Raw genomic sequence first — 71918 nt, 5'->3', positions numbered from 1 at the left:
TCTATGTGTATGTGTATGTGCATGTGTGTATATGTGTCTGTGTGTGTCTGTGTGTGTCTATGTGTGTATGTGCATGTGTTCATGTGCATGTGTGTATGTATGTCTGTGTGTGTCTCTGTGTCTATGTGTGTGTGTGTGTACGTGTGTCTGTGTGTCCGTATGTGTATGTGCATGTGCATGTGTATTTGCGCGTGTGTCTATGTGTGTGTCTCTGTGTGTGTCTGTGTGTGCGCACCCATTCTGTATTTGTTTTGCCTTGAAAAGGTTGGAATATCTGCATTGAATGGATCATTCAGAAACAAAGAAATTTCCAGAACCTCCTCAATCATCTGCCCAAGTCAGAGTCTGAAGAGGCTCAGGAAAACGTGCCCATGGATAAAAAAGCCATCACCAGCAACACCAGACCACCATGGCCGCTCTGGCACCGTCCCACATGGCCTGACGTGACCTTCTCGGCGGCGTTAATGGGTGTGGAGGAAGGAGACGGCTGTCAGGCAGCAGGGCGCCCTGTGACCGCCACGGCTGTGCAGAACAGCACGGTGACCCCAGGTCAGGAGGGAGGTGGGCACCTGATGCTGGAGGAGAAGCACTCACCATGGGGCAGGGAGAAGGCCAGGCAGGGGAACAGGCCTGGGGAAGAGAGCCCTCTTGCCTTCGACGAATGGCTCTTTATTGATTATAAGTGAAACAGCTGCTTTACCCGCACTGCCCGGGTCAGGCACGCCAGCCCTCAGCCCTTCCATCTGCGCGCTTCCAGAGCATCACGTCTGGTGCCGACTCTGTCTCTGTACCCGCGTCAGCAGCTGGTTCCCACGCATGGTGCCTGCATTTGTTGGTGCAGATCTCTCCTGTCTCTGAAGCTCTGTCTACTCCCCGTGCCCAGGTTCCTCCCCCTCCAGGTCCTTCTCCACCCGCCATGCTGGGTCCTCATGTGAGTGGCCTCAAAGGAGGGAGGTTCCCCACTCCTTCGGAGACTACGTGTCACTTCTCACGTCCAGTCCTGCGGCCCTAAGAAATGTATAAAAGATGGAGATGAGAAATAGGCTCCTCTGCTGGGCACGGTGGCACACGCCTGTCATCCCAACAGCTCAGGAGGCTGAGGCAGGAGGATCGAGAGTTCAAAGCCAGCCTCAGCAACAGCAAGGTGCTAAGCAACTCAGTGAGACCCTGTCTCTAAACAAAATACAAAATAGGGCGGGGGGTGTGACTCGGAGGTTGTCCCTGAGTTCAATCCCAGGTACCCGCCCCCGCCCAAAAAAAAAGGAAAGTTGGAGCCACCCACCTGACACCCAGCCTGGACCTAAGGGGCCATGCAGACGGTCCAGAGGAGGGCCCTTGACTTCGTCCCTGCCAAACCCGCTGCTGCTGAGGAGTCTCTGCCTCAGCTGAGGCTCCCTCACTTACTAGCCAGACACGGGGAGTCCACTCTGCTCTCTGGCTTTTCTCTCCACAACTCCTGGGGCTCTACCCGGTGCACCCAGCGTGTGGCAGCTCCCGAGTACCCTAGCCTCCCAGGGCGGTTCAAACCACGGCTCCCCACGCCTGGACTATTGCCATGGCCTACTAAGATGCTCTGCCTCCTTCAAACCACCCCCAGACGCAACTCTTCCCAGAGTAAACAGACGGAGCTTTTGAAAGCTACAAACATCACATCATGCCCCTGCTCAAAACCCTCCAGAGCGCCCTCTCTTCCTCAGAACAAAACCCAGGGTCTCTGAGCGTCCACCCACCCTAACTCTTGGCCCCGTTCCCCACGGGGGCCCTGGAAGAGCCGACTCCGGGGCAGGGCTGCTGTTTTGTTCTTTGCCGTCTCTCAGAGCCTCAGAGCATAGCACACGCGTTTTCTCTCTCTGTCTTTGTCCCTGTTCCTGATGAGTTCCTTTGTCCTTGCTTACAACACAATGCCGCAGACTGGGTAAGTTGCAAATAGAAGAGGCTTGTTTGGCTCACAAGACGGGACTAAGGGCAAGAAGCAGTATCTGGTGATGGCTTCTGGCTGGGAGAGTTCCAAGGGGGTGCAAAGGATCACAGAGCCAGAAACCGGGACGTGTGTGTGTGCATGCGTGTGTGTGTGGGTGTGTGTGTGTGTTTTCCCTCTTTTTTTTTTTTTTTCCGATTTGGAATGGGGTCTGCTCTGTTGCCCAGGCTGGAACTCACTGTGCATCCATCTCAAGTCCCTGGAGTACCTGGGATGACAGGCATGTGCCACCACGCTTGGATCTCCCGGGGGCTCCACCCTGATGACCTTATCTAACCCTGGTCACCTCCCAGAGGCACCAACTCAACACCCCACAGTCGGGTTAAGCTTCGACCTTCTTGATACGTCACAATGGAGATCAAACTCCAACATGAGTTTTAGAGGAAGTGAGCCATATTCAACTACAGTGTGTGCATGCGCACACACACACACACACACACACACACACACTCACATGCATACACACACACACAAACACAACACACACTGGTGCACACATACACACACTCACATGCATACATACACATACAAACACAACACACACTGGTGCGCACACACATACACACTCACATGCATACATACACACACAAACACAACACACACTGGTGCACACACACACACACTCACATGCATACATACACATACAAACACAACACACACTGGTGCGCGCACACACACACACATGCATACACACACACACAAACACAACACACACTGGTGCACACACACACACACTCACATGCATACATACACATACAAACACAACACACACTGGTGCGCGCACACACACACACATGCATACACACACACACACAAACACAACACACACTGGTGCACACACACACGCTCACATGCATACATACACATACAAACACAACACACACTGGTGCGCGCACACATACACACTCACATGCATACATACACACACAAACACAACACACACTGGTGCACACACTCACATGCATACATGCACACACAAACACAACACACACTGGTGTGCACACACACACACACACACACACAACATCCATTCCTTTTTTATCATCGTCACATAATAGTCCATGGCATGGATCTGCCATGATCTGTTTAACTACTCTTTTACTGATAAGAAATCTTTCAGCGGTGTGATTAACAAATGCAATGGAGAAATGGAAGAATTCTAGCCCTTGCCTGGGAAGCGGTGGAAGGGTCTCGGGGTAGCCAGAACCCTCTAAAGTGTGAGAGCGCCTACGTACGTGCTTGGTTCTAGGGAATACTGGTTTCTCCCTTCTTAACAGTTATAAATCGCTGGATCAGTGCCTTTGCTTACCCTACCCAGGCCATCCTCTGTGCTAGTCCTGCCGACCCCCAGCAGAACTCCGAGAAAAGGAATTCATTTACAAGACAGTCGTTGTCCATCCACAGGTTTTGAAGCAGCATGTTCTGGTGAAGGCGCCAAAGTCGCAATGAGGGGGTCAACACTACTTCCCGCTGACCGCTGGCAGCCTCCAAACCTCCACTGGCCTCTCAGCCTCCTGACGGTGGGCGGAAGGAGATCTGGCCACCTCCATGGAGGACAAGGAAATGTCCTTCTAGCTGCAGATCTCCATAAAACGACACTCACTGTTCCATTTTGCCTTGATTTCCCAATCCCCCTGTCTCCTAATCCCACCCTAATGACAGGGAAAGGAAAAAACAAATACGAAATGAGACAGGACGAGACGAGGTCAATGAAAGCAGCGCCGAGTCTTAAGACGCAAAAGGCTCGAAAGTCCTGCTGAGAGAGCGACGCCCCCAGGCCCTGGCCATCGCAGAAGGGAGGGCCAGCCGCGTGGCCTTGGGCTGCTCTCCAGCTCTTCCGCATGCACCGCGGCCTCTGCTGCAGCCAGAAGGACAGCCGCTGCTCAGGGGGAACAGGTGATGTTCCCCACGGCCCCCAGGAGCAGGCCACGCCCGCTGGTCAGGCTAGTGGGAGGCCCAGCCCAACCATGTCCTCCAGCTTCAGGGCCCTGGCCCTAGCTGAGACCTGGACTCAGAGAATAGGGGTGACATCCAGTTCTCCAGCCCAAAGTCAAGTGTCTCATGGTACTTTCTTGACAAAGGAGTGGCTTTGATGCTTTGGGGTAGAAAGATAGTCAAATTTCAAAAATCTGTATTATCTGGTAAAGTTAATGTTATATTTTACTTTTGGTGGGGGGGGGGGGGTACCAGGGATTAAACCCAGGGCTCTTAACCACTGAGCCACATCCCCAGCCCTTTATTATATTCTATTTGGAGACAGGGACTTGCTGAGTTGCTTAGGGCCTCACTAAGTTGCTGAGGCCAGCTTTGAACTCACAATCCTCCTGCCTCAGCCTCCCGAGCCACTGGGATTACAGGTGTGCACCACCGCTCCTGGCCAATGTTATATCTTAAATCCAACACGGCAGCATAATGGTCGAAGACACAGACTCCGAGACAGACATCCTGAGTGAGGATCCTAGTTCCCCTCTGGTTACTGTGCTCTTGAGAGAGTTTGTTCATTTTTCTGAGCCTCAGTTGTCTCACAGGTAAAATGTCAATAAGATTGTGCTATGTTGAAATGTTTGTGTTCCTCTCAAATCTGTACATTGAAACTTAGTCCCCAGGGTGATGGCACTAGGAAGTGATTAGGTCATGAGGACAGACTTCTTATGAACGGTACTGGTGGCCTTATTAAAATGACCCCAGAGAGACGCTTGACCCTTCCACCTTGTGAGCTTACCACTGGGAGGTGGCCATCTATGAATCAGGAGAGAGCCCTCCCCAGACACTGAATCTGCTGACTCCTTGATTTTGGACTTCCAGCCTCCAGAACCATCTCGTTGTTTCTAAGCCATTCGCCTGTGGCATTTTGTTGTAGCAGCCCAAGCTGAGCTAGGACAGAAAGCAGATCTGTGGAGGACGTCACCGGCTGTCCTCTCTTCTCCATAAGAGTGGAACCGTGGCCCTTGCTGTTCCCAGGCTGGCCTCTCACCGCCCCCACACTCAAGCGCTCCGCTTCTGATGGCCTGTGCTGCAGTGAATGGAGGCACTTGGGAGGCCACCAGCTTGACGCTGCTGCAGTCCAGCTTGGAACTCAGAGAGTCACTTGAGAAAAGCAGCACTTGGTTGAAGCCACCATATTTTTAGCTACTTAAAGCAGCTCTTATGGTTTGGATGTGAGGCCCCCACCCTGAAGCTCCTGTATGGGGGCAGTAATCTTCAGAGATGGTCAGATTGCAAGTGCTGTGACCTCATCAGCCCATCCTGGTCTGAAAGGACTAACTGGGTGGTAACTGTGGGCAGGTGGGGCGTGGCTGGAGGAGGTGGGTCACTAGGAGGCTGCCCTAGAGCCCCCTACCCTCTGGTTCTCCGCTTCCTGGCCACCATGAGAAGAGACGGCTCCTCCACCACACCGGTCCATCCACCATGAAGTTCTGCCTTATTCTCAGCCCAGAGTAATGGAGTTGGCCGACCATGGTCTGAACCTCTGAAACCGTGAGCCAAAATAAACGTTTCCTCCTCTAAGCTGTTCTTGTCGGGTATTTTGGTTACAGCTATGAAAACCTAAGTAGCATAGCAGCTATTGTTATCCTTACAGAAATCCATGGGGTATATGTCAAAACTATGCATCAATGGGGATTGCATGCTGTGGAGCTTTCTAATATCCAGTCCACAGGTCAGGGTTAGTGTCCAGGTAACCTGGAATTGACCAGCAATACAAGATACAAAAGCACATATTTTGGATTATATCTTTGGTTATGGAAGTTTTTTACAATGACTAAAATAATGTACCCCGCTCAGAAAGTTCCCAAGTCGAGTAATTAGCATCTTGTGCCAAGAAGACAGGAATGGAATGATAATTACCAGGATGGATGACTTTTCCATTACCTAGAAATATAAATGTGAAGAAGACAGATGCTCCAGCCCTGTCTTAAATTTGATTGCGGAATCTCTTTGTGTCTACTTTTCTGTTTTTCCACCATGGTGTTGACAATTTAAGTGTGCTTCCAGAAAGTCCTGGGCATCCGTGATCACTGTAGAGCACAGGAGCCTGTACAGATGTCACTCGGAGATGCATGTGCTTCCCCGGTTGCCTGGTGACAGGAGCAGAGGAGGAGAGCGACAAGTGGAAGGGAGCTGCAAGGAGGCAGTGCCAGACTTCCAGCAGGTGGACCACAGAACCGCGCCTGGCAGGAGCCTTTTGTTTGGATGAGGACACAGTTCCTGGAGCTTTGCTGCCCGTCGGCCTTTGCAGAGATGGTTGCCTCTGCTGTCAGGCAACCTTGACAGACATGCGGACCCCACGGAGGACCACTGTGGTCATCTGCACTCATCCCTGCTTTGGCCCAAAACAATAAATAACTGAACTGTTTCCAGCTCCCCTGGCTGGGAACAGGGACAAGGACCTCCTACTCCCCAGCCGAGCAACGCAGCAAGCCAGGCAGCTCTGGCCCTGACCCAAGGGGAAAGGTCACCTGCAACAGCTCGACCAGAGTGCTCCTCACAGCACACCAGCATTTGTGCATCAGCTCCGAATGCTCATGAAAGCCAGATAAGCACAGGTCGCGGAGAGCAGCCTGGCTTCCAGGCTGGCGAGGTATCCCAGAATCCCACACGCCCTCGTAGCTGCCATTCCGCATCAAGTGCCAGCCACAGCATTGATGCCACACAGGTGTCAGCAGCTGCCTTCGTAAGGACTAAGTGAGCAGGAAGCAGAGGAGCAGAGGGGCGTCGGCCCAGGCCCTGGAAAGACAGCCTGCTTCTGCCACGTATGGGCAATATGGCCTTGGCTTCGATTCCTTCTTATCTCTGGCCTCAGTTTTCTGATCTACACAATAAGGACATGTAGACTAGCTTAGCAGAGCGTTCGATTAATACAGATAAGGCAGGCCAAATGCTTAGCCTGGAGTCCTCATACGGCGCGTGTTCAACAGGTACGGTGGCAGTCCCAGGGGACCATCTCTGGCAGTAGAGTGATTATTAACGCCCCTCACCTTCACATTCAAAAGTGTCCTGGTCTGAGTGACAAAGAATATGGTCACCCTACGAGCAGTCGATGATGATGGTGATGATGACGACTTGCTGGGGACCTGCAGGGGTCCCCAATCACCAGGCTGAGCTCCGTAGCTCTGAACCCATGTCGAAGGCCTCATCCGCTCCTCTGTGCACAGCGGAACGCGGAGTGGATTGCCACACAGGGGCAGGTCAAAGAGGTGGAGACCACACGCGGAATGTTTTTCTGTTTTTTGGAAAGGGATTCTGTCCTGAAGGAGCCTCTGGTCCTACTGGACACATGATTTACAAAAGGAGGCAGCCAACAGCAGGTCCGAGCTGTGTCCCGCCTGCTCCTTCATAACAAACAGAAGGCAGAGCTGGGCTATTGGGACACCTGAGGACAGTCCCACATACTTGTTTCCCTTGAAGAATTCCTTTCGCTTTCCCTTCAGCAAGGAGCTCTCTGGTGACACCATAGATGACAACTGTGATAGCCACGCGTAAGGTGAAGTCACTTTATAACCCAGATGAAGCCATCATGGGTTGGCTGTACATATTGTTGGCCCTTTCTCCACCCCAGCAAGAAGGAGAAATTAGAACTTGGAAGGATGAAGCCTTTGCCACAGAATAAGCCAGAGCCAGATAAGTAAAGACCAAAGTCAGGTATGCCCCACCAAGGAAAGGCATGCCTTCAAAATACAGTGTACAGGTATAGTAGCCAGCTTTCCATTACTATAACAAATGCCTGAAATAATCAACTTATGAATAGAAAAGGTTTGTTTGGGTTCACAATTGTGGAGGTTTAGGTTCATGATTGATTGACCCCATTTCTCTTGGGCCTGTTGTAAGGCAGCACATCATGGCAGGAGCACATGCCAGAGCAAAACTGCTACCTTCATGTCAGGGAAGAGAAAGAGAAGAGTCCTAGATCACCCTCAAAGGCATGCCCCCAGTGACCTGAGAATCTCCCACTGGGCTCCATCTCCTAAAGTTTCCACTACCTCCCAAGAGTACCAAGCCAGGAACCAAGCCTTGAGTGGACACTCTAAATCCCAACTGTAGCACAGGGAGACACAGGACACACAGGGTCAGTGGTGTGGTGAGCCAATCCAGGACCCCCAAGTCATTCTCATCTTCATTCCCACAGTCCCCGTTTGGGGCCAGCCCCATAGTAGTACTCAGCATCACTGGAGAGCACCTACTACGTGCCAAGCTCTGGATTTGGTGCCTCATTTGAGCTATTTCTTTTCAGCCTCACAGGAAATCCAGAACGAAGGTATATCTGAAAGCACATACCATCATTCTGGCTGGCTCCATCCCATACACAGGATGCAGTGCTTAGAAGTTTCTGGAAGGCATTAATTCAGAAGGTGCATTAATTGAGAGTGGCAATTTAACCTCCTCTGAGCAGGAAGTGGGGCAAATACCTCATTGGGTTGTTGGCCTGGGGGTGGTGGCATTGAGAGAGGTGTGAGTCCTGAGTAGGTCCTGGGCCCCATCTCTAATTGTGTGTGTGTGGGTGGGTGGGTGTGTGTGTATGTGTGTGTGTGTGATGTGAACTCGTGATCTTGTCAAAAGAAATTACACAATGTGGAAATTAATTTTTCTCTGCAGGAAAAGAGCACGGGGGTTTACAAAGTATATGAATGGCTTAGCACCTCCTTAGGAAGGAGGGCAATGTTGGCTCCAGCCTTGGAACATAGGAGAATAAAGATGTGCTGAGAGCAGGCAGGGGGCAGGGGTCAGCGTGTCAGTGGAATGAAGGTCAAAGTCCCAGGTGAGAGGTGCAGGAGTTCGTACCTGGAATGGTTAATCCGAATGGTCAACTTTATTGGATTAAGAGATGCTGAGGATTAAGAGCCTTCGGGGTGTGTCAAAGAGATGGAAGAAAAGTCGGAAGAACAAGGAAGCAGCAGCAGATGCAAGCTTGATTTTTCATGAGCGGATTCTTGATCGCTGATTCGATCGCCTGAGGACATCAGACTCTCGCTTCTTCACTCTTCCAAAGGGGACTCCTAGTGATTCTCCAGAGAGTTTCCAGAAGCCTTCTCTCTCAGACTCGGGTAGCTCCGTCGATCCCTCTTGTTCTGAGGATCCAGCCTCTCGGACTGTGCAGCTACTGGTTCCTCCCGCTCTCCAGCCTGCAGATGGCCACTGTGGACTATCCAGCTTCTGGTGGTGTAAGCCAATCTAATAAATCATAGTTCCTGTTGACTCTGTTCCTCTAGAGAACCCTGACTAATACGGTACCATCTCAGTGTGCTTTCTGTTGCTATCACAAAGTATCTGAGACCAGGTAATTATAAGGAAAAGATCACCTATTATGTGCCGTGGTTTGTGTTCCGGAGGCCGGGGAGTCTGAGGGCATGGCACCCGCATATCTGCTTGGCACTGCTGAGGACCTTCTTGCCACATCAGAACATGGCAGAGGGCATCCTGTATGAGACAGAGCAAGTCACTAATGCCACCAGGGAGGCCCACCCTCATGCCCTCACCTAAAGGCCTTTCCTAAAGGCTCCAACTTCAAATACCCACCAACTTGTGAATGGGGGGGTTTAGTTTCCAACGCATGAACTTTTGGGGGATCTACTTCTGGGTCTTCAGTTCCTGTGTCCTGGGGCATGAGGCCCAGGTGGTGGGACAGGAGAATCTGAGGGAACAGATGGTCCAGGCAGGGGTTAGAGCACAAGAACCCACTTTTGCACTTGGCTCAAGTGGGAGCTTGGTGCAGGAAAGGCGGGAGCCCAGTTGCCGGGACTGAGGTAATGGACTGAGTGAGAAGAGTGGAGCACAGAGCCCCCGTCTCCAACAGAAGCCCCTCTGCATTGGAGGTACAGGCCCAGAGGGGCCAGGGCTGCCGGGGAGTCGCTGGCAGACCCCTTTTTGAAAACCTAGTGTCAGTCCAGATGCGAAGCCTTGGGTCAGACATCATTGCTCACATGTGGGTTTTCAGAGGGGACCCCAGGGCACCCAGCTTCCCAGGAGCTCTGACGGCACACCCCAGGAAACCCGCGGAAGCAGCACCCACTTGTAATTTCAACAAGAACTGGTTTTCCCAAAAGTAGGTCAGACGCTCCAGAGAAACTTACGGATTCTGACTTTGCTTTTTCCATCTTGAAGTTCAAAGAGCATGAATAAGTTCACTGGAAGAAAAAAAATTGCTTGTTTTTTTTTTTTTTTTTTTTTTTAAGTCTGAAATATGCTTGGCATGAAGGGAACTGGAAAAGGACAGTGTCAGGGAAAACCTCAGTGGTGACCCAGCAAATGCTTACCCATGGTTCCCCAGCCAGGACAGGGCAGGGGCAGCCCAAGTGCAGAGACCATGGGAGCGGATGAGGCGCTTGGGGCTGCTACCTTGTCCCCAGTCTTACTCAAGATTAACTCTGTCATTGAACCTGCCTTTCCATGTGAGTCACAAGGACAATTTATCGTCTCAGTACATCTCCTATGCTTCCTACGTTTTGCACAGGTCTCTTTAGCCCTCTTTGCTGGAAGGAGGGAATGAGGGATTCCAGCGTGACAGAAGGCGGCGTGTCTCCAGCATGATGTGTGCGTGAGTCACGCAAAGGCCTGGATCAGATCTTCAAGACCAGTCAGTGTCCTAATTTGCATCCTCAGTAGTATTTTTTCAAGGACCTTGTCCAGAGTCACCCGCCACAAACGGCCGCTGAACAAACGAGTGTGAACAAAGCTTGTGTCTTCAGATTTGACAAAGCAGCGCACACCAGGGAAGGGCCTGGAGGACGAGGCCAGGGCCAGTTCCTCTGTCTCTTGCCAGCTCCAGGGGCTTCCGCATCTTCTGAGCAGCGGCCCGTCTGCTTTCTTTAGGCAGCAGTACCGGGATTTTCCACTGATATACCACCATTTTTCCATTCTTAATTCTTCAGATTTGGGTGGAACCGAGTTCCCTGGGTTCCAGTGCGCATGTGGCCAAACCTGGAAAATTACAGACTCAAGTGAATGACTTATCATGTTTTGGATTCTGAAGGCTAAGGACTCCTACGATAGAAAATGATTTTGTCCAAATAAGCCCAGATGGCAGTATGCATAATAAACTGCCTTCAGTAGCCCTGGTCTCTCCTTGGAAATGTTGGCAGATGACTACAGCACAGGTTATCTTGTTCCTGGACACTGGAGAGCATTGATACAGATGACTAATTGGGAACAAATTAGATTCCATCTTATGTTGATAGAACTTCCACAGGAACAAGCGCCCTTTTGATCTGACAGCTGGTCCTCGCTCCCGCTACAGCAAGACAGGTTTCAAGTTTGCAAAGAAACTATAGTGCATCTTGTGATCTTGTCCTTCACACACTTACAGTAATGCAAACCAAAAAAGAAGACACATATTCTCAGCTTGGTCTCTATGCTGACTTTGAAATGAGATGGATGGAAAATCTTCGACTTCTTTACCCAAGAATATTTTCATGTATGGCCAGGTCCCCAGCTTTTGGTTGAGTATCAATAGCTAAGTTGAATTCCCTCCCAACTGAACATGGGCTCCATGGTCTGGAAGACCCTGAGAAATGACCATGAGGGGGTATTGTCACCTGCACTTGCCTATAAAGACTTGTCATGATCAATATCCTAAAACCAAGCACCAAGCCAGGCAGCATCAGATTCTCAGACCCATTTCTGAGTAGCTTCTTCATTAGGCAGAGAGAAGGGGCAAAGGGCCTTCTTCTGAAACAACCCCTAGTGTCCACCTGGTGTGATTCATTAGACCCACCTAAGGATTGCATAGGCTTTTCGAGTGACGATGACAGAAGGATCGCTGACTTGGGGCTGGGATGTTCTATCCCTCTGGGCTGGGCAGTGCTGGGCTCCAGGCACAGTGGAGGACTGGGTGCCCAGTAAGTCTGTCTCACAGAAGCCACCTCTGTGTGGAGTCTCCGTGGGGAGGCTTCCGTGCTAAGGACCTTCAGCTAGCAGAAGACCTAGAAATCCTTCTCATTCCTTAGAGATGTTTTATAAATGAACATGGAAGCAGATGGGCTCCATCCTTCTTGGTGGAGAGACAATCCTTTGGATTTGCCAAACTCACAGGTGACAAGCTTGTCAAACAGTTTGGGACTAGATATTCATTGAAATCAGAGACGGTGCAGCTGGGGATTTGCCCCCAGAAAATTCTGTTTTCTTCTCCTTCTCCTTCCCCTCCTCCTCCTTTTTGTTCTTTTTCCATTGCTCCGGAAGTCTTTTTATAATGTTAGTCACATTTGAAATGGAGCATAAGGGTGCCAGCATCTCAGCTTCGTTTTTGAGACAGCAAGGAACTCACCTGGCTTCTGACCTCCAGGCCCTCAGCTCCAACAGAACACGGCCCCGGGTCCGTCACGAACAGGTTGTGCTCAACAGAGATTTGAATGGATGGACGATGACAGGCCCTCCCTCCCCAGGGAGAAAAGTGGTAGCATTGCATGATTATGGCTATAACTCCAGGGCACCCCAAGTTCCCTCCTCTCTGTTTCCATCAAAAATGTCCCTTCCAGAAAGAAATTCCTTCCCTAGGAAGCCTTTTCAACTGAGTCAAGAGAATTCGAGGAGCACATCGTCTCCTGGATCATTACTGTGCTGCCTCTCCACCCCTCACCTCTCACTGGCAGCTTTCCCAGTGGCTCCCTTCCATAGTGTGCTCACATCTACCCAGTCTGGCCTATCTGTGAGTCATGGCCTGTCACAAGCTGCTCCAGGGATCCTAGGCACAGAGTTTTCCACTTGGGCATGGGTGACAATCTGCAGGATAGAGAGAGAGGCCTGGGTGATTGTCGTCCCAACAGAGGACAGGAGCAGGGAGGTATGGACAAGCTTCCGGAGGGTCTCGGGGTGCCACTTGTTCCCAGGCCTCTGGATGCCACCCCTCAATCCCTCCCACACCATGCAACCTGCCTATGCTGTAGGAATGGTGTGCAGAGCTCAGTGGGGCCCCTGCCCTGTCTGTCCCCGTTCAGGGACTGTCCCCTGGATGGGTGGAGAGGTGCTGCTCAGAGCTATCACTGGACAAGACGGAGGGTGGCCACATTTTCACTTAATTCATTCAAAGCTCAGACAAAAAGAGGCCTAACAATAATGACCACGACGTTATGAACCCAGCCTGGAGCACATGCATCCGTGCCCAACACAGTCACAGAGGAGAACTTTTAACAGTTTTATGGAGAAGGGGGTCACAGAAGCAAAAGTACCCAGGTTCGTTAAAGCCACCTGAGGCTCTAAAGACCTAGAATCTTCTGATGACAGAAAAACTGTTAGAGGTGGAAATTCAGAGCATGGAAATGCCGATTTCCTCTCTTCCTTCCTCCCACCTCCCTAAGTGCCCCAGAACAAAACCTGTGCTTCACACGGTGGCGGGACAGTCTGCTCCACTGTGGGACCTTGGGGAGGGAGAAGCACTGACCCATGTCAAGTGAACAGAGAAGCCTGTGGGACACCAGAGCAGACCCCCGGCCGCAGTGCCCAGGACCAGGCTGGGAGTGGCAGGTGGGCTGGCCCCCCGTGTTCCTGTCCTCCGCTGAGCACCTGCTCTCTGCTAGGTTCAAAGACCTTCCAGGCTCTCCCTGTGCTGGGGGATGACGATCCGCAGGGTGACGTGCAAGCACTCGAGGCCAGGGGAGCCGGCGCACAGCAGGAACGCTCTGGATTAGAGTCCCTGGAGCCGCGCCTTAGAAGGCAAGCGAGGTAACTGGGTTTGTGGCCTGTGGAGACCTGACCACTGGCGAGACAAAACTGGAAGCAGGAAGGCAATCAGGGACATGACCGCCAACCAGGGGAACGCGAGGCTGAGCGGGTCCAGAGGTTAGAGGCGCCCAGTACGTCGAGCAGGCTGGAGGGGGATCTCTGGGCCTGGACCAGAGGCCTGGACTCTGGGTCACAGGGAGCTGGTGTCCCTCCTGGGTAGGCCCAGAGACGGCAGGGCAGGGTGGAGCGGATTGTGCAGATTCGGGAAGACTCCTGGATGGGCATCAGCGGGCAGCTGGGAGTGAGAGCCAGTCGGACACGGGGGAGTCTCCTCACAGCGAAGGCTCTGGGCAGGATGCACTTACCTGTCCCCTGGGGCGGAAGGCTGCCAGAACGACCACCCTGGGCCCTAGTCACTTGTGGCTTCCTATCAAGTGTTGAGAGGAAATTGGCTCAAAATGGGCTCCCAGGCCCTCAGCGGAGGAGCTGTTGTGAGGACCAGGAGGAGACGGCAGCAGCCACTGGGCACGGGCAGGCCCACCCAGCGGCTGCCTTGCCCCTCACCGCAGACCTCGCCCCTCCATGCCCGTTCTGCACTCATTCCTCTGTCCCCAGGCGGTGAAGTCTGAGCTCCCAGCCGGACTGTGCCAAGGGCTGTGAAGGGGCCAGGTGGGCCAGGTGGACATCGAGCTGTGCCAGAAGCCAGGACACATGGGGTCCAGGAGCCTGGATCCCTAACCCTTGCCAAACCCGCCTTCCTGAGCCTCTGTTCTCAACTGCGAGGCAGGAAGACCCTCCGAAGCCCCCAGGCCCCTGTCGCGTTGGCACGGGAATCGCGCAGGGCAGCTGAACCTGTGCCTCCCACGTGCCTGGGCCCGCATCGTGCCCCGCATCGTGCCTGTGGCCTCCTGCACACGGCTTCCTGGAGAGGGGTGAGGGTCTCCCCTCAACGCCCCTCACCTCTCGCAGCCATCGGGCCCCCAGGAGAAGCAGTGGTGCCCGGTCTTCACTTCAGCCAGGCCCTCCCTTTTCTGGATGGGCCAGCGCTGCCTCCCGCACCACTGCACGGGGCCCAGGGTCGAGCTGCAGGCGGGGGCAGCCCGGTGCCTAGAGTGACACCTCCCCACACGCCAGGCGTTCTCCTCTCCCAGAGGCTGCTGTGGGCCGGAGGCAAGCAGCCTCTGGCCCTCGGGCCCCTATGCACAGGCATGAGTTGCTTTTTAGACGACACCCTAAGTTTTGGCAGTGCGCGCCCAGAGCCCCGTCCACCGGGCTGGGGTGAGGGGTGCAGGAACAGAGGTGAGCAGCTCGGCCATGGCTGCCCTCAGTGGCCCCACCTGCCTTCCGTGACACCAGGGAGCAGGAGCCTCAGAATCGACCTTGGCCTTCAAGGAAAACAAAGGCCTCCCACCCGGCATCACGCAGAGATGTTGCCATGGTGAAATGGACATGGGGGGGGGAGGGGGCAGCGTGCAAAGAGTCACCAGCATTAGACACTCGCTGTCACTACTGCTGGCCAGGTACACACGACAGGCCCGGCTTCCTTCTGCACCAGCAGCCTGAGGCAGCAAAGGACTGCGGCACTCCCGAATGTATATATTTATCTTTACATTTTATTTAAAATTTTTTGAGGTGCTGGGGTTCAAACCTAGGGCCTTTCATGCTAAGAGTATGCTCTTCCATGGAGCTATACACCAATCTGCTGGAGATACTTTATGGCCAAGGTTTCAAGTTCAAGCAGAAGGATTTCGAGGATTGTTGCTTACTGGTGAACATAAAAGATGGGAGAAAACAACAACCACAAAGAACACCTGGTGCTGGACAACCTGCACCAACACCTAAGATCATCCTAGCCGCGAGCAGAGGCGCATGCCTGTAACCCCAGCGGCTCGGGAGGCTGAGGCAGGAGGATCGCGAGTTCAAAGCCAGCCTCGCAAAAAGCAAGGCTCTGAGCAACTCAGGGAGACCCTGTGTACAAAATAGGGCTGGGGATGTGGCTCCGTGGCCGAGTGCCCCTGAGTTCAATTCCCGGTAACGACTCCCAATCTCCAAAAACATCATCCTTACCTTACCAAACTGCAAAAGAACAGAGGTGCACATCAGCAGCTCCCGTACTTAGGAATTTATTATCTGGTGGAGACACTAATAAAGCACATTCAAGGCCAAGAACAGGAGACAAGCAGTGCAGTCCTGGACTCCCGGAGTCAACACAGCAAGAGGTCATTCCTTCCACCCGTTCCTACTAGAGCGAGCTCCTTGGGGCATCCGCCACCCCCAGGTTCTGATTGGTGGGTGGCTGGATAGGGTAGGAGGCGATTGGTGGGTCCCTGCATAGGGCAAGTTGTGATTGGTGGATGACGGTGCAGCCCAGGTTCTGATTGGTGGAAGTTGGTACTGCGGCCAGCAGTTAGCTTCCCTTGGGCACCTTGAGACCTAGGTGGGCAGACTGCTCCCAATTCCACTAGGGCGACCGAAGGTCAGAGACTAGCAACACACACGTCCCAGGGCAGAACCAGGTTCACAGACGCGCCCACCAGACCCCTAAACCCCGGAGGCCCGGGGGACAAGACAGGCATAAGCAGGTGCTCTCAGCCGAGGCCGAAGCTAGGGGACAATAGGAGGAGCACGTTGCCCGCGGGAGGAACCGCGCAAAAGAGAGTGGCAAGAATTAAACTGGACAGAAGGAACGTTCTGCCATTTGTTTAAGTCGAGACAGGTAATTATCCTCTAGACTTCCAAAATGGCACGAGGGCTTCCCTGAAGGTCAGTTTCCGTCAGTGCACGGTGGGCACGATCAAAACAGCCAGGAAGGCAGTGCCAAGGGCTAGGGCGCCATTGTTCAGTGGATCAGGCTCTGTGACTAAGGTGCTGTGAGCAACTCGTGTGGGAGACGGCCGCACGTCTCCAGAGCTGCCGAGAAAGAGGACGCAAGAAAAAGCCTCGCGCGATGCTGCCCACCCCCGGTTTGCTGCGAGCTCGCCGCCTCTTGAAAGGAGTTCTCGGGGGCAGGGACAGCGCGCTCACAGGCGCGGCGCCCTGGCGGATGGCGCCCTCGCGCGGCGGCGCCGGGTGTGGCAGCTCGGCCCGCAGGTGCGCGGAGTCGGTAGAGGACCAGGCTCCAGGGTTGGAGGGGAACACGTGGTGGGTGATGCCAAGGTGCCAGGGACCCCCCGCCTGCAGTCACTGCTCCCTGAGAGCGTGTGGATCCCAGCGCAGGCCCGGAGGCTCCCTGTCCCCCGCCTCCGCCCACCCAAACTCTCTCCCGCATCCTGCGGAATTACACTGTAGAGGTGACTTTACCAAAGTGGCTTTCCTCATTTCTTTCTCTTCTGTGTTCAGAGAATATGACTTTGTTCCTGTGAAACGCATTAAATGATGCAAAAAAGCCAAAATATTACAAAAGTAATTACCAGTCGGCTATCACAGATAAATAACAAAAAAAATTAATAATGTTTGTGAATGTCCTTCCAGAAACTCCCCAAATATAGGCAGGACAGATCTGGGGAAAATAATTACATAAAAGAGCACTTTTAGTAAAACAGCTTTTTAAAAAGCAAAAACATTCAATTCGGTTTTCATTGAACTTAGTTTTTTTTTAATTTCTCCTTTCAATTTTTAAATTTGTTGTGATTAGTTATACCTGACAGCAGAATGCATTTTGACATGATACACAAACGGAATACAACTTCTCTTTCCTCTGGCTGTACCTGGTGCTGAGTTCCACCGATAGTGAAGCCACACCAGTATGAAATTAATATTTTTAAATGCTGGCAATCCCATCCAGGAGGATGGCCAGTTCAAAGCTACCCTCAGCAGTAGCGAGGCGCTAAGCAGCTCAGTGAGACCGTGTCTCTAAATAAAATACAAAATAGGGCTGGGGATGTGGCTCAGTGGTCGAGTGCCCCTGGGTTCAATCTCTGGTACCAAAAACAAACAAATAAATAAAGTAGGGTGAATAATAAAATGACCTTAGATCTATCTGTCTTCTGCTTTCAACAAATCTGAACGTGTCTGATGTGGCCTTGGCTGACAAGCTTTTCTCTGTGTAAGGAAACTGCTCATGTTAACAGCATTATTAATGGAGGCGGCTTGCAGGCAGAATCTCCCCACTGGCTCTATTCTGTCCCTGAAGCTACATGGGGAACTCGACACCCACCCCCAGAGTCCCACCAGGGCAGCACTACTCGGCACTGCCCCAAGCAGTTGACAATCACTCTCACATACTGCTGGTTACCTAGAAGGTACATCTTCTTGTTCCTGCCACTAAGGGGAAACGGGCTCAGCGACTGAAAGCGACTTGTTCAGGATTCCGGGGGGAGTTGGATGCAAATTCAGGTGCAGATTCATACCATCAGAGCTTGGGCACTGAAGGTCATTTCTTTTTTTTTTTTTTTTTTTTTTGTACTGGAGTTCGAACGCCGGGGTGCTTAACCACTGAGCCACATCCCCCGCCTTTTTTATATTTTGTTTAAAGACAGGTTTCACTGAGTTGCTTAGGGCCTTGCTAAGTTGCTGAGGCTGACTTTGAACTCGTGATCCCCCTGCCTCCGCCTCCCCAGCCGCTGGGATGACAGGCGTCGGCCCAGCCAAATGAGAGTGTTTTAAAACACTGAAAACTCAAACCTGGGTAGAGGATAGGAATAGTTGGTTTTGTGTGTTTTGTTTTGTTTTGTTTTGTGCAGTACCTACTGAGGTGGAGGCGATGGTAAATGTGTGTCTCTTGAGAGCTTGGAGCTCAAAGCCAGGTGGCAGGAGCTACCGGCCATCCTGAGGTGGTTCCTTGGATCACTCCAATGGCACAAAGGCAATGTGATGAGCCACTTTGACACCATGCACCCAGGGCCACCTCACCTGCTGCCCCCAGCCTCAGCCCCCTCCCCGGGTCTGCCCGATCCACTGGGTACCAAAGGACCGCAGCAGGAATTGTGTCCTCGTGCAGACAGGAGAGAGCGGCTAGGCCTGGGCGCACGTGAACAGGGAGCATGCGCGTAAAGAGGGGTTGGCTCTTTCCGACAGCGGCTGCTGGCAGGAAAAAGAGGACTGGAAAGAACAGCCCAGAGCTAAGGGAGAGCACACCCGAAGGAACAAACACGACTGCAAGTCAGCCTCGCTGGACAGCGTGGGCCTTGGAGGGGGTGACCCTGCTCCACAGCCGGGCCCGCTGGCAAGCAGCTGTCAGCTGGAGGCTGAGCCGCCAGGGCACATGATCCTTCTAGTGACAAATCTGACAAAAGAATTGTACAGGGTCCAGTACAGGACTGGAGCAAAGCAAGGAGAGACGCCCGGGCGTGGACTTGAGAGGCCAGCGATGGCTCCTACTGCAGCCTTGCTCGCTAGAGTCTCAAACGGGAAGTGACCCAAATGTCCATCAAAAAAATATGATCAAATAAACAGCGATAGATATATTCAGAGATGCGCGGTGCCATGTTGCACGCCTGTGCTCTTGGCAGCTCGGAACCCAAGGCTGGAGGATCACAAGTTCAAAGCCAGCCTCAGCCACTTCACCAGGCTCCAGGCAACTCCGTGAGACCCTGTCTCTCAATAAAATACAAAAAAGCGTTGGGGATGGGGCTCAGAGCTAAAATGCCTCTGGGTTCAATCCCCAGCACCACCTCCCCAAAAAAGTTTTAAAAAATATTCAAAGTTTCAGTGAAAAATGAGTGAATTCCAGTCACACACAAACACAAGAAGCAAAATTCAAGGAGAAAAAGTTGCAGAAGAGAAATACAATTCCGCATTTAGAGAGCTCAAAACAAAGTGGACATATTATTTATACACACATATGTACACATATAGTATTTTTTAAATGAGTAAATTTTTATGAGCTATTTTTAAATGATTAAAGTAATAAAATCCAATATTTAGGAGAACGGTTACTTCTGGGGTAGGGGCTCAGGTTGGAGAGGAGCTCATGGGGGGCTCCAAATATATTGATCATGTTCAAGTTCCAAAAAACATATGGATTAGAACTTGTCATTCAGTGGTAGAGAACTTGTCTAACATGCATAAGGCCCTGCACTCAATCAAAAAAAAAAAAAAAAAAAAAAAAAACCACAAAGACATAAAAATTAGCAATCGTATGAAAATTAAGAGAAAATTGTTTACTGGATTGAAAAGAAATTAAAGATTTATGATACTTAACACTGACAAAGGAGTCTTTTAGTGTTAAAGTGACACATTTCCAGAGGAAGATGTGGTAATAGATATAAAAGTAGTAAATGAATTTATCTTTATCTACCAACCCCACTTCCAGGTCTATATTCTAAGAAAACAATTCACCAAGAACATAAAGAAGCAACAAGTTCATCAAAGCATAATGTGTGTGTTTGCAGAGTATACGCATATATGTATATCTGGAATAATTTCCTTTCCATAGAGTAAAAACATAATTTTTGAAAAATTATTAGTTATAAATCAAAATTTTACTTGATTCAAATAATGATATACTGAACTTATCCTATCTTAGGCATGAGACAGTTTAATGTAATTCAAGTTTATTTTCAGCTTTAATAACAACAGGAAATTCACAATTGTCTATCCACATTCTGGTTGTGGTTGGAAAAGATTCTCACCAACATGGCAGCAGCGCTTTATCTGTGGGTGGGTTTAGTTGGACCTTTACTTTATACATATTTTTTAAAAATAATTTTTTTTTTAATTTTTGGGGGGGTACTGGGGTTTGAACTCAGGGGCACTTAGCCACTGAACCACATCCCCAGCCCTATTCTGTATTTTATTTAGAGACAGGGTCTCACTGAGCTGCTTAGCACCGTGCTTTTGCTGAGGCTGGCTTTGAACTCAAGATCCTCCTGCCTCAGCCTCCTCAGCCACTGGGATGACAGGCGTGCGCCAACATGTCCGGCTAAAATTTTTGAGTGCAAGCTGTTTCCATTTAATATTAGCCTGCCTCTCAAACATGCCCAATCCCCATCCAGACACTGCTCTCGAGCTTTGAGGTGACACACACGTGGGACGATGTGACCTTGCCTCATGAAAACCGCACAAGAGCTACGTTCTGAGACCCAGGGTGAACGACCTGGTCCTTCTTTCCTTGGGAGCAACAGTTTTGCCAAATACCCCTGATAAGCCCTTCGACACCTGGAAGGATCCGGAACACCGAGCGCAGGGTGAGCTGTCCTGACTCACTGCCGAAGAGGCACGGGGCTGAGGCTGTGGTCTGGGTGAGGCCGGGAGCAGCCTCCCAGGCTCCGTTCCAGACGCGTAATTGCTCTTCGATGGCCTTCGCCTCACTGCGTCCCATTGGCCATTACTCCTATTTTTAACCAGCACAACGGGAACGTCTGTCCCCTGATTCACTGATGAGATTTTGGGCCAGGAGTTTGGCTTTTAAATCGACAGTCCCCTGGATCCTCACGCTGCCTTTCAGATGAAGGAACAGCCTGTAATTAAAGCCACGAGCTGCAGCCACTGCAGCCACTGCAGCCACCGTGGGATACCAGCAGCGAGGGCGCTGAGCTCACCTAAGGGGACCCAGGAGTGGCTGCGCAGACGGGGACCAGGATGGGCCCTGGCCTGGGGGCCTGGGTCGCCCCTTCCAAGGACTGCACTGCAGGCGTGGACAGCTAGTCCCTTCCCCAGGCCCACTAGGGCGGGCAGAAGTCACCTGGTCCTCTGAAGGTGAAAGAATGGACATTTTTTTAAGCTGTCTGTTTTATCTCAACTCCCTAAGGTTTCCCTCCCAGTGATGGGAACAAAGCCCTTAAAGCTGTTCCAGGAAACAGCCCCAAACAGAGAGTAAAAGGGTAAATTGAGCAAGACAGTGCTCAGACAGTTAAGATATATAGGATATAAGATTACCAGAAACTGTTGACCAGAATCCACGCCCTGTTGTAAAACATTGTGAAACACGTTGTATGTTATCAGCAAACCCAGACCCCCTTTGGAATTTCCTGGCGGCTTTGTTCCCCTTTTCCCTTCCGTGTACGACCCCTCCCAATGTGTGGTTTCTGCCTTTATAAACTTGTAAGATTTTCTGCTAGGGACTCGACTCCTCGACGCCTGCGAGAGTCACGAGTTGGGTCCCAGCGCGCTGGAATAAAAGCCTCTTGCAGTTTGCATCAAGTGACACCTCCTGCGGTTGATTGGGGTGGCCATCGATCCGTGGGACAGAGTTAGGGTCTCCTTTTTGGGGGCCTTACAAAGGAGCCCCAGGGAAGCAGCAGTGTCCAGGCAGACAATGGCATCTGACATTCAAAGCCAAGGGGGCCCTTGAGGTCATTCCTCTCCTAGCAAATGCCACCGAGAGGTGAGGTCTGCGTCCCCACCCTTGCATCTTAGCCAGCTCTCAAAAGCTTCGTCCCCAGACGAGGGGACATGGGAGTGACACGGAGTCGGCTGCGGCAGGCCAGAGGACTTCCTCCTGGCTCTCCTGCTTGCTGCTGGGACACTCCCTCTGGGAACCGGATGCCATGCTCTGATTGACAGTTCCCACTGCCCTAGCCAGGCCGCCTGGCCCCAGGCACGTGGGGGAGGACACAGCCCCAGCCTTGCAGGTCCCTGCCAGTCTTGCGGGTCTTCCTCACGGAAGTGGACACAGTGCCAACACAGGCAAGCCATGCTTATTGGGTCTTGATCCGTGGAACTGGTCAGCGTGAGGGAAGGGTGTCTTGGTTTACTAACTGCGACTCCAGGTCTGGCCGATGAATTTACTAGTGCTTGCTGCGCACAAAGCCCTATTCTAAGTGAGACACGAATATTAATTTATACTGAAGCATCCATTTTATAACAACCCTGTGAAATCCACACTAGTGTTGTCTAGATCATACGTTGAGGAAACTGGAGCTCAGATAGGTTGTCACTTGCCCAAGGTCACGCAGCTACCAAGCAGCAAACAGCATTCGAATTGAGTACCTGCTCTCAGTCTTTCTTGGCCTAAACTTCATACACCAACTCCCTCTCCAGACTCCAGTGTCCACGCAGCATCCTGTTCGTGTTTGCCCTGCCTTGCTGGGGGTGATCTGGGGCTCTAGGGACAACTGCCCATTTTGCCCACCTTGAGGAAAACGGAATAAAAATGCGCCATTTCTCTAGGAAAGGGCAGGTTCACGAAGCATCTTTCAGAGCTGCCTCTTGACCCGATTTCTCGCAGGCCCCAGGCAGGGGTTAATTTACATCTCTGCAAAAGGCAGGCAGCCCGAGATTGCTTCTTCAGCCGCCGGCCCCCCCCCTCCGCACTGATTTTATTTGGGTACACACTGAGTCCTTGTGTGCTTGCTCAGCAGGCCTGCTGTCTCCAAAAGAGGACACCGCGGGACAGTGGCCTGCAGGAGCTCAGAGGGGCTGGACCTCTTGCTTCCTTAAACTCATCCCGATCAATAAAGGAAAATGCCGCAGAGCCTTCTACATTTGCTTCTGCCATTTCAAAGGCTTTCCTGGAGTCACGGGTCAATCCTGATTGGGTGCCATTCGATGGTGCAAAGTCTCCCCACTCCAGGTGTCCATCCAGAATTAAGGAAAGCTTCTCTTTGATCCTTTCAAACAAAAGTCTGAGTGACACAGCCAGCCCCTCACTCACCCTCCGCTCTATTGGCTGAGGAGATAAATTCATTAGCCTTAAAATAATTGCCAGAACAAGACCTGCAGACAGCACTGATTCTTTCCTCCCTTCCTCTGCTCCTTCTTTGTCTTTGATCCTTTATCTCTTATTTGTGTGTGTTTGTTGGGTTTAGGATAAGAACTCTGGAAGGTCACAAAAGCAAGAGGACACTGGGAGAGTCCCGGGGTGGGGGGAAATGCCATTTATTATTTATACATTTTGTTTGTTGGTTGGTTTTTTGGTACCAAGGATTGACCTAGGGGCGCTTAACCACGAAGCCACCTCCCCAGCCCTTTTTATGTTTCATCCTGAGACAGGGTCTTGCTAAGTTGCTTAGGGCCTTGCTAAGTTGCTGAGGCCGGCCTTGAACTAGCAATCCTCCTGCCTCAGCCTCCCGAGCTGCTGGGGTCACAGGCATGCACCCTGCCCAGGCAGGACCGCCTGTGTTTGACAGAAGGTTCGCCCTTGCAGAATCCTTGGACGGCTCTCCTCTATGGTTTAGAATTCATTTCCAGGAGAGTCCCTCCCTGTCCACTGTTCGTTGATGGGAGCGCAGACAGGTATCCAGGGACACAGAGACTCCCCACTGTCCAGATGTTAGAATATGAGCAGCAGGACCTGCCGGGGCCAGGGAGGGAAGATGGTGCAGACTGGGAGGGTCCCCGAGTCCAGGGACCCTTCCCTCTGCTCCCTGCCTGGCCCATCAGGCCCCACCCTGGCTCACATTCCCTCTAACAGGATGAAAAGGCGAAAATGCGCCTTGAACCCCAGCGACCCCCTCCTGCTCTCTGGACGAGGCCATATGCCAACAGGGTCCTAAAAGGAGTCCCAACTTAAAAGGAGGACCGTCTTTGGATCCCTGAAGACTGAAGTGTGACCCCCACGGTGGCCTGATACTGCTCCGACCCCCTCTCTCCTTTCAGGTCAGCGTCCTGTCTGTCAGTTAGCGGGCGGGTCTGTCCACACTGATGAACAGTGAGGGGGACCCGGGAAGCCATGGTGCAGTCATGGCTTTGGACAAAGAGAAGCCAGTGCAAAAGGAAAAAAGCAGCATTTAATCCACGTGGAACCTGGAAGCCAGCAAGCTCGAAAAGTGGAAAGTGTCCACGAGACGTGAGGACTTAAAGGCCTCCGTGCTTTGTACTGAAAGACAGCTCCCAATAGGACACCAGGAGCAAAAGATGAGCCGGAGAGAGAGAGAAGGGCATTTCCTTACACCCTAAGAAAACATGGGAAAATACAGGAAAAATAGATTAGACCATTTGTAATAGATTATATCAAGTAATGGTAGAGATGCAAAAGGGAAGAAAACTACACGCAGTTCCCCAGATGAGAATGTTGAAAGATGTATTTTAAGATTCTCCCCCAATCTGTACTGAAAAACTGGAAGTTTCTGGATTGTGCAAGGCACAGTTGAAAAATCACAAGTGCTAGACCAAGCAATTAATCTCAAGTTGCAAATGATTACTATTGTTACAACAGCCAAGCAAAAAAATAAAAAAAGACTTCTTAGTAATTTGTAAGTCTTAGTTTATTTGATCCTCACAACACAACAATCACATGGAATGAATTCCTTTTACAAAGGAGAAAACTGAGGCTCAGGAGAGTGAGACTCGCTCTTTTTTTGGTGGGGGGTGGTTACTGAGGACTGAACTCAGGGGCACTCAACCACTGAGCCCCAGCCCCAGCCCTATTTTGGTTTTTATTTTGAGACAGGGTTTCAGTGAGTTGCTTAGGGCCTCACTAAGTTGCTCAGGCTGGATTTGAACTTGTGATCCTCCTGCCTCAGCCTCCCAAACAGCTGGGATTACAGGCGTGCCCCACCACACTGGCGAGTGAGACTCACTTTAAGGGCATCGTGAGTCTCCCAAGCTCTGCTGCACGTGACGATAGTGTTATGGGGCGCAACTTAAGAACAGACTGATCACTACTGAGAAGTCCAAACTTGAGAGTCTTTATTAAGCTGGCCGACTGACTGTCTCACACAATGCCCCAAAAAATGGCTATTGGGAGAACAGCCCCGACCACAGGGTTGTAGGGGTTCTTATACCAAAAATCCCATCAATCATAAGTGTCTGTTGCTATGATTTGGAAATTACAAACTAACATCATGAGATCATCGACAGAGGGGGACGTGGGTCAAAATGACCCTTACCTAGGTACAAACTAAAGAATGGTTGCTAACATCCACACAATCACTGTTCACATGGTACATTGTTTAGGAGCAATAGGGATCAAGAGAGCAATTTTTTACTACATAGGAGTTGCCATTGTATATTATTAAACATGTCACACCAAGTGACTGATGATGGGCACAGAGGTGGGGTGTTCCCATGGGAGAAGCTTATTTCCTACATAACATGGAGTCTCAGAGCAAAATGGAGCCTGTTTAGTCATTTCCCTTAGAGTCTGGCCGATAACGTTCTCATGGAGTCAGATCTGTCAGACCATCACAGATAGACGGAGTTGAAGCCATTGGTTTAAGAAGGTCAGTTCTTTTGAGGTAATTTGGGGTCACCCTGGGTCTCAGGGTCTAGTTCTCAGCCTGACATTTTCAACAATATCCTTGATTAACAAGAGGTGATCAAGTCTCAGAGATGGATTTGTGAAGATCAATGCAGCTTCAGATTCAATTATAAACCAATATATGCTTCGAAGTTCTTAACTCCGAAGTTGTAAAGGTTTCATGCTTTTCTATTACACTTTGAGGCAAAAAGATCAGTTTGTTAATTATTCAGCTTTTTACTAAGTACAACTTATGATGAACATAAATGTTTAATTTTTCTGAATCATATCAGAGAAAGTGACATACCCAAAGGAAGCACGGATGTTTATTTTTCTTTAAAAACTGTGTTCACTTTAACATGTATTTAAGGACTAGTGATAGCATTTTTCTTATTAGCCTCAGCGATTTATCAAGGTCTTAAGAAACTTACTGAGACCCTGTCTCAAAATAAAAGGGGCTGGGATGTGGCTCAATGGTTAAACACCCCTGGGTTCAATCCCTGGAAGGAAGGAAGGAAGGAAGGAAGGAAGGAAGGAAGGAAGGAAGGAAGGAAGGAAGGAAGGAAGGAAGGGAGGGAGGGAGGGAGGGAGGGAGGGAGGGAGGGAAAACTGCTATCAAGAAATGTAAGTGCCAACAAGAAATAAAAGCAAAAATCAATAACTGGGATAGATTCAAACTAAAAAGCTTTCTCTCAGCAAAGGAAACTATCAGTAATGTGAAGAGAGAGCCTACAGAGGGGGAGAATATCTTTGCCACTCATACTTCAGATAGGGCACTAATTTCCAGAATATATAAAAGAACTCAAAAAACTCTACACCAAGAATGCAAATAACCCAATCAACAAATGGGCTAAGGAAATGAACAAACACTTCACAGAAGATGTACAAGCAATCAACAGATATATGAAAAAATGTTCACCATCTTTAGTAATAAGAGAAATGCAAATTAAAACTACCTAAGATTCCGTCTCACCCCAATTAGAATGGCGATTATTAAGAACACAAGCAACAACAGGTGTTGGCGAGGATGTGGGGAAAAGGTACGCTCATACATTGCTGGTGGGGCTGCAAATTAGTGCAGCCACTCTGGAAAGCAGTGTGGAGATTCTTCAGAAAACTTGGAATGGAACCACCATTTGACCCAGCTATCCTATTCCTTGGCCTATACCCAAAGGACTTAAAATCAGCATACTACAGAGATACAGCCACATCAATGTTCATTGCTGCTCAATTCACAATAGCCAGAGTGTGGAACCAACCTAGATGCCCTTCAATTGATGAATGGATAAAGAAACTGTGGTATATATACACAATGGAATATTACTCCACCATAAAGAATGATAAAATTATGGCATTTGCAGGCAAATGGATGAAATTGGAGAATATCGTGCTAAGTGAGATAAGTCAATCTCAAAAAACCTAATGATCTCGCTGATAAGCGGATGATGACACATAATGGGGGTGGAAGGGGGGCAAGAATGGAGGAAGGAGGGACTGTATAGAGGGAAAAGAGGGGTGGGAGGGATGGGGAGGAAGGAAAAAATAACAGAATGACTCAAACACCATTACCCTAGGTAAATGTATGATTACACAAATGGTACGCCTTTACTTCATGTACAAACAGAAACATGTATCCCATTTGTTTACAATAAAAATAAATTTAAAAAAAAAAAGATATATAAGGGCCAAGTGTGCTGGATTTCCCATTCTGTGTTCCCAGTAGGGTTAGTAAACAAATCAGAATCAGTATGAGAGATGACCGGGAGGTGACGGATCTACCTTGACTTGAACTAGTTAACTGCAAATAGTGTGTATGTGTGTGTGTGTGTGCACGTTAGAGAGTTTCATCTTAGTGTCTCAAATCCCAGAAAGGGAAGCAGTTGTAAAGGTTTCATGCTTTTCTATAATACTGTAAGACAAAAAGATTCGTTTGTTAATTATTCAGCTTTTTACTAAGTACAACTTACGATAAACATAAATGTTTAATTTTTCTGAATCATCTCAGAGAAAGTGACATACCCAAAGGAAGCACGGATGTTTATTTTTCTTTAAAAACTGTGTTCACTTTAACATGTATTTAAGGACTAGTGATAGCATTTTTCTTACTAGGAAGTTGGTATGTTCAGCATCCTAAATATTTAACAGTAAGCATTCTGAGAGTTCATGATCTGCTTCCAAAATTAAAAGTGGCTAGAGTGGTCACGTGGAAAGACCCTGACACACCTCACCCGCTGTGAGAGAACCACCTTGCATCGTGTCCTCAACTCTAAACACACTCACTCCCCGCTCACTTTTGGGGTCTCTGAGGTCAGGGAGTACCTGAAGGTTGTCATTGCCATTGAGTTGTCTTTGTGCGCCACCTTCTGGTAGGATCAAGCGTTAAAACTAGCAGGAAAGGCATCAGAGCTGGACCCAGAGGACACTGATCCATTACCCAGTTTATTTTATTTCACTTCCCTTGTCACGTACGCATGAAGGGGATGGATGACAAAAATCCACGCCTGAACATGTCTGAGAAAGTTCTGCTGCCTGATCATCACATGAGCTGCTTCCCTCTGCCACACTCTTCCACCATGACGTCCAGCCTTACTTTGAGCCCCGAGGAAAGGAGCCAGCCTCTTATGAACTGAGACCTCTAGAACTGAGCCCCTAAATAAGACCTCCCTCCTCTACAGTTGTTCTGGTCAGCTCTTTCACTCACAACAGCAAAGCTCCCAGCTCCTGAGCACAGCTCACAGGTATTCTGGAGTTTCTTTGGTCACAATGTTTGGCCTTTGGACTTAATCAACCAACAGATGATTAAGGCCGTCACCTGTGACATCTCTAATGCACCGAAGGAAACAGAAGGAAGACCTTACATGGTCAGACACGGCCAAGATTTCACTAACCTGCAGGTACTGGCAGGTGAGATTCAAAATCATAGTCCCAATTTTAGGATAAAGATACTGTTCTTCATCTAAACAAAGTTCGGCCACATGACTGACAGCTGCCTAGGTTCCAGCCGCAGTGTGAGCACAGAAGGCTTCATTAGCCAAGGTCATGGGCATCTGAGCTTAGGCTGTGCGCCAGCTGAGGGCCTCATCGGGCACCAAGGCGAGATTGTGGGCAGTGTTCGCGGTTAATCAAAGTGGCCAGGTACTTGGAATCGGCTCCCACCCGGGCCTGCGGCTCTCCATCACTGAGGACACTGCGAGCCCACACAGCCTTCTCCTGGGAAGTGTGCACATTCGAGCTGCGGCACAGACGGGGCCCCTATTCTTCACCCGCCAAACAATACACGTCAGCTCCCGCAGAGAAGCTGAAGTGCCAGCTGTCCTATAAACCTGGCGCTGGTGCCACGAGACACGACTCTCCAGGCTGTCACCCCGCAGCTGAAGTTCCAAGACCAGCTCTCCAGGTTCGCTGAGCGCGTTCCCGTGGGCAGCGCTGGTCCACAGGACGAGCGCCAGCACTTCTAAGGTCAACAGGCACAGCTGCCTGCCACTCCTTGAATCCGAGCAAAAGGACTTTCACCGCCTGATCTGCAAGAACTCTGCTCCGATTCTCCGCTGTTTGAGATGTGGACCAGCATTAAGTGCTGCACCATCCAAAACAAACACGGGAGGATATTTCCCCTTATTTTTCTGTTATCAATGTTGATTTGACAGGAAGTGATACATTTTAAGGTTCCAGTTCGCAAAACACCTTGATTTTTTTTATTGATTGACTGAGACTATTTATTTATGTGAGTGCTTAAGTTTTATTTCCAAAAAAGAATTTAATGTGGCCTTTTACAGTAATCAAGATTACCTGCTATCTCAACAGTCTGAGGTAAACATTATTTTAACTAGAAAAAAAACACTTGAAGAAATGACAGTAAATCAAAACCTGTCAGTTACTGCTTTGATAAAACGTTTTGCAAGAATTGTCTGTTTATTCTCAGCAGGATAAAACAAAGATTTTTCCCTGAAGATCATCATATATGTTGATAATTGTTGATCGATTTATCAAATATATAATGTAACTATAAAGCTTAGTTCGTGATTTTTCCACTACCATTTATTCACATTTTTTAAAAAAACCTCATATCCTTTTTACATAATCACACATAAAAAAATAGAGAACACATAGTTTTATGGCTTACTTAAAATGTAAGTGGAAAAACAGACATATCTGCCATACCAGAAACAGGTTCTGATTTTTTTTATAAAAAAATGCTATTTTTTTTTTAAAAGTGCCAAGACATTGAATAGACTTCCCAGCAATGATTATTTCTAAAATGTACAATATACAGAACATAATCATAAAAAGGCTTAAAACCAAAGGGTTCATTCTGCTCGCTTCTTTCTTATCTGTTCTCAGAGGGGCCTCGCCAGTTGCCCAGACGCGTCTCGACTTGGGCTCTGCCATCCTCCCCAGCCTCCTCGGTACCTGGCACTACAGGCACAGGCCAGCTCTTTATTCTTTAAAAAAAACAATAACAATAATTCAGTTGATTTGTCACATCAAGGATATTCAGCGAATCACGCCAGCCGTGGCTTAGTCTCCCTCGGAGTCACTGTTCCTCCTCGTGGGAACAGAGCACCGCACTGAGGACAGCAGTGCGTCTTGGAGGGGCTTCCTGGGGTTCTCCTCCAGGTCCGTCCTGACAGCTCCGCACTCCGACAACTTCCACTCCAGCTCTGGGGAGGAAGAGAGCAGAGGGCGTGAGGCCCTGAGCCACACTGTCCCTCACCCAGGCCCACCGAGCTTCACTGAGCAGAAAGCACAACCATCAGATTTGGTGGCAACTTTAGTGCCACAATTTTAAGATGTCAGAAGGAGGAGGAAAATCAGACCTTTAAGAAAAACAAAATCACGCAAGATTTTCATTTTCCAGATGATATGGAATGAGGACCGAGCATAAACCTGGACCTGCATGAAGGTTACTCCAGCTACCAGTCTCCAGCCAGGACCCTCCCCAGGAATGGGCAGGAAAGAGCCTCCTCAGGCCTGCGGGCAACCTGACCACTGAGTCTACCGCTAGTGAATTAGAATTTCTCGGCTCCATGTCCAACATCCCATCCAAGGTCAGCAGACAGCTGTGGTGGCACCCTAGGAACGGCACAATTGTTTGAAATGATATTAAATAAAACAATCAGTGACCAAAAAGCCCCGGTCCCTGTATTCCTGCCTGTCATCAGAGGAACTCCACAAGGGTAAGACCTCATGAGCAAAGTCATCCAAGAAGCCAGGCGGAACAAAGGGACCACCCAGGAGCTGCTAAAACCACAGTGTGGCTGGACGGCAGTCAGCGCAGACTCTCTTAACCGTGCATATCCACTGAAGCCTCACGGCCCGTTTCACTGAAGCCTGCGTTGATTTACAGCAGTCCTTAAAGCAGAGCAGACCAGCCACCAGGGTGGAGGAGGAAGGGAGAGATGCTGGTGGGAGGGGCGACCCTAGCTGGAAGATGAGCGGGTCTGGGGGCCTAACACACAGCCTCAGCTCATCAGATGCACAGCACGTGTGAAATCTGCCAGAACAATGCTGTTGGGAAAATTCAAGAAATTTCTTTGAACAAACTTAAAAGATTTCTGATTCTTGACTCAAGAATCACACACACACACACATCTGTTCCACATTAAGTTCACTTATTCTCAAATAAGACTTTTTTCTAGGAATACAGACCACAGCTGTGATTGTACACTGCTATGGTGCAGGTGTGGTTTGACACCACCAAAACTCACGTTGAAACGTGGGTGCCAGTGCAGCAGGGCTGGGGAATGGGGCCTCTAGGAGGGACCGAGGTCTCTCTCGAGGTTACACTGGTTCTTGCGGAATGGATTAGATGTCCCGAGTCAGCCAGTCACCCCTGCCCTCATTCTCTCACACACATGCTCCTTCCTGTCACTTCTCTGCACTGATATGACACGGCACAAAGTTGTCACCAGAAGCCAGGCAGATGCTGGTGCCAAGCATGCTCTTGAACTTCCCAGCCTTCAGACCCATGAGCCAAAATAAATCTTTTTCCTTTATGAAGCACTAAGCCTCAGGTATCCTGTTACAGCAATGGAAAGGGAACTAAGATATACACCTATCTCCCTTCAGGGTAAGATCAAAAAAGGTCAAAATTAGATGTTTATTAGTTTGAAATATTATATGTCTTTGAACACTGGAATAATGTGTAAGTAATGAATCTTATACATGTGTCTACATGTGTATTATTCCCAAATATTGCAGTGGCAAAGTACTTTAAGTCATGTTTAAATACAATTTCTGCTAACCAGTAAAGTACGACAGGATATATTATTTCGGTAAAGACATAAAGAATTTTACTTTGCAGCAGTGCCTCTGGCCTCAGGTTCCTCTCACGTGTGAATATACACTTTGATAACTCCATGTGCAAGAGGCGGGAAGGACACAAACACCTTCCAGAACTAAGAGGCAGAATTAAAATTAAGATTTAAAAGCTCCTAAGATATTCAACTGAGAAAATATTTCTACACACACACACACACACAGGCAAGTATCACCCATAAATCATGAATTAAATAAAAAACAAAGGCCGTGATCTTGAGCTACAACTTAAAACATCCGACTGCAGAGAAAGAGGAAATACGCTGGCTGTCACCATGAGCCAGGTCTGTCCACTCCACTGTGACCTGCTGCGACTCCTCTAGGACGAGAGGCCATGTGCTCCTTCCCATTTAACCATCACCCACACAGGAAGGTGAGCTTCCCAACCGCAGGACGAGGTGAGGAGACGGGCGCTCCCTCCGACAGAAAGGCCTCCTCCCGCTCGCGCTCGCCTGCCTCCGAGCCCTTACCCTCGCTCGTCAGGGTCATGCCGCCGAACACCAGAGGCCCGATGAACTGAGCCTTGATGTCACCTTCCAGGTAGACGAACACCGTGGGCAGGTTCCTATCGGGATAGTTGGGTATGCAGGTGGTTGAAATGGCTTTGACAAATTTGACATCAGGAAACTTCCTGGCAAGTCCACTCAGGTGTTGGTTTATCAGGGCACAGAGAGGAATCCTACAACCCAGAAAGAGAAAACAGAAGCGGCTGTGATTCTGCCTGGACAGAGCAAAGCTCAACCTCCTCTCACTCACGGAAGGCCTCAGGGTAGCCGTACGAGCAGCTTGCTACCAGCTGGAAGAGCCCACGTTTGTGTTCAGTTTGGTTTTGGTAATGGAGATTGAATCCGGGGGCACTCCACCCCCAGCCCTTCTTATTTTCTATTTTGAGACAGGGTCTCACTAAATTGCCCAGGTTAGCCTCAAACCTGCAATCCTCCTTCCTCAGCCTCCCAAGTTGCTGGGATCACAGGCATGTGCTACTACACCTGGCTTGAATTTGCACTTTTAAAAAACTTTCTAATAAGTTTAGGGAGAATGAAGACCTCAAAATCCAAAGTCCAATTTAATTGGATCCGACAATAATTCAGAAAACTGACTTCAATGTAAAAGACAATTGCTATATCATTCTGTAAGGTTTCAAGAACACTGAAGATTTAGAATGGAACAGGTCAGAAAGCAAGCCTGCTTTAAAGGCTTGCTCAACAAGCACTGAGCTCTAGTTTAGAACAAGACTGGGCAGGCGAGAAACACCAGAGGCGCAGGGCATCTCTAAGTACAGACCATCGCTGTCCAGGACACCCTTGCCATCTACGGAGTGACTGGGCACGTGGCACTTTGGAACTCATTCCTCGAGAGGGACGAGTAACTTGGGAGCCACATCTTTCTCTCTCCGTATGTTTTACCGGTGCGTTGCGGTTGTGCAGAAGGGTGGGATCTGTTGTTCTGCACTCACAGGCACACGAGCTAGTATCACTGGCCACTATCACTCTCCAGTGTTTCTCCTTTCCCTTCAGGAATCATTGCTAATACAGGAAAATGAAATCTTCATCCCACACTTTAACAAAGGCACTTATGTGAATTAATTTGAAAGCCTTAAGATGACGAACTAAGTTTTAGGCAAAACAGCAATAAAAACAGAATGTTAGTGAAAAACAAAACCTAAAACCTCTGATATTAAGCCTCATGCACATTCAAGACAAATTCTAAGCAACAGTTCATAGAACACGTGGAACAGGCGCTCACCCTTGCTTGTAAAGGTGTAAGACCACCCACAAGCCCTCACCGGCTTTTGTAACTTCTTGAACATAATCCTTTCCCGAGATCTCCAAGACTTCTCCAAACTTATTCTTCAGCTGGGTCGCTTTCCACTCAGCCAGCCTTTGCTGCCTACACAAGGGAGGAAGAGAGAAGAAAGGTCCTCCATACACAAGCGCACACACCCACCTCTCAGGAGGCGCCCCCTGGGGTGATCTGGGCTCATGGGCCTCGTGCCTACAGTCTGGGATCACTTCACTGGGATGAACGATATCAATGTTTAATTATGGTCTTTTCCAAACCTTATCTCCACTGGAAATTTTTTTCAGAGGCACCCGCTTTATCACGTGCAAAATACAAAGAAACGGTGGCTCGGGGTGGCACCAACCTGTACATTTCGATAGCCCGTTCGTCCTCCTCATTGAATTCGTCTTCGTTATCCTCCAGCTCCTCCAGAGTCATCTCGTCGTACCTCTTCACTGAGCTCAGTTACGCAGGCAGAGAGAGAAATTGAGAAGGTGAACAACAAGCCATCTCTCCGGGTGTTCCCTTCGCTTTTCTCCTGAAGTCATGCACACACCACCAGAAGACCACCCCAGCCCACCAGAACAAAATTACTCCAGGCCTGTCACCAGAAATGACGACAACAAGGGTGCTGACAGACAGACCGACGCTGCTCTCTGCTGGCTGGCCGTCTCCCACGTCCCTGCGAGAGCCGTCTGCGCCTCATCCCCCAGGCTGTATGCTGGTGGGCTGCGCTGCCAAGACTCGTCCTAGCACCCAGCGAGCCGGGCAGACGCCAGGGTCTTCCCCACGCACGCGGCTCCCGGAGCTGAAGGTGACCCTGCCACACTTCTTGTCTTGTCTTATGGTGACAGATGCCTCTACTGTTTCCTGTAGCCAACGGCTATGAAGCCTGCACCTCATTTTCGTTGTCATGAATACTCTTACTTCCTGACATCAAGCGAGGCTGGCGCTGCCCCTCTGCACTCTTATCAAGGGCGCAATGGCCTCCACTTCTTGATAATGAATCTGGCCCAAGCCGTCACTGGCTCCCCTGGCTTCCAGGGGCTCCCCTCCTACCACCTCGGTGGCCCTCCCACTCTGACCCCGGGTGACTAAAGTCCCCAGGGCTGGTTCTCGGCTCCTCTCTCCACCTGTGCCCCTCCTGGCGCCTGATCTCAAGGCTGTGGACACTCCGGGTCTGCTGACGGTCCCAAGGCGCCTCCAGCCCAGCTGCCTGCCTGAGCTCCCTACTGCTCCCCCACACCTCGGCCGGGTCACCCACCCACCCTCAGGCCGCTCGCCCGTCTCCTGGCTCCCTCGCACCAAACCCTGTCGATGACCACGCTGACACTTCTCCCGCTGGCACAACGCTGGCACCATGACGCTGGTCCAGACCATGGACTTCAGTCTTGCTGCTTCTTGTCCCACCCGCCCCCAAGTCCACGCACAGCAGGGCAGCGACAGGGAGAGCTGTGAAAACGGTCACTCTTCCGGCCCTCACGACCGCCACCTCACTGGCCAGAAAGGCCAAGGCCTGTGCTGGGGACACTGGGACCTCAGCAGTTGGCCCCTAGCACCTTGCTGAACTCACTGTCCTCAGAGCCCGAGGCCAGGCCCTACCTGTCGGGGTAGTCACCTCACCTTCAGGTCTTCACTCAAAGGTCACCTTCATCTCCTCAGGTCTGTGGGCGTCACGCCTCTCTGAGAGGGTGACGTCTCTAGAACTTCCTGCTCCCTCCCGCCCCCCCAGCCCCCTTCCGGTCGCAGCAGGGGTGTTCCCGAGGGCAGCTCACGAGCGGGCACCACGAATCCCAGCGGCAGGACAGCCTGAGACAGGGGCATTCGCCGGGCCAGGCTGCATGCGCTCTAATAAACCCTTCTCCTCCATGCATGCTGGGGACAAAGTACTGTCCCTGTGACCGACGTGCCTGGCACACTAGCAAGCTCAGAAAGCCTGAACCTTGGCGATGGAGATGCCCGGGCCTCACCAGAGACTCACTCGGGGGGACTGGGCGCACACGCACCAGCAGCCTGAGGGGTCCAATCAAGAAAAGCCCCTCGACCCGCAGACTGCGAACATTTTAAAGCAAATGAAGTTGTCTCACTCTGATGTGCTGAACCAAACCACAAAGACCAGTAAATGTGACCCACGACCTCAGGAGAACACGAACAGCGAGCAACTCCACCACCCCGCCAATCACGGACAAGAACGTCTGGGACTCACAGGACACAGGCAGCCCTGGGGTCCCCCAACTCTACGGCCTTGGAAAGTGATGGCCAGGGACACCTGTGGCTGTCCTGAGGGCCACAGACAGGGATGCCGCCAGCTCAGAGGCTCCTGTACTGCAGCAGCGGAGGCTCGGGAAACTTCCCGGACCGAGACCCAGGAAGGAGACCAGCCGGCTCACCCACTGACTGCTGGAGGGCCCGCTGCTCCTCCTCCTCCACCTCCTTCTCCAGGTCCTTCAGGTCGTCCCTCGAGGGCAGGATGCCCTTCCTGCGTAAGATGTCATTCCACTCAGTGTCTGCGTTGGGGTCCTGGAACAGAAGGGCGAAGCACACGGAGAGTAAGAGGCGCCCAGTTCAGTGTGAGGCGGGCCACGCGCGACAGAGGGCCGAGGCAAAGAGGTGGCAGGAGGGAGGGTTCAAGCCCACGACTGTGGCCTGTCCCTGAGAGTGTCAAAGACTCCCAGACGCTGTCCTACTTTTCTGCCTACCTCCTCCTCCCCATCCCAGTCTAGGAATAAAAATCAGGATGTGACGTGCAGATCAGCAGCCACGTGGAAACCAAGGCTCTGAAGTGGCTGCTGTTATGTTTTCATTAACGGCTGGAGTGACTCATAAAACAGATGCTTAATCACTGCGTTAATTACTGCTAGGTAACAGGAAAGCAGGTGAACACCCAGGAGTCAAGACGAGACAGACGTGCACAAGCACACACACAGACTGCACATGGAAACGCTGTGGCGACTGTGAGGACGAACAGGCTGCTGTTCTAGAAAGTCACGGGGACCTACCAGAAAAACTGACATACACCAATCAACTGAGGGGAGTCAGAACCAGGCAGAGGAGGGTGGGGACTCAGGAAGTAACTTTCCAGACAGAGGGACCAACATATACAAAAGGCCCCAATGCAGAGATGCGACATTCTGAGCATCTCAAAGCCCAGAGTGGCAGCATCTGGAAGGATCTAGAGGCCCAACCTGAGGGGCTGAGACCCTGGGGGTACCTAATCGTCAGCCTGCATCAAACCCCAAGTGCTGGGTAATCTTCCGCGTCTTTACCTGTGTCTACTCACTTGACCCTCAGAAGCCTAGGTGAGGGACGGTGTCTAGAAAGACACTACCATGCTGAGCAGCCAGACAGAGCAGGATCAAATGTCAGGGTGGGCTCACAGTGCAGAACCCGAGTGCCCAGGCACAGGTCTGCATGGTTTGGCAGGAACGATGCCAATGGAGCTCAGACTTGGTTTGGAATACGAACCCAAGGAGTGCTGCAGACACGGGACAATGTGGCCCCAGGCCCACCAGCGTGTCAGCCTTGCTGAGATGTACTGAGAGAAAAATGAACAGCACCCTTCCAGCAGGTCACTTCTTAAAGCAGGGGCCCGAGTATGGAGTATGGAGGCCTCAAATGAGGTCAGAGGCGCCCCAAAGCTTTCTCTTCACCACTTAAGAGCGTCTGGCTTGTGCCACTTGCTATATTTGTAAATGGCCACCCCCTCCAAGCCCTCGGACAGTGACAAAAAGAAGTCATTTCAATGAAATTTTCTTCCCTTTTTTCAGGCTTTTGTCAAATTCTGGCTACCAAATAACACAAACAAAAACCCCACAAGTACTAGGGGATTCTTATTTTATTTAAGAAATTAACATTGAGGCCGGACATGGAGGCGCATGCCTGTAAATCACAGCGGCTTGGGAGGCTGAGGCAGGAGGGTCGCCAGCCTCCGCAACTTAGCGAGGCCCTGAGATACTTGGCGAGAGCTTGTCGAAAAAAAAAAAAAAATAAGCAGGAACTGGGGCTCAGACCCGGAACCCGGGGAGCCCGACTGGGAGACACCCCACCTGCACCCCTTGAGGGGTTGGGGGAGAGGAAGCTGCTGGTCGGCGCGGCGGGCGCCCCCTGCCGGCCGGGCCCCGCACTCCTCCAACACTCAACTGCCCAGACGGGCAATGGCTCCGAGACCCCCGGCCCGGGCGCTTCCTCGCGGAGTTAAGAGGAAGCAACTCAGATCAACCGAGACCTCGGAGGAGGCCAACCCCACGCAGGGGCAGCCCCCGAGCCCGGCGATTCGGGAGCAGCACACCGCCCGCTGCGAGTGGGACGACAGGGACCGCGCCCGCCCTCCCGCACTGCGCCTGCGCGGGGCCTCGCCGCGTGGCCTCCGCCGGGCCGGCGGCGCCCGGCAGTTCTCAGGCCTGGAGCCCGCGGCCGGAGCAAACCCAACACGAGAAACGAGAGGCGGGGGACTTCAGACCCCGCGCGACCTGCCCCGATTACCTGCATCTTGCCCTTGAACGCTCAAACCAGCCAGCCCCGCCGCGACGTCCCCGCCCCTCAGCTGTCTTCCGCGCACGCGCGAAGCCCAGCCCCGCCTTTTGTCCTTGCCAAGTTTGGTCCCGCCCCCGGAAACGAACTGGGCGGAGCCAGGGAGGCAGCGAGGGCTCTGAGTCTGCGCCTCTCCGAGGAACGGGCGCCGGAGCTGCGCGCATGCGCAAGACAGGCTCGCCTCCCCGCGTCGGGCGGCGAGCTCACGTGACCCGAGGTGATTGTGGGCGCTGCCTTATTAGGACTTGGTGGCGCTGGATAGGGGAGGTGTTTAGAGGCGGAGCTGCAGCCGCGACCCAGACTCGTGAAGCGGTCTCTGCCCTCCCCACTAAGAAGTCCTGAATGGAAACACGGCTCAGCGATCTGACATTACGAAGAAGAAGATGCAGGGTGGGATTCATCCTTGTCGGTTCAGTATCAGACAAGGCAGCGTGTTCCCGAGAGGTGCTTACTGTCCACCGAGTGTCAGGCACTGTTCTGGGATCTGGATGCAGCAGTGATGACAGCAGACGAGGCAGGGCTGGGGCAGTGGTTCGTGGTAGGCTGCTTGCCCTGGGTCCGGTCCTCGGCACCAAAGCGAAGAAGAGACGAAAGTCATTTGACCTAGGAGACTTCCAGGTGCAAAGGCGCTTGGCTGTGGCACTAAAATCAGCGGCCTGACTGCTAAGGTGCCGGAGCTTGGCTCCAGGGCTGCTGCCTGTGCACCCCTCTGGAGAGCAGTGCTCCTTCGCAGTATCAAGGGAAGCGGCCCACACACCTGAGCCGACTCGCTGCCTTCTGGCAATAGGCCCACACACCTGTGGGGTAGGCACCGGGCTCCCAACCTGGGCCACAGCGTGGATTCACCTTCAAAAACTGCCGCTGTCCCGGGGCTCCATTTTCAGAGGAATTAAGTTTCTGGAAGTGGGCCTAGAACTGATATTTTCTATAGTCCCAATGATGTGTGCGTAAAGGTTGACTAGAGGGAATCAAATGAATACTTGAGAGAAGGAACTTTGATTTAGTAATTTACAAGGATCCTAAAGATTTACCTAACTCCGACTGAATTACAGGCCTTTGTAAGCATTTGTTAATTTTTCTGGCAGCAAAGTGTGAGTGAATTTTCCCTGTTTCCACCACCTAAATCGGGACAGGTACTAATTTGGGGGTGACTTCAATCCGATGCTTCCCTCACCATCCTGCCCAGCAATTGTCTGAGGGCTGTTTGGCCTTTCTCACTACCAGTTGAATCAATTGAACAATTCTTCCTTGATAGTCTTGGAAATAATTCTTTCAATTCCTTTTTGCTGATATATCAGAAAAATTTCCTGTTAATGATATTTCGACTTTTGGTTTTATTATGTTGGCACAAATACCCAGGGAAAAAGGTTTCATTTGAACACATAGGAGAGACAGTTGCTCAATGGATCCTTAATTAAAAAACAAAACAAACAAAAACTTTCTAAGGTTAGGCAGGTAGATTCCAAAGTTTGTATGACAAAATAACAATCTAGAACAGCATGGTGAGGGGACAGCTGGCCCGTATCAGATAGTAAAACCAGAAAGTGGTTTGATACATGAATAGACAATAGAGTCAGAGGCACAGGGTAGCAAGTTCAGAACAACTTCAGAAATGAAGCCAAGTTCATAGAAACATCAGTGTATGCCGAACAGTATCTCAGCCTACTGGAAAAATGGGGTGAACTTTGAACGAAGGGCGTTGGGACAATTGGATAATAACCACTGGAAAGTAGATGAAACTCAATACATACTTCACAATGTGTATCAAAATGAAAGGACTAAAAGTACTAAAGGAAAACAAGGCATAATTTTATAATTTAGAAATGGAAACAAACCTTTCACAATTATTATTCAAAATTCATAAGAAATCGAATTGTATTTATTATTATTCTGTTGTTACTGGGTATTGAACGCAGAGGTGCTTTACCACTGAGCTACATCCCCGGTCCTTTCAATTTTTTTTTTTTTTTTTTTTTTTAATATTGGGACAGGGTCTCACTAAGTTGCTGAGGCTGGTCTCAAACCTACGATCTCCCTGCCTTAGCCCCTCAAGTAGGTAGTGAGCGACTGTATGAGGGGGAACAAAATGACTGAGGAAAGGGGTAGCGTGCCAAAACAGCGACCAAACGGGCAGGAAAACTCCACTAAGCTTTACGTCTACCTAACACTCGGCAGAACCCCCACCTATTCGGGCCCATAAAGACCTTGGGCAGCTGGGGCCATGTGCATTTTCTCTGGCTCTCCACTCTGACCTGAAGAGGAGGGTGCTGGGAATTTCACCTGAGAGCCAAATTCCAATAAATCTTGCTTCTGCCACTTTCTGCCTGCTTTTGTTTGGTCACTAACCCTGTCACACCCCAGACCCCAGCTTAGGGAGGATAATTGGCATGCACCACTGTGCCTGGCTCAAATTTTTTAAATGATGGATTTGATTACTTTTTTTAACATAGAAATAGCGTATATAAGCAATATGCCTTTGATGTAAAAAATGTACGTAAAAATGTTTAATCAGATTTGTTTATTTTAATTAATTTATTCATCTATTGGTACTAGAGATTGAACCCAGGGTTGCTTAACCACTGAACCTTTTTTTTTTTTTTTTTTTTTTTTTTGAGACAAGTTTTTGCTGAGTTGCTTAGGGCCTGCTTACTTCTAGTTGCTGAGCCTGGCTTTAGACTTGTGATCATCTTACCTCAGCCTCCCCAGTCACTGGGGTTACAGGTGTGTGCCACCACACCTGGTCATGTTTTTTTTTAATTTTATAAGAATTACTAGAAGAAGAAAACAACAGGAATTATTAACTGTTGGGAGGAACGAGGTGGTAGGGACAGGGATAAGAATAAGAGTTCTCTAATCGACTTTTATGTAGGAGCAAATACAGTTTTGTGTCACCTGAAGCACATTCGACTTTGGAGGCCCTTTTTAAGAAAAGAATGCAACATTATGAGTATAAAATTAGACATGAGCTGACTGCGGTGCTGCATGCCTGTGATCCCAATGCTTTAGGAGGCTGAGGCAGGAGGATTGCCAGTTCAAAGCCAGTTGATACTCAAAAAAAAAAAAAAAAAAAAAAAAAAAAAAAAGACATAAAAGTGAATGTTTATTTAGACAAAAAAAAATTATAAATTACCAATCTGTAAAAGCTGACAAATTCCACAAATATCAAAACCCAGAAAGATGATATTTTTATAAATTGTTTGACATGATCCTGTAGACTAACTTCTGGCTAATACAAGTCAAGCCCTGTTTCTTCTAGAATAACTTAGATACCTCATTCTGTGGACAGAGCTCGAACAATTACATTCATATTATATATGTTCTTTGGCCTCAACTTCATGTCACATCGCTGGGTGGGGGTTGAAGGCAGTACTCCTGCTTGTCATTTCTGCCCCAGGATGGCCAGCAATGACCATGCATGGAAACAGCTGCAGACCGTATTGATGCATGTCTGTCAATGTACCCTGTGAGCTAGTGCTAGTGGTTTTCTTGTTCATTGTAGAAGTTGTTATTTGTGACCTTATTTCCACCAATTAATGTTTTTGTTTTTTCTCCAGCAAAACTTTGGAATGGCTTTAGCTGAGTTTTGCTTCAGTCTCCTTATCTCTGGAAGTGTCTGTAATAATGTGTCTTTGGACACATTTCTCACAGTGGAGATTGGGGTGGGCCTGCCTGCCCTTCCTGCAGATGTCTGCTTATCCCCTCCCCCTTCTGTGGTATGTTTATGACTCCTTATAAATGATGAATGGATTTAATAAAACAGACCAATTCTGAAGTTGTATACAGTATATGGATTTTATTTATTTATTTATTTATTTTTGTGCCAGGGATTGAAACCAGGGTGCTTAACCACTGAGCCACATCCCAACCAGTTTTTTTTTGTTTTTTGAGATAGGGTTTGGCTAAGTTGCTTAAGTCCTTGCTAAGCTGCTGAGGCTGATCTCAAACTTGCAGTCCTTCTGGCTCAGCCTTCCAAGCCCAGTGTACAGATTTCTTAACAGGCCAGTAAAAGGGGAAAAAACAAAACAAAACAAAACAAAACTCCCATTTATCTCAAGCCCCTGTAGAAATGTGACTCAGACACACTTCACCAGGACTCTCCTAGGATGTGTGACCACATAGGACATTGCCACTTCTTTGCACTAGCAATTTCTAAGCAATATGCCTGGTATTGATGGCTCTTGCACAAGTTGCTGCTGCAATTGGCATTAAAATTTGGCGGCTGTGAGTCTCTGCCTTATAGGATCCCGAGTACGAAAGAATGCTATTAGCCCACACTGTTCGTCCCCTGGGGAAAGCAGGCAAGAAGATTCATATAACAAGCTGATCTCAAAATGTCCTTGCTTTCTAAGACAAAAGGCCTGTCTGTAAAGATTCCAACTGAGTATCTATGGTTAAAGAACAATTAAAATGTATGCTCTTTAAATTAAATGAGCTCTCATTAAACGTGGGATTCCCTGGCTGCTGCCAAATAAAGAGGAATTCCAGATTCTGAACATGCTTTATGTTGGCTCCCTAGGTAACCATCTTCCCAAGATCTGTGTGTGTGGTTTTACAGTAAGTGAAAACTGCTCTCTCTTCCTCTCCTACTGTCTCCCATCCCTGGTTCCCATGTCTTTCAGAATATTGAAATGCAAAGTGTGCGGGTGTGTTACTGTAGATGTCTGCATCTTGTGCACTTCCAGAACACAGACCAAGGGTGGGTGGGTTCTTTGACAAATTCAAAGGGTGAAAGCTACAGACACAAGGGTTAGAGCAAAGTAACAGGATTTTTAAGAGTAATAGAAAGAAATCAGAACTCCTAAAGGAGTAGGGAGTTCCAAGTAAGGTTTCCCACAGGTGTCTCCTGTCTAGGGATTTTTATGGGCTTGATCTGTCCCTACAGGTGATTGGTGGGATAACGTGGAAATACGTGATTCGGAAAGAAGGCCTAGCAACTCTATTTTGTCTTCTTCAGCAAATCTAGAGAAAGGTGACTTTTAAGCCCTTATTGACATAGGTGGAGGTCAAGGTCTGTTGGCACAAGAAGTACATTCTGCAATTGGTCATGTCTGTTCAGGAACTGTCCTTGTGGATAGGAAGAGCTGGGGTCAAGAAGCCTGATTTCCCAATCTCTTCCTCCTTTCCTTCTCTGAGCCCATTTTCCTGCCTCTGAGTGATCTGTCACATCTATCCATTTTGAGATCTGCTGGAAGTTAAGATTGTTAAGAGGTGACTGCTGGTGTTGGTGTTGACCAGAAGCTGAGATGATGTCTACAGTGAGAACATTTAGAGGGTTGGGGACCTTGAAGACTACTGAAGCCAGTGAATCAAACATGTACAAGAAAAAACTCTGGTAACCCATGATCATGAAGAGCCCTATTTTCTCTGAAGACAAACAGTAATTTTTTAGAAAAAGGAACAAAATGGCATAGCTTTTTCTTGTACAAACAGTTTGCTATTTAACTTTTTTAGGTTTCATGATAAGTTATTCGAGCTGTGCACAGTGGTGCATACTTATAATCCCAGGAGCTCTGGAGGCTGAGGCAGGAGGATTGCAAGTTTGAGGCTAACCTCAGCAACTTAGTGAGGCCCTGTCTCAATAAAAAATAAAAAGGGCTGGGGATGTGGCTCAGTGATTAAGCATTCCTGGCACAAAGAAGAAGAAAGAGGAGGAGAAGAAGTTGAAGTTGTTCAGAATGTTGGAGATTGTTAAATTGCAGATTCCAAGTCCTATCCCAAGAGCTTCTGGTTCTGCAGGTGTGGGGTGGAGTCCAGCCACCTACCCTTTTGAAAATTGTCAAGTTATTCCCCTACTGGTGGTCTTTAGGTCTTTTTTTCATTGGAATTCCAGGTGATCTTTAAAAATTATCATGAAGACTCTCGTGAGCATTTCCCATGTCATTCATTATCCAATGTCAAATAGAAAAAAATGTAGGCATAACTAGGAAATGCAGTAAGCCCTTTGTCCACCAACCATGGCTTAAAAATATCCAGGAAAAAAATCCTGTCTATACTGAACATGTGCCAACATTTTGGGGCCATTATTTCCAAAACAATACAATGTAAAAGCTATGTGCACAGTACTTACATTATATTAGGTGTCATAAGTCATCTGAGATGACTTCAAGTACACAGGAGGACATGCCAAGGTTATATGCAAATACTACATCATTGGATAGGTGTGGATTGGGGTGTCCATAGGGGAATCCTGGAGCCAATTCCCCACAGATATCAAGGGACCACTGTGTGGTTGTCCATAAAATAGTCTGTCCATAAAATTGAAATTAAGACACATTCCAGAAGGTTGCTGCACTGTGTCATGTTAGTGGTGGACGGTCATTGACTTCTCTTGCCCATTCTCTATTTTCAGAGCTTTGCTATGTATTGCAGGAAACTAACTAATCATGCCCATTTTCTTCCCTGACTTCCTGTGGAGTTCTGATCCCAGGGTGCAAGTGGTAAGAGTGATGCTTCCTATTTTGGATCCCGTGAAGCAATATAGAGGGGGACCCAGCATCCTTCTCACACCCAGCAGGAGCCCAGACGCTCCTCCTGTGAGCAAAACTGCCAGGTTCCAATAACAACCCACCTCCCTTCATCCCTTGGCCCTGGGAGTGATGGCCCTGTACCTGCCAATCTCTGAATTCCCTCACCTCGCCTTTTGTGACTCCTTTGGTTCTTCCCACTGTTTTGTAGCTAGCTTTTTTAATATTTGGAAGTGTACCTCTCAGGAGTTTTAGATATTCCCAAGGTTGTACGGTCATCGCCACTAGCTAACTTCAGAACATTTCATTACCACAAAAAGAAGCTGTGTTTTAGCTGTCCCTCCCAATTCATCCTTTTTCCCAGACCCTGGCCACCAGGAATCTACTCCCTGCCTCTGTGGATTTGCCCACTCTGGACACTTGATACCTAGGTGACTGTTTGTATCTGACTTCTTTGCTTTAGTAAACTGTTTCAAGTTTCATTCATATTGTAGCATTTATCAGTATTGTTTATTTTTTGTGATCAAATAACATCCGTTGTAAGGGTATGCCACATTCTGTTTATCCATTCATCACTAGATGGACATTTGAGTAGCTTAGAATTTTTGGTCGTTATAATGAATGCTGCTATGAACAGTCACGTAAACTTTTATGTGAAGCGGGTATGGTGGCGCACATGTGTAATCCAGCAGCTGGGGAGGCGAAAGTAGGAGGACTGGTAGATCAGAGCCAGCCTCAGCAACTTAGTGAGATCCTGTCTCAAAATAAAAAATAAAAAAGGCCTGAGCAGTGTACAAAAGGTTCCCATTTGTCTACATTCTTGCCATTGGTTATCATTGTTCATCTTTGATTAAAGCCATCTTAGTTGGTATGAAATGATATTACATTGTGCTTTTGTGTTGTATTTCCTCATTGATCCTGAGCAACTTTACCTGTGCTTATTAACTATGTGTATATCTTAGAATAAGGCTTATTGTAATTCTTTGCTTATATAAAAAATTGGTTTGTCTTTTTTTATTATTGAATTGTTAAGAGTTTTCAACAGAGATACTAGTCACTTATTAGAGATATGATTTGCAAAAATGTGCTGCATCCTGTTATTTGTCTTCTTGTTTTCTTGCTAACGTCCTTTAAAGCAGAAAATTTTAAATTTTTGGTGGCATTCAGTTTATGGATATTAGATGTACAGTTATGTCTAATGTTTCTTTTTTATTATGCTTGAGATTTTATATCTGAAAAACAACTTGGCCATTCTGAGGTCATGAACATTTACACCTACATTTTCTTCTAAGAGTTTTATAGCTTTAGCGCTTACATTTATGAGGTCTATGGTCAATTTTTACCTTTAGTTGTTACACTCATAAAGTCTATGATCAATTTAAGCTCATTTGTGTCCATGGTAGGAGGAGGAGTCCAATGTCATGCTCTTCATGTGACTTTCCAGTTGTCCCAGCACCATTTGTTAATTTTCCCCATTGAATTATTTTGCCACCCTTGTCAAAAAAATCAATTGACCATTAATATGAGGGATTATTTCTGGATTCTTAATTGTTATAAATCTGTTCTTACATAAGCACTACAGTATCTTGATAGATGATCTGAATAGCTTATATCTATTAAAAATTTAAACCAGTAACTAATAACCTTCTCAAACAGAAAGAACCTGGCACAGATGAGTTCACTGTCTCAAATATCTACCAAACATTTAAGGGAGAAATTGTAACAAGTCTGTACCACTTCTTCCAGAAAATAGAAACAGAAAGAATATTTTCTAAGTCATTCTATGGAGCTAGCATTAACCCACTATCAAAATCAGACATAAACATCACAGGAAAGAAAAGTTAGAGTTCAGTATCTCTTATGAACATAGATGCAAAATTTCTCAACAAAATAGTAGCCAATTGAAACCAACAATATATGTAAAAATAATTACACAGGATTACCAAGTAAGATTTATTCTGGTTATGCAAGACTGGACCAACATTTAAAAATCAACTAATTTAATTCATTACATAAGCAGGTTAAGGAAGAAAACTTATATGCTAATATCAATAAGTGCATTAAAATCATTTGACGAAATCCATTTACAATTAAAAAAAAAAACTTGGCAAAAAAGGATTAGAGGGGACTTCCTGGACTTGATAAAGAACATCTGCCAAAAAGCACACAGCTAATATGGTGTTTAATGGTAAGAAACTAGGTACTTTCCCTTTAAGAACAGGAATAAGACAAGCATGTCCACCCTCACCCCTTCTGTTCAACATTGTATTAGAACTCCTAACTGTTGCAAAAAGATAAAAAATGAATAAACATTTCTGTAGCAAATACAAATATGATTCTAAAATTCATGAAGAGATGCAAAGGACCTAGAATAACCAAAATACTTTGAAAAAGAAGAGTAAATTTAGAATACTTACACTACCTGGATTCAGGACATATTAAGCTATAGCAATTAAAGCAATATGATATTAGCATCAAGGTAGATCAATCGATGGAATCAAAAAATAGACCCAAACATATACTGATTTTCAGCAATGGTGCAAATATAATTCAGTGGAGAGGGTGATAATCTTTTCAACAAATAGTGATGAATACTGGCAGGAAAGAAAATAAGAAGTTAGATCCATACTTCGTGTCATCAACCAAAATTAACTCAAATAGATTATTGTTAAATATATAATCCAAAACTATAAAACTTCTAGAAGAAAACATAGGACAAAATCTTTGTGACTTTATGTTTAGCAAAGATATCTTAAATTTACCACCCAAGAACAGGATCCACACCCACAAAAAAAAAAAAATGATACATTTTAAAGAACAGAAATTTAGAATTTCTCCTGTTTGGAAAGTACAATTAAGAGAATGATAAACCACCTTGCGGGAAAAAACACCTACCTGCAAATGGCATATCTGGTATAGGACTTACCCTATAATATGTAAAGAGCTCTCAAAACTCAATAAGAAAATAAACACCCAATGAAAAAAGTAAGCCAAAGAATATGGATGCATAGCAAACAAGCACACAAAAAGTGCCCCACATCATTACATTAAGACGATGGAAATTAAACCATGCTAAACATACCTGTTAGAGTGGATAAAATGAAAATGGCTGACCATTCAAAATATAAATAAGGATGTAAAGCAATTGGATCTCTTGTTATATTTTCACGGAAAGTGTCAAATGGTACAACCACTGCCGCATCTATTTACTACCACTCCAACACTTGACACGGTTCTATTGAAAGATCATCCTCTCTCTTGGGGGCCATAGGTATGGTATGTATCCATGTGCAGTTGCTTTTAATACTAATAATTAATATATCCTTAGATTCAGATTATAGAGAATACCGGGGAGATTTCATGGTGCTGGGACATAAAATAACATACAATCAAGTTTAATATTAATACTTAGATGAAATTATAAATAAGCAATTATGATTTGCTCAAATTCGTAAGGAGTCTCTGATTTCTTTTAGTATACAAATTCTCTAAAAGTTATATATAAGTATGTGAGAGTATTCCTCTGAACTTTGATGTGGTGTTTGGTCTTCATTGCTTTCTTAGTGTTTATGATTAAGTTTAAGGGTATTTTTCCCACTTAATAAATGAATAGGTTAATCATAGGTACAATTTGTATTCTTCCTATGTCTTATTAGAGTTTTAGTCCATCACTGAGTACATAAAATAGAATAAATATTAACTATAAGTTGATTCCTCTATTCTCTGTTAGAAATAACAAAAAACATTCCACTGTTAATAAATAACATGAGCATTCTGGGAAGGGGTAACTTCTACAGAAACTTAATGTCGTATTCTTTCAGGGAAATCAAAACTAAACGGAGCACCGTGCCCTCTACCTTGCTGGGAACTGTTTTTCTTTTTACTTAAGCTATCATACAGTAAAAACATGTTTCTTGAATAAGATCATTAATTATACTCTTGAAGATTTTTACTTAACATTTCCTTGTATTAACCATGAAATGATGTAATCAATACCAAAGAAAAAACATACAAAAAGATTCTGTGAATAATAAAGATTCAGACTCGGCCTCAGAACTCTTGGGGTCTCTGTGTGCTGTTTCTCCACTGTACCAACACCTCCCATCTGCCTCGGACCCCCGCCTGCTGCTGGGACTGGACCCTGGCAAATCACATCTGACAGTTTCCAGGCACCTCAACCATGCATCTGCCATATAGCCCAGCCATTCCAGCTCTGGGCGTAGGTATTTACCCGAGAGAAATGAAAACATATATCCACCCAGGTACGTGAATGTTTACCGCAGCCTTGCTTGAAATGGCCAAAACCTGGAAAGAACCTGACCATCGAAAGGCAAGTGGGAAAACAAATTGTTGTGTATCCATATGATGGTACACTACAAAACAACGAGAGAGAGGAACTATTGCTACACATGGCCCTATGAGTGGATCTCGAGGTACTTATGCTTTAAGAGAAGGTAGACTAAAACAAGAACATACTGTATGTTTCAATTGGATGCAAAATTCTCAAAAATGCAACGTACTTGTAAGGACATCAAAGCCACTGGTGTTTGCCTGCAGAGGGGGAGGTTGCAGGGAGAAGGAAAGGGAGAGATCATGAGGAAGCTTGAGGGCACAATGAATATGTTTATCATCCTGATTGTAGTGCTGCTTTCATTGATGTTGACGCATAGCAAAATTGATCCAATTGTACATGTTCAATGTGTGCAATCTACTGCATGATAATTACCGATTTTAGTGGTGTTTAAAGATGCTCAGTTCAGGTTTGACTGGACTGTGCTTCTCCTTCTAAAGAGTCATTGGACTGAGAGGTAGGGGTCGGAGCTTCAGACTGCAGGACCCGCCTCATAGAAAGGGCCAAATCTTGCCTATTCTACTTCCTGAGTTTTTCTGGAATCCCTCTCTCGTGTGGTCTAATGTCCCTGTCCCTCCCTAAATCTCACGCTGAAATTCTAATACCCAAGGAGATAGTCTCAGAAGGGGGGCCTTCGGGAGGTAATTAGGTCTCAAGGGTGGAGCCTTAGGAATGGGCTTAGTGCCCTTAGGAAAGAGGCCCCCTCCACCATGTGAGGAGGACACAGGGCCAATGTCACCAGAGTCCTAGGCCAGAGGCCTGATTCCGGAGGGTCCGAAAATCAGGTCTGGTCACTCACCCCAAAACCAAGTGAAACAAGGAGTGGCAAAAAGCAGGAAAGGAGCTGAAATCAGTGGGGACCCAGGTCCCTACCTCTGTCTTTGAGAGGCCGACAATGACTCTGAGGTTTTGTAAAGGGGAATGAGAGCAAGGGCTGGCTTTGCACAGCTGGAGGCTCTGCACAGCTGCCAAAGCAGATGTGGTCTGTCCATCACCATCATCTCAGGACTGCCGAGGCAGGACCTAGGCACTGTAAAGTCACTATTGTTTTGGTGTAGTTGACCCTTGTCACCCAATGTTTATCATGTCGTTCTTGGAATCCAAGGTGCCTGAAGAAGAGAATGGCTTAAGAGAACTCAGAAGGAGGGGGGAAAGTCAGAGAGGCAAGATGGAGTGCAGAAGGACTGTGTCCTTCTTCCAAGGACTGCTCTCTACAAGCAGCCTCACTGGACGTGGAATCTGCTGGCACTCTGACCTCAGAATTCCAGCCTCCAGATCTGCAAGAAATAGCTTCCTGCTCATAAACCACCCTCTTAGGGTATTTGTCGCCGCAGCCTGAACAGCCTGACATACGCTCTCCTTGCACATTTCAGGGTCTCCACTGCTTGCACCCCAGTCTACACCATCATCATCCCATGGCTAGATCCCAGCACAGCCCCTTCCTGGTGGCATCTGGCTAGTCTCACAGCCCCCAAACCCATTCCACATTTTGGGCTCTCCCTAACATAAAAATTTCACCTTTGTCCTGGTTAAACCTGCCGCTGGGCTGGCTTCCCAATTACGGAATGGGGCTTTAGCCCTGGGCAACCCCATGACGTTCCCTGGGGACAGCCTGGCCCCTCTCATCACAGTGGCTCCAAGTCACATTCCAGCCTCCTGGCTCATCTTCCCTTGACCTCCTGCCTCGTGGGTAACAAGCACCTGCCCCTGCTGCTGTAATGAGATTAAGTTTACAGATAAAATGATAAATGGCAATTTTATATCATTGACTTCGTGACTTACTATGAAAAGAGAATAATGCATTTCCAGTATGAAAATCCTCCAGCAGAAATACACAAGAAGACACAAGCAGTCAGGTGATTATAGCAATTTCTAATGAAAAAGATGTGTTTTTCTTTGTTTCCAACCCTTTGACATAAGAACTAAATGCAACCTATCTGTCTAGACACAGCAGAACCGTCGTGAATACAACCGATCCTCATGTAGGGGAATACTGTGTGTTGCCTTGGTAACTGAAAGATCACAGGCAGAGACTCGGTTTTCAAAAAACGGTGAGCAACTCGGTAAAATTCCAAAGTGCGATTTCTCCTCCATGTGAAAGGAAGCTACTTTCCTAGAAAATTTGTATGCTCCTTCAAAGTTTCAGCTAAAACTGGACAAAAATTCATGCATAAATGCAAGCAGGTTTTATTGCTATGTGTAAGTTTTATGCCTTTTCCCAACAGGCAACATTCCCGAACCCCACCACGAGGCCCAGCAGCCTCCTGCCTGTCCATCCGGTCACCAAGGCAACCAGCAAAGCCTCACTCACTTCTGAGAAGTCCCCTGGATGCCGTTGACGGAACTTCCACCCTGGTACAGATAGAAATGAAAACCAGGCCAAGGGAGGCCAGCCCACAGGCAAAGCTGTCATTGAGAAGTTTTGCCTCTAGGAGAGGGGACACAGCACCCAGAGCTAGGGCTGCCTCTAGCAGCAAAGGAAAGGGGCTGGATTTTATTCATGCAGGAGGGTGTGGGGCTGGGCTACAGCTTAGGACATCTAATTGACTTTAGATACATTTCAAAGGTATTTGTCTTTTCTGTGTGAGCATTTCAACATTGAGGGAGGGGTGGTCAGTTTGTCAATCGGGAGCAAAATGTTACACCTCTCTCTCCAATTGATGCTACATCCTGTGCGGAAAACAATATGTATATATTTACGTAAAACTGGGGACTGAACCCCATGGTACACTACCACCGAGCCACGTCCCCAGCCCTTTATATTTTTTATTTTGAGACAGGGGTCTCAGCAAATGCTTAGGGCCTTGTTATGTTGCTGAGACTGGCCTTGAACTTGTGACCCTCCTGCTTCAGCTTCTTTGCCCTGTGATATCGTTGCATCTGTTAAGAGAACACACAGATGGGCCTGGGGTGAAATACAAATGAGGCCAGTAACAGATTTAGTGGCCGGGATGTTAGTCTTCAGCCCTTTGCTGTGACTTCCAAACTGTTCCATTTTCTTGTCTAGTTTAGCCTTGGGATGTTAAGGGGATGCCATCCTGGTTTTAACCATGCACTTGGGTGGTTTTTCTTTTGTACTGGGGTGCTTAACCACTGAGCCACATACCCAGCCCCCTTTAATTATTTTATTTAGGGGCAGGGTTTTGCCAAGTTGCGGAGGCTGGCTTTGAACTTGAAATCCTCTTGCCTCCACCTCCCAAGCTGCTGGGATTACAGCTATTCAGACCAGGTTCGAATAAGGCAAAGGTCACACTAAAACCGGTTCTCCCTTGCGCTTTCTGTATGTCTTCTCCTTTATTCCATCTGTAAGATGTTATCCAGCCATGTGACAGCCATGGCGTTGCCCTGAATCCATTCTGAGTCTGGGGACTGCCCAGTCCACTCAGTTGTTCCTGGGTCATTTAACCACTGCTGACATGCTCCGGATTAGTCACTTCCATTCGGTCCACCGTGGGCTTGCAATGGTGTAGCTCACGTGGCCAGGGAAGCAACACAATCCACCAACTCATCTTGCTTTAAAGCTTTTTTTAAGGGGGTACCAGGTATTAGACTCAGGGACACTCAACCACTGAGCCACATCCCAGCCCTATTTTGTATTTTATTTAGAGACAGGGTCTCACTGAGTTGCTTAGTGCCTCGCTTTTTGCTGAGGCTGGCTTTGAACTTGCATCCTCCTGCCTCAGCCTCCAGAGCCCCTGGGATGACAGGTGTGCCCCCCTGGCCCAGCTCGTCTTGCTTTAAATTTTAAAGTGCATACCTCCAGGGCACTCTCCAGACTCCATTTCCCTGCCCTAGTTCCCTCTGCCCTGAAGAACTGTTTCTCACTTCTGTTTTCAAAATCCTAATTCCTCCTCCTTCCCCCTGTAATGCCCCCAAAAAGGAAACCCCAACTCTGTCCCATGGATCGACGGCAACCCCAATCAACCGCAGGAGGCGTCACTTGATGCAAACCGCAAGAGGTGTTTATTCCAGCGCGCTGGGACCCGACTCGTGACTCACGCAGGAGTGCAGGAGTCCAGTCCCTAGCAGAAAATCTTGTAGGTTTATAAAGGCAGAGACCACACATCGGGAGGGGTCGCACATGAAAGGGAAAAGGGGAACAAAGCTGCCCAGAAATTTCAAAGGGGGTCTGGGTTTGCTGATAACATACAACATGTTTCACAATGTTTTACAACAGGGTTTAGATTCTGGTGTTTAACTGCCTGAATACTATCTTGCTCCAATTACTCTTTTACTCTCTGTTTGGGGCTGTTTCCTGGAACAGCTTTAAGGGCTTTGTTCCCAATACTGGGAGGGAGACCTTAGGGAGTTGAGATAAAACAGACAGTTAAAAAAATGTCCATTCTTTCACCCCCATTCACCGAAGATGATCTCGAATTTTATTACAGGGAGAAGTGGTCAGAAGGAAGCCTCCCAGGCCCCTACCAACTCCTCTGGTCCACATGTACATACGCCATTGACCCCAGGGCCTTCAGCCTTGCTTACCCTGTAGTCCTTAGAAAGGACACCGCCTGATACTGAAACCTTGGTCCTTGTCCCTAATGCTGATCCAATAACTAGGACAGGCTTTGAGAAGAAGGCAAACAAAGTTTGATTGCTTTGCTAGCAAAGGAGAAAGACTGTGGACTCATGTGGCAGAGGCTGTGTCCTCGGGGTAACAGTGGACTTTAAAAGGGGGCTACCGAGGCTGTTTTCCAGGTATCATTCTCAGTAGATCTCATTCATGTTGAACTTGGATCCGAAAGAGCTGCTCTTCCGATTTCCAAGTCGGGAGTTTCTTTACTCTTAGTCAGTGAAGGTGAGAGAACTCAGCTCGGGACAGGGAGAGTTTGTCCTGCTTACCTCACGGTTAGGGGAGGAAGATGGAGAAAAAGAAGGAAAACAGTGTTAACCGAGGCGGCCAGCAGCAGCCCTGAGGTTTTATGTAGAAAGCGTAAAGTGGACCCTCGTACAGGAGGGACCCCTGCTGCACACCCACTGTGTCTGCCTCTTTTGTCCACAGGGGGACTCGTCAGCAATTGTTCCTCTGTGTCCCTCATGTCCTGTGAGCGTCCCCTTTTCCATGGACTGAAAAACAGTCTGCACTGCATAATGACATTTTGGTCAGTGACGGAGGCAGAGGTGGTGGCGGTCGCATGAGACCTTGATGAGCCTGATCCCATACGATTATTAAGAGTGAACCGGCTTTGGCTCGCTGGCTGAAAGGCTCCTGTCCCCTGGTGACCCACGACCATCGTAATGTCCCAGCACAAGGCACTGCTCCCGCGTCTGTGGCGATGCTGGTGTGAACACACCTACGGTGCCGCCACTCGTAAAACGTAGCCCTATGACTGTGCCCAGCGCACAGTCCTCGGTGACCATGGTCCACATTTCCTACACTCCGCTTTTGTCCTTGTTTCGGGCACACTCACTCCGCTTGCCTTGTTCAAAGGTGCCGTAAGCAGGCCATCTTGTCTCGACCTTGTCTTGTGACAGCGTCAAGTGGAGTTGGACCCGTGCCATCCAGGTGTGTCAGTTCACACTGGGGTTTTAGCACCGCAAAATGGCCTGTCCCACCTTGGCTGCCCTGGCCCTGTCCCAGTGTTGGACAAAAGCCCTCCCTGGAGGCCAGTCCCCTCCAGTCCCTGACACAGCCCCTGCAGCCCCTTGCAGCAAAGTGCCCGGCCCAGCAGCTCAGTGTCTCCACCCACCCCGCAGCACACTGCAGCAGGCCGTTGTGGATGTCGCCCCTGGTCCTTCCTCCACGGGGAATCAGTGACTCCTCTGGTCTGCACATTTTCTAGGACTCTGACAGAGCCCACCACTCTTAGGCTCCTCCTTTGCTTGGCTCTTTACGTTCATGATCCTCCCACCTGGCTGGCTGCTCCTTTGCCCCCAGACCTGGGTCCCTGTCCTAGTCCTCAGCTCTGAGCTCAGGATCTGATGACATCTCCATTCTCGGCCCTTTTCTCTATCTGAACCCTCTCTGGGGGGAACTCAGCAGGTCCTAGGGCTGTAATGCCATCTCCACCATCAGTGGCCACATTGTACCCAGACTCTTAAACCCCAAGAGCCCGCTGTGTGCAGATGCCCAGGGGCCAGTCCTGACGCCCTCTTGGTCCCCTGCCCAACCTCAGGGAAGCGGCCCCTCCAGAGTCTCAGCCTGCAGGTCAGTGACCCTCCCTGGCCCTATTTGCCTTCATCTCCCAACCAAACTCCAGTGGAAGGCTGTCCTCAGGAGAGAGGGAGGGAGGAAAGGAAGGAAGGAAGGAGGGAGGGAGGGAGGGAGGGAGGGAGGGAGGGCAAAACCTTAAATTCTCAATATCAAAATATCAACCCCTCCTTGGTCTCTCTCTCCAGATTCAAAATGGAACAAGAGACCTGAAATGGCAGAACACAAATTCAGTCCCTCTCTTGGTGTGTTCAAGGGAAAGTGCTTCTTATGATTTTGAATCCTTTATGCATTAACTTTCTACTGCACTGGATTTTAGTATCATAAAAATTGCACACGTTCCTCAGTGTTTCTAAGGCTTCCTTATTTAGAGATATAATAAAGTACTACTAAAGATATGATTATTGAAAGAATGAACTTTTTTTAAGCTGTTTTAAAGAATGAACTTTTTTTTAAGCTGTTTTATCTCAACTCCCTAAGGTCTCCCTCCCAGTTATCTTAACTCCCTAAGGTCACCCTCCCAGTAATGGGAAAAAAGCCCCTAAAGCTATTCTAAGAAATAGCCCCAAACAGAGAGTAAAAGAGTAAATTGAGCCAGATAACTAGATAGTGCTCAAACAGTAGGACTACCAGAAACTATTGACCAGAATCTACGCCCTGTTGTTAAACATTGTAAAACATGTTGTATGTTATCAGCAAACCCAGACCCCCTTTGGAATTTCCTGGCAGCTTTGTTCCCCCATTTTTTTTCTTTTTTTTCTCTTTTTCTCCCTTTCATGTGCGACCCCTCCCAATGTGTGGTTTTCTGCCTTTATAAACTTGTAAGATTTTCTGCTAGGGACTCGACCCTCGGACTCCTGCGTGAGTCACGAGTCGGGTCCCAGCGCGCTGGAATAAACACCTCTTGCAGTTTGCATCAAGTGACGCCTCCTGTGGTTGATTGGGGTGGCCATCGATCCAAGGGATAGAGTTGGGGTCTCCCTTTTGGAGGTCCTTCATTTGGGGGCTCGTCCGGGATAAGACGGCCCCCCTCATCTGCGGAGTCGACCTTGGAGGTAAGAAGGGGTACCCCGAAGTTGTCTGTCTTTGTCTTGTGTTTTGTTAGTTGGTCTGGTTCTGCGAGCACGCTTTCGGTTTCAGTGGCAGCCGTTCGGTGACTCGTGAGAGTAGCCGAACAGTGGTCGGTAGACGTGCCTAGGGGGCCACAGGTTGCAGCCCTGGGGGACGCCATAAGGGTGGGGGAGAGCCAGGGACACCTGGTAGTCTCCGTCGGTAAGGGTGCTGATCGGGTTCAACTGGTGGATCAGAGATTGGCGCCTGTCTGGTTCTGGTTCTGTGTATGTTTGTGGCGGACAAGGTGGAGTAGGTGGGTCCTCGTGTCTGTAGCATTTTTGTTGTTGTTATTTTTTGTTGTTTGTGTTTCTAACGACGGATGAACTGACGATGGGACAGACTGTGACAACCCCTCTTAGTCTGACATTAGACCACTGGGCTGAAGTTAAGGGAAGAGGTTGCGACCTATCAGTTGAGATCAAGAAAGGCCCATGGCGGACCTTCTGCTCCTCAGAATGGCCTGCTTTTAATGTAGGATGGCCAGCAGAAGGTACCTTCAATCTATCTGTCATTCTTGCTGTTAAAGAGATTGTTTTTCAGAAGGAACCTGGAGACCATCCGAATCAGCAGCCTTACATCGTGGTCTGGCAGGATCTGGTGCAAAATCCACCTCCCTGGATTCGACCTTGGGTGGCAAAACCCAAGCCCTGGCCAGCCGCACAGATCCTAGCCGCCCAATCTCCCAGTTGTGGGGAGAAATCCAGTCACTTAGAACCCCCCAAGAAGATTTATCCCGAAACCCAGGCTGACCACCTTCTCCTTGACTCACCTCCCCCATACCCTCCCGCCTCGGTCCCCGTAGGGGGTCAGGAAGAACCAGAAGAACCGCTGGCCCCTGCAGTCGCCCCCTCTGCTCCCCTTAACGAGTCTCTGCCGGGGCCCACTCAGGGTGCCACGGGACCTGCACGGGGTACCAGGAGCTGCCGCGGAGTAACTCCCGACACCACCGTTGCCCTTCCCTTAAGGGCTTATGGGCCCCCACCAGTGGCAACGGATGGTGGACCGGCTCCACTTCAGCCCCTCCAGTATTGGCCAATTTCCTCCGCAGACTTGTATAACTGGAAAACTAATCATCCTCCCTTTTCAGAGGACCCCCAGCGCTTAACCAGGCTGGTGGAGTCTTTAATGTTCTCTCATCAGCCCACATGGGATGATTGCCAGCAGCTACTGCAGACCCTTTTCACTACTGAGGAGAGGGAGAGGATTTTATTGGAGGCAAGGAAGAATGTACCAGGAGCAGATGGACAACCCACCCAGCTCCCCAACATCATAGAGACTGCCTTCCCCCTCTCCAGGCCTGACTGGGATTTCAACACGGCAGAAGGTAGGGAGCGACTGACAGTCTATCGCCAGACTCTAGTGGCTGGCCTCCGTGGGGCAGCGAGACGCCCCACTAATTTGGCTAAGGTAAGAGAGGTTATCCAGGGGGCCACGGAACCCCCGTCAGTATTTCTCGAGCGCCTAATGGAAGCTTTCAGGCGCTACACCCCATTTGACCCTACCTCTGAGGGGCAAAGGGCTTCCGTGGCCATGGCTTTTATAGGGCAGTCAGCAATAGATATTAAGAGAAAGTTGCAGAGAATAGAAGGGTTACAAGATTATACCCTACAGGATTTAGTTAAGGAGGCAGAGAAAGTGTATCATAAGAGGGAAACTGAGGAAGAGAAGGAGCAAAGGAAGGAAAAGGAGAGAGAGGAAAGAGAAAACCAAAGGGATCGTAAGCAGGAGAAGAACCTAACACGGATTTTGGCCACAGTAGTAGGTGAGAGAGGCCAGGAACAAACACAAGGCAGGGCTAAAAAAGGGTCAGGCAACCTGGGCAACCGCACTCCATTAGACAAGGATCAGTGTGCCTACTGCAAGGAGAGAGGTCACTGGGCTAGAGAGTGTCCTAAGAAGAAGACCGGGCCCTCCAAGAAAGCATTAGCCCTAGAAGAAGAAGAAGATTAGCGGGGACGGGGCTCGGAACCCCTCCCCGAGCCTAGGGTAACACTAGAGGTGGAGGGGAAGCCAGTTGAGTTCTTAGTGGATACTGGGGCTCAACACTCGGTCCTGCTCGAACCGTCTGGGCCCATCTCCCACGAGAAATCGTGGGTCATAGGAGCTACAGGGCACCGGCAGTACTCATGGACTACCTGAAGAACAGTAGACTTAGGAATGGGACGGGTAACCCACTCATTTCTAGTCATCCCCGAGTGCCCTGCGCCTCTACTTGGGAGAGATCTCCTAACCAAAATGGGAGCTCAGATTACCTTCACCCCTGATGGCCCAGAAGTGACCCGAAGCAAGAGAATAACTACTGCCCTGACTATGCGCCTGGATGATGAACACAGACTTTTTGAGAGACAGGGAGCAAAAATATGTCACGTAAATAACTGGTTGAACAGGTATCCAGGGGCGTGGGCCGAAACGGCTGGAACAGGACTAGCAGCAGAAAGACCACCCATAGTAATAGAGCTTAAGGCCACATCTACTCCTGTGGCTATACGTCAATACCCTATGACTAAAGAGGCCCGGGAAGGAATTAGGCCCCATATCCAGCGCCTCCTTCAGCAAGGTATCCTAGTGAAGTGTCAGTCACCATGGAACACTCCTTTGTTACCTGTTAAAAAGCCTGGCACAGGAGACTATCGCCCAGTACAGGACTTAAGGGAAGTAAACAAGCGAGTACAGGACATCCACCCCGCTGTACCTAACCCTTACAGCTTGCTGAGCTCTCTTCCCCCGGATCATATTTGGTACACTGTCTTGGACTTAAAGGACACTTTCTTCTGCCTGCGACTACACCCTTCCAGCCAAAACATCTTCGCATTCGCGTGGAGGGACCCTGACTCTGGGACAACAGGACAATTGACTTGGACCCGACTACCCCAGGGGTTCAAGAATTCCCCAACCCTCTTCGATGAAGCTCTCCACCAAGATTTAGCCCACTTCCGTGCCAGCCATCCCCAGGTAACACTTCTGCAGTATGTAGATGACTTACTACTGGCCAGGGCAACAGAGGAGGAATGCCAACGGGGCTCGGGACTGCTGCTAGAAGAACTTGCCCACTTAGGATATCGGGCCTCCGCCAAGAAGGCCCAGATCTGCCAAAAGGAGGTAACGTACCTGGGGTACACCCTCAAAGGGGGGCAGAGATGGCTGACGGAGGCCAGAAAACAAACTGTGACTCAGATACCCATTCCTCGCTCACCCCGCCAGGTGCGAGAATTTTTAGGGACTGCGGGGTTTTGCCGCCTGTGGATCCCCGGGTTTGCTACCCTGGCAGCTCTCCTCTATCCTCTGACTAGAGAAGGTGCCTTATTTGAGTGGGGTAACGACCAGCAGCAGGCCTTTGATGACATCAAGAAGGCACTACTTGGGGCTGGGGAGATAGCTCAGTTGGTAAAGTGCTTGCCTCACAAGCACAAGGCCCTGAGTTCAATCCCTAGCACCGCAAAAAAAAAAAAAAAAAAAAAAAAAAAAAAAAAAAGAAGGCACTACTGTCTGCCCCAGCCCTGGCATTGCCAGACGTAGCAAAGCCCTTTGTCCTATTTGTGGATGAGAGGAAGGGGGTAGCCCGAGGGGTGCTAACCCAGCCTCTAGGGCCATGGAAGAGGCCGGTAGCCTACCTCTCCAAGAAGCTAGACCCTGTTGCTAGTGGCTGGCCTGCCTGTCTGAGGTCCGTGGCAGCAGTGGCAGTATTGGTGAAAGATGTTGAAAGATTGACAAATTTGGGACAAAAGCTAACGGTCATTGCCCCTCACTCCCTGGAGAGCATCATCAGACAGCCCCCTGATCGGTGGCTGTCCAACGCCCGCATGACGAATTACCAGAGTCTCCTACTGAATGGAAACAGGATCCAGTTCGGGCCGCCTGCGATCCTCAACCCAGCTACCCTCCTGACACGTCCACCCAGGAGAGTGTGCTGCATACCTGCCAAGAGATACTGGCAGAAGAAACGGGGACCCGAAGGGACCTCCAAGACCAGCCCTTATCAGACGCACAGCTGACCTGGTTCACTGATGGAAGCAGCTACATAATAGAAGGTAAAAGGGTAGCCGGGGCGGCGGTAGTGGATGATGAACAAACTATCTGGGCAAGCAGCCTACCCAAGGGGACGTCGGCTCAGAAGGCTGAGTTACTAGCTCTGACTCAGGCTCTGCGGTTGGCAGAAGGGAGAAAAATTAACATCTACACTGACAGCAGGTATGCCTTCGCTACTGCCCATGTCCACGGGGCCATCTACCGGCAGCGGGGGCTACTGACCTCGGCAGGGAAGGAAATCAAAAATAAAGAAGAAATTCTAAGCCTGTTAGAGGCTGTTCACCTTCCTAAGAAAGTAGCGATTATTCACTGCCCCGGACACCAAAAAGTGGGGTCAAAAGTTGCCAGAGGGAACCAAAGGGCTGACAGGGAAGCCAAGCGGGCGGCTCAAGGACTTAATATCCTATCCTTGTCGGGGGAAAAACTGATGTCTCACCCTAAGGAGGCGGTATACCCCTCTATTAGGAACTTTGAATATTCAGAACTAGACCTTGAGGAAATGGACAGATTAGGATTTCGCCTAGAGACTCCAGAGGGGATCCGGGAAACTTCAGAAGGAAAAAGAATTCTCCCTGAAAAACAGGCGATCATATTTCTCAGACACCTTCACAAGTTAACTCATCTAGGCCCAAAACATTTAAAAACTCTTGTCCAGTCTTCACCGTATTACATCATGAAGCTCGGGGAGCTTGCAGATACAACTGTAAAAAAATGCAAGTCTTGCCAGATGGTGAATGCCCAGCCCAGCAAGCTACCTCACGGCAAACGGCTCCGAGGAGACCGTCCTGGGAGTTACTGGGAAGTGGACTTTACTGAGGTAAAACCAGCCAGGTATGGATATAGATACTTATTAGTATTCATAGATACATTTTCAGGATGGGTTGAAGCCTTTCCTACCAAGAAGGAGACTGCTCAGGTGGTGGCCAAAACAATACTAGAAGACATCTTCCCGAGGTTCAGGGTGCCCAAGGTAATCGGGTCAGACAATGGCCCTGCGTTTGTTGCCCAGGTAAGTCAGGGACTGGCCAAAATCCTGGGGCTTAATTGGAAATTACATTGTGCTTATAGGCCCCAAAGCTCAGGGCAGGTAGAAAGAATGAATAGAACTTTAAAAGAGGTCATGACTAAATTATCCTTAGAGACTGGCATAACAGACTGGACAGTCCTCCTTCCCTTTGCTTTGTTTCAGGTGTGCAATACCCCTGGCTCCCTCAAGCTAACTCCTTTTGAAATCCTTTATGGAACTCACCCCCCACTCATTACCATACAACACCTTCCTTCCCCAGAATCTTACCCCTCTCAATCTCTGTACACCAGATTAAAAGCCCTTGAGACTGTGCAGAGGGAGGTGTGGAATCGGTTTGGCTGAGGCCTACAAGCCTGGAGACCTTCAGGTACCTCATCAGTTCCAGGTCGAAGACTCAGTGTACATCCAGCGTCACCGTGTGGCCAGTCTGGAACCAAGGTGGAAAGGACCATACATAGTGCTGCTTACTACTCCAACTGCAGTAAAGGTCGATGGCATCGCCGCCTGGATTCACACTTCGCATGTCAAGCCTGCACCACCACCAGACCCAACGTGGAAAGTGGAAAAATTGGACAACCCCCTCAAGCTCCGCATCCACCGTGTTCCTGCTCCTGTTGATGCACCTCCCGCCAATAAGTAGCCCCAACCCTCATGCCCCCCAACGACTAACATGGCAAGTCCTCTCCCAGACTGGAGATATAATATGGAGCACCACCAGGGAGAAACCCCTTTGGGCTTGGTGGCCGTCCTTAACCCCAGACACCTGCGCCTTAGTAGCTGGGTTAGATAATTGGGACATCCCTACCCTGACTTCTGAGGAGGCCCGTAGACATTGGCCAACATCACCCAGGCCTTTCGGGGGAGCAGAATACCGCCTAGTTGAAGGGTACGACCCAGGATGTAGCTACCCACGCTCCCGTGACAATCTAAAACAGACCCCTTTCTATGTCTGCCCCCAGGATGGGAGGTCACGGAATATGGCGAGAACGTGCGGAGGCATAGACCATTATTATTGTGCCGCATGGGGGTGTGAGACTACTGGCAACACTTATTGGCACCCCACCTCCTCCTGGGATTTAATAACCGTACAGCAAAATCTCACGGCAGCCAAATGTTACAACCAAGGGTGGTGTAACCCTCTGAACATCTCCTTCACGGAAAAAGGAAGGTTATCACGTGAATGGATAAAAGGGAGAACTTGGGGATTCCGTTTCTATATGTCAGGGAGGGACAATGGATTTACCTTCTCTATCAAGCTTAAGATTGAAACCCCAACTACCGTCCAGGTAGGACCTAACCTAGTATTATCTGAACAACGGTCATCACCCGCCCATATCAGGCCGCCTGTTCTCCGAGCCCCAACAAATAAGCCAGTTACAATCCCCTTGGCCCCCAACCTAGCAAATACACCCAAGATACTGAACACAGGGCAGAGACTCCTTAATTTGATACAGGGAGCTTTCAAGGCCCTCAACGCTTCCAACCCTAATCTAACTGAGTCTTGCTGGCTATGTCTGGTGTCAAGTCCTCCGTATTATGAAGGCATCGCCTTCTCAGGGATCTTTAATAACACCACCTCCCATGACTCCTGTAGCTGAGGGTCAAACAGAAAGCTCACTCTTACAGAAGTCTCTGGGCAAGGTACTTGCTTAGGTACAGTTCCTGCAAACCGTAGACATCTGTGCAACCAGACAACAGAAAGCCCTCAAACAACTACCAACTATTATCTGGTTCCCCCCGTAGGCGGATGGTGGGCCTGCAGTACAGGACTGACCCCATGTGTATCCTCGTCAGTGTTCAACACCACCAAAGACTACTGTGTCCTCGTACAACTGGTACCTAGAGTTATCTACCATGAGGCAGGCTCTTTTGAGGCTGAGTTCGACCTACAGCCCCATAGACAGAAGAGGGAACCGGTCTCACTCACTTTAGCTGTCCTGCTGGGCCTAGGAGTAGCGGCCAGAGTAGGGACAGGGACCGCTGCACTTGTTCAGACTCCCCAGTACATTGAAGCTGTAGATGAGGATCTGAAGGCTATAGAGCAATCCATCACAAAACTAGAGGAGTCACTGACCTCTCTATCCGAGGTGGTACTACAGAATAGGCGAGGCTTAGATCTCTTATTCCTTAAGGATGGTGGATTATGTGCTTCACTAAAAGAAGAATGTTGTTTTTACATAGATCACTCTGGTGTGATAAAAGATTCCATGTCCAAACTTAGAGAAAGACTGGAAACAGGACGAGATCGAGAAGCACATCAAGGGTGGTTTGAAAGTTGGTACAACCGGTCCCCCTGGTTCACCACCCTCATGTCCACCCTGATGGGTCCCCTTGTTATACTGCTTTTACTCCTCACTTTTGGGCCCTGCATCCTAAATCGCCTAGTTACCTTCATCAGGGAAAGAGTAAGTGCTGCACAGGTACTAATGCTCAGGCAACAATATCAGTCCCTCCGCCAAGGAAATAATTTGGGAGAAGAGTATATAGAGACAGAAGTTCCATGATTAGAACTTTCCGAAAAGAAAATGGGGAAATGAAAGAATGAACATTTTTTAAGCTGTTTTAAAGAATGAACATTTTTTTAAGCTGTTTTATCTTAACTCCCTAAGGTCTCCCTCCCAGTTATCTTAACTCCCTAAGGTCACCCTCCCAGTAATGGGAAAAAAGCCCCTAAAGCTGTTCCAAGAAATAGCCCCAAACAGAGAGTAAAAGAGTAAATTGAGCCAGATAACTAGATAGTGCTCAAACAGTAGGATTACCAGAAACTATTGACCAGAATCTACGCCCTGTTGTTAAACATTGTAAAACATGTTGTATGTTATCAGACAACTCAGACCCCCCTTTGGAATTTCCCGGCAGCTTTGTTCCCCCATTTTTTTCTTTTCTTTTCTCTTTTTCTCCCTTTCATGTGCGACCCCTCCCGATGTGTGGTTTTCTGCCTTTATAAACTTGTAAGATTTTCTGCTAGGGACTCGACCCTTGGACTCCTGCGTGAGTCACGAGTCGGGTCCCAGCGCGCTGGAATAAACACCTCTTGCGGTTTGCATCAAGTGACGTCTCCTGTGGTTGATTGGGGTGGCCGTCGATCCAAGGGATAGAGTTGGGGGTCTCCTTTTTGGAGGTCCTTCAGTATAAGAGAGCTATAAGAGCATTAAACTATATCACTATTAGAAATCGCATGTAAAAATATATTTCAATTTTGCCTCTGTTGGAGTTTGAGTAAGTAAACAACATGGGCTCATATTTACCATTGGTAATCTTTATCAAGAAAGACTAAGACAGATTAACCTCTTAAAGCAAACTCTGAAGCTACCTCCCTGTAGCTTCAGTTGGTTAAAAATAGACAAATGTTTCCAATTGCTAAGACCTCATAATGGACAAAAGAACAGAATTTTTCACATTCAAACTAGAACACCCCCAAAACATTCCCATGGTTACTTGGTACTTCTTAGGTTTAGAAATCTTTTCCTACCAGTTTCTGTTCTCAGATATTATATTCTAGAGGGGTAGGCGTTGAACTCAGTTATGTAGGTGTATGACACAAATCTGAGGCATATTTCTAAGAGATGAATAAAATTTATGCCAACAGTGCCAATCATACACGTTAAAAGTAGTTCTATTTTTAAATATAAACAATATAGAAAAACGCAGAGAAAAGCAAGTTTTCCTTCTTTTGCCCTATTCCCTGCACATAATTGCCAGTAACGGGTTCTTGTATACTTTGCAATGCAAAGATGCATACATGTAAACAGGCATACATGTCATCCCTGAAGGGTAGATGACAAAGATCCATACAACGCAACGTGAGGACTAAGGGAGTACGTGGTGGGAAAACAGAAAGGAGCCAGTGTTGGGGTAACTGGCGCAAATATCCACCAGAGACACAGTTCTGAGTTGAAGCAAAGGTTGATTAGTAGAGAGAGGCTGCCAGGCTGCCCCTCCGCAAGGAGCGGCAGCCTGCAGGAAAAATTTCTAAACTGTATAGTCGTGTATAACGGAGTCATTAGAAAATAACCCATCTGGCCCTGCGACTTGACATCTTTGCTGTGGTTTCAGTAGTTAGGGACTCTCTCAGGGTGGGCCTACCAGGAAGGCCATGCCTGGAAGGGCAGGGGCTGATTATCAAAATGGAGTTTGGCCTAAAGACCTAACAGCCAAGAGTGGTGTTATAACAGCGTCCACTTCACCTTCTGAATATAGCTCCCAGGTTTGTTTATTTATTTATTATTGTAAACAAATGGGATACATCTTGTTTCTCTGTTTGCACATGAAGTAGAGGCATACCATTTGTGTAATCCTACATTTACATAGGGTAATGGTGTTTGAGTCATTCTGTTATTTTTACTTTCCCCCCCACCCCTCACACCCCTCTTTTCCCTCTATACAGTTCCTCCTTCCTCCATTCCTGCCCCCCTCCCACCCTCCATTATGTAACATCATACGCTCATCATAGAGATCATTTGCCCTTTGGTTTTTTGAGATTGTCTTATCTCACTCAGCATAATATTCTCCAATTTACCGCAAATGCCATAATTTTATAATTCTTTATGGCTGAGTAATATTCCACAGTGTATATATACCACAGTTTCTTTATCCATTCATCAATTGAAGGACATCTAGGTTGGTTCCACAATCTGGCTATTGTGAATTGAGCAGCTATGAGCATTGACATGGCTACATCACCGTAGTATGCTGATTTTAAGTCCTTTGGGTATAGGCCAAAGAGTGAGCTAGCTGGGTCAAATGGTGGTTCCATTCCAAGTTTTCTAAGGAATCTCCACACTGCTTTCCAGAGTGGCTGCACAATTTGCAACCCCACCAACAATGTATGAGTGTACCTTTTTCCCCACAACCTCACCAACACCTATTGTTGCTTGAATTCTTGATAATCAGCATTCCAATTGGTGTGAGATGGAATCTTAGTGTAGTTTTGATTTGCATTTCTCTTATTACTAGAGATGTTGAACATTTTTTCATGTATCTGTTGATTGCTTGTACATCTTCTTCTGTGAAGTGTCTATTCATTTCCTTAGCCCATTTGTCGATTGGGTTATTTGTATTCTTGGTGTAGATTTATTTAAGTTCTTTATATATTCTGGAAATTAGTGTTCTATCTGAAATATGAGTGGCAAAGATTTTCTCCCACTCTGTAGGCTCTCTTTTCACATTGCTGATAGTTTCCTTTGCTGAGAGAAAGCTTTTTAGTTTGAATCTATCCCAGTTGTTGATTCTAGCTTTTATTTCTTGTGCTATGGGAGTCCTGTTGAGGAAGTCTGATCCTAAGCCAACAAGTTGAAGGTTTGTACCTACTTTTTCTTCTATAAGATGCAGGGTCTCTGGTCTGATTTCAAGGTCCTTGATCCATTTTGAGTTGAGTTTTGCGCAGGGTGAGAGATAGGGGTTTAGTTTCATTCTGCTGCATATGGATTTCCAGTTTTCCCAGCACCATTTGTTGAAGAGGCTGTCTTTTCTCCATTGCATATTTTTCCAGGATTATTTTTGAAAGGGATAAGTTTTCCTTTTCCTCTTCTCCCTCTCCCCCTCTGTAACATGGGGCAGGGAACACAATTACCCTGAACTGTCTGTGCTCCCCAGGAAGGAGGTGTCTGCCAGAGGATCTAGGAAGTGAATCTCCCAAATTAACAAGTGAATCCTGCCACATCAACAGGGGGCCCTGGGACCCCATCAGGGCACACCTGGAACATGGCCTTTGAAGACCTCCTTTAAAATCCCCCTTCTTCAGGATGGGCAGAATCATAACCTCTGGGACAGGAGTCCCCTGTGTTTCTCCTTTGCTGGTAAAGCAATAAAACTTCTTTTTCCTTTTTCTCAAAACCATGTCCTGTTTATGGAATTGCCATTGGGGACAAGGACCGAGCTTTTGGTTACAGGGTCATTATTCAAAACCCATGCCGCAGAGTCTTACCAGGTTGCCAGAGAGAGGTGAGAACCTGGTTCTGAGCTTCCCACGAAGGAAGGGATGCTCCACCAGTTTCAAGATTCACAATGTCCCTATGGCAAAAACCATCTATTTGATCATGGGGAAACACAGCTTTCCCCATTTGAGAACTAAGAAAAATGTCTGTGTGGTTTGAATTTCCATTTTCCTCCTAGAAAGGCTTTAAGAAGAGATGGCAGAGAAAGAATCAGCCTGGCTACATCTCACATTGAGTGACTTAATCATACCTGCTTCTTTCTGTTTAAAATAAACCCAGGTGGCAGTTCTTAGCTAAACCTGTGGACCATAAACCTGGAGAGGAGAAGCCCAGTCTTAGGCCCTAGTGCTGGATATGAAGTTATGATAGCATGTTTATCTTTGACATCCACATATCACTCCTTCACAATGAGGCCAAGTACCTCAGGACAGGCCAGGACTGAGCAATGCATGGTGGCAAGTTCAGGTGGCTCCAGTGACATGTTGTGGCAAAAGACAGGATAGTATGCAGCCTGGTTGTGTGAGTCCGTTTCCTATTGCTATAACAAAATACTTGAAGCCGAATACTTTCATTAAGAAAAGATTGTAACCGAAACCTCTGTCCTCATCCCCAATGCCAATTCAATGACAGGACATGGTTTTGAGAAAAAGGCAAAAAGTCGTATTGCTTTGCTAGCAAAGGAGAAACTCAGGGACTCCCAGAGGCTGTGGTTTTGCCCACCAGGAGGAACAAGGGGATTTTAAAGACGCTATTCAAAGGCTACATTCCAGGTGTGCCCTGATTGTGTGTGTGTGTGTGTGTGTGTGTGTGTGTGTATTCACTTGTTAATGTGGGGGATGTTCACTTCCTAGATCCTCTGGCAGGCATCTCCCTCCCGTGGAGCACAGGTAACTCAGGGTAAGATTATCCCCAGTTAGGGAGGGGGAGGGGGGAGAAGAGGAAAAGGAAAACAGGTCCCTTTACAAAATAAGCCTCGGAGCTGTACTGAAAAGGTGACATGGACCGCTGTTGCAGGAGGAGTATCACAGAAGACTCTCTGAAGAAGGCTCCAAGGAGCTCCCCCAGGGAAGGGTGCGCTTGACTCGGGGTCAGCTGGGTTCTTTGTGTGTGTGTGTGTGTGTGTGTGTGTGGTGTAAATAGACACAACACCCTTATTTTATTTATTTCCATGTGGTGCTGAGGATCCAACCCAGTGCCTCACACGCGCTAGGCCAGTGCTCTGCCCCTGCGCCCAGCCAGCCCTCAGCTGGTTTAGAAAGAATCTCAGCACTCAGCCGTCAAAAGCTCGTGCAAAGGTCTATGTAGGGAAGTGGATATATACTCAGGGGAGAATGGGAGGCATCTCAAGAGGCCTTGGGGGGTAAAGCAAGGACCATGCACTCAGGGGAGAAGGTGGACATCTCCAGGGGGACAGCAACCAGTGGGTGTGGCGTGTTGCTATTTATGTCAGAGCTGGTACCAGGGAAGCCCCATCTGGCTTGCCCTGCACTTGGCTTTGCCTGCACGGCTTTGCTTGGGTCAAGGGCACGTGGCTCAGGACCTGCACTTGCTCATGGGTGTTTCCTGCGGGCCTCTGTCTCTGTCCCAAATTCCCAGCTCAGTAGGAACCAGTAAGCTACTATCAACACTTCATGGTCAACGTCCTGGCAGGACGATGTTTTTGACACACATAATTTGGAGAAGTGAATGATTAATGCAGTTTATTTGGTGAGAATATCTTTTTCAGGAGCAAGAGAGTCATAAAATGGAAGGATGATAGAGCATTGTTGGAGAAAAATGGAGAAACAATTCGTATTTTGTATCCACAGGTTAGCACATTCATGGTTCGGTCAAAATATGTTTTTTAAAGTTTTGTCTGTACTCATCACATGTAGAATATTTTTCTTTTCATCTTTTCCTAAAAAGTCCTTTATGCAACTGTAAAATCCAGAAGAAAATCAATATATGAGGCAACTTTCAGGGAACTTTTCACAATGGAGTTGGGAGCTCCCGAGAAGAGCCAGGCTTACTGACATATTGGGCTGCTGTTGTTGAGAACAAGGTGACATCTGTGCAGCCATGTCGTATGAACAAGCCATTTCGGGAACTGGCCCATAAAACCTCCCCCCAGGAAAGGGCGCACAGGTGCTACCCTCAAGAGCCAATACAGGACAAACAGGACGAACTGGGCCCCCGGGGTTTATCAAGGCTGTTAAGAGATATCTGTCTGAGAAATGGGCAGCTGCCCGGAAACCTTGTCTATCAAGGACAGGGGAGGGGGCCTAGCCCTGACTCATCTCCTGCATAGTTCACCCCTCCCTCCTCCCTTCTTCCTTCAGGACCATTCAGTTTTGGCGGGACCCAATGAGATTCAAATAAATTGGCAGGACCCAACCAAAAGAGAACACATTTAGCTGTTCCAATGTTAACTAATAATGTACAGGTCTTTGTATGTGAATGATTGGAAATGTCTTAAGTAGAGTGCTTTCTCATCTATTGGGGCCATTCCCCACTCAGCCACGGTAGTGGTCTAAGAGGCTGGTTGCAGTCCAGGCTCGAGCTTGCCATAAAACCTCGTGGTGTGATTTGCATTGCCGTGTGTGCACTTTGACTCCCTGGGGATCGGTTGATATTGAACCCCAATACTGTCTGGTACCTGAGCTCCTGAACTCGCATGAGAACTTGGCACTGGACTGCCTGGCCGAGGCCTGAAAAGCTATTAGCATCTTTTATTGGAGGTTGCAGCAGTAACTGTCACAATGACAAATGAACTGTACATCAAGAGATAGTCCTAATAACCAGTCACGGACAACTAATGATGTACAGTCGAGTGTGAGGACAGCTTCTCTTTACTTTTATTTTTATGTAACTCATGGAGTTTCCTTGGTCCCTAGTTTCCTTCCCTCCCTCCATTTATTTCTTTCTTTCTGGAACCGGGGACTGAACCCAGGGCCACTTTACCACTGAGCCACATCTCCGGCCCTTTTTATTTTTTATTTTGAGACAGGGTCTCACTAAGTTGCTGAGGGCCTGGCCTCACTAACTTGCTGAGGCTGGCCTCAAACTTGCAATCCTCCTGCCTCAGCCTCCTGGGTCACTGGGCTACTTCCCTTTAAAAGTTCTATACAATCCAGTTTTCTTGGGAGAGAGCATTCATTCAGAACTGTCTAAGTCTGTGGGTTCCCAAATTGCTAGTTTCAGACCCCAAATAAAGTTCTTTTATAGTTGCTGAGTCTGAATTGATTGACACAACTATTAACATAGTATTTACACTGTATTAGCTATAAGTAATCTGGAGATGATTTATGGTATAAATAGGATGTGCTCAGGTTATATGCAGCTATTTTGCCATTTTATATAAGGAAATTGAGCAAAATGAGGAAAATATTCATCCTAAAATCTCCATTTCTCCATTTGGTTCATATTAACTGTCTAAAAGTTTCTCTAATATACGCTACTCATATCAACCACAGTCTTTAGGTGTGGAGAATTCTACTTGAAGAGTAAAAGGCATCCCAATAGCCTAAATAGCAAAAAGCAAGGAGGCTCCTGAAAAATTCAGCAGATTAAATCACTGATGACAAAATAGAGACATGAGAGTTTCTGAAGTAAGAATAACTCTAAATTGACCAGACATATTTGGAAAAGGATCGAACTTCTTGAAGTAAAAATACAATTTTTGAAAATTTTAAAAGAGATTAAACTTATTAAATGAGATACCTGAGGAGAGAATTTGTACACTAGAAGAGCTGAGGAAATTATCAAGAATGGGACACAGAAAGATTAAAAAGAGATTAAGGGGGCTGGGGAGATAGCTCAGTCGGTAGAGTGCTTGTCTTGTAAGCACAAGGCCCTGGGTTCGATCCCCAGCACCCAAAAAAAAAAAAAAAAAAAAAAAAAAAAAGAGAGAGATTAAGAACCATACAGACCCAGCAGCTCAGGAGGCGGAGGATACCGATTTCAAACCAGACTCAGCAAAATTGAGGCCCTAAGCAACTCACTGAGACCCTGTCTCTAAATAAAATACAAAATAGGGCTGGGGACGTGGCTCAGTGGTTGAGTGCCCCTGAGTTCAATCCCTGGCACACCCCTCCCCCCAAAAAAGAACCATGCAGAAAGGGATAGAGGATCCAACATATTTCTAATATATATTTTAGAATAGAGGGGGACGTTGAGCCACTCAGAGAAGTAGGGTGGATCCCCACCCCGAATCTGCTTCAGAGGTTGAGCCCATATACACCAAAAGGGTCTGAAACATTCTTGCTCACATCATGGGGCTCTCTGGGGGACAGCAAGGGGGGCATCCCCAGCTAGCTGAAAGGTGGCTTGTGGGAACAGGAGGGGATACTGACTTGAGGTTTTGCAGGTGGCTAGGTGGGGTGGGGATTCTTGTGAGCAGGTATCAGAGTAGGGAGTCCTGGGGCTTTATCTGCTTGCCCAGGTGTGGGCCAAAATGCAAAGAGGGAACGGTATATGCTTAAAAGCAGTTAGTCATCAAATTGCAGAAATGGGGTCAGGAAGGGTGGAGGTGCGCCTGTAATCCCAGCAGCCTG

General features: G+C 48.3%; 1 protein-coding gene across 1 annotated transcript; it reads right to left on the bottom strand.

The window, feature by feature from the left end:
* Positions 1-29383: 29383 nt before the first annotated feature.
* Positions 29384-38366, bottom strand: PDCL3 (phosducin like 3). The gene is made up of 6 exons (XM_079110024.1): positions 38271-38366; positions 36179-36308; positions 34153-34243; positions 33753-33896; positions 32477-32685; positions 29384-30349 (listed from the first exon to the last, which is right to left on the bottom strand). Exons 1-6 carry the CDS (start codon positions 38274-38276, stop codon positions 30207-30209), a joined length of 723 nt encoding a protein of 240 aa, XP_078966150.1. The 5' UTR covers positions 38277-38366; the 3' UTR covers positions 29384-30206.
* Positions 38367-71918: the final 33552 nt, after the last annotated feature.

The sequence above is a fragment of the Sciurus vulgaris genome (genome assembly GCF_902686455.1).
Source record: "Sciurus vulgaris genome assembly, chromosome: 14".
Lineage (NCBI taxonomy): Eukaryota > Metazoa > Chordata > Mammalia > Rodentia > Sciuridae > Sciurus > Sciurus vulgaris.
The sequence above is the reverse complement of the archived record's forward strand: the minus strand, read 5'-3'. Positions and strand labels throughout refer to the sequence as shown.

Bases quoted from the DNA above. Each gene is read 5' to 3' on its own strand.
- PDCL3 (XM_079110024.1), bottom strand. The intron at 34,244-36,178 runs GTGAGCCGGCTG...AACTGAGCTCAG, and splicing joins GGCCCTCCAGCAGTCAGTGG to TGAAGAGGTACGACGAGATG. The intron at 30,350-32,476 runs GTAAGGGCTCGG...CTTCCTCCCCAG, and splicing joins CATGACCCTGACGAGCGAGG to AGCTGGAGTGGAAGTTGTCG.